General features: G+C 37.1%; 2 protein-coding genes and 4 pseudogenes across 2 annotated transcripts; 4 read left to right on the forward strand and 2 right to left on the reverse strand.

Annotated features, from left to right (window-relative positions):
- The first annotated feature begins 8,426 nt into the window (after positions 1 to 8,426).
- LOC118529368 (tetraspanin-3 pseudogene) lies at positions 8,427 to 9,620 on the forward strand (annotated as a pseudogene).
- Positions 9,621 to 10,572: 952 nt separating this feature from the next.
- On the forward strand, positions 10,573 to 11,514 carry LOC118529398 (olfactory receptor 6C4-like). Its single transcript, XM_036082220.2, has one exon. The coding sequence runs from the start codon at positions 10,573 to 10,575 to the stop codon at positions 11,512 to 11,514; it is 942 nt and encodes a 313-aa protein (XP_035938113.2).
- Positions 11,515 to 18,953: 7,439 nt separating this feature from the next.
- Positions 18,954 to 19,520, reverse strand: LOC118529406 (vacuolar protein-sorting-associated protein 25 pseudogene; annotated as a pseudogene).
- A 4,210-nt stretch (positions 19,521 to 23,730) lies between these two features.
- Positions 23,731 to 24,662, reverse strand: LOC118529391 (olfactory receptor 6C76-like; annotated as a pseudogene).
- Positions 24,663 to 38,687: 14,025 nt separating this feature from the next.
- Positions 38,688 to 41,789, forward strand: LOC118529377 (olfactory receptor 6C6-like). Its single transcript, XM_036082214.2, has 2 exons — positions 38,688 to 39,600; positions 41,749 to 41,789. The coding sequence occupies exons 1-2, from the start codon at positions 38,688 to 38,690 to the stop codon at positions 41,787 to 41,789; spliced, it is 954 nt and encodes a 317-aa protein (XP_035938107.2).
- Positions 41,790 to 62,609: 20,820 nt separating this feature from the next.
- Positions 62,610 to 65,277, forward strand: LOC144382190 (olfactory receptor 6C3-like; annotated as a pseudogene).
- Positions 65,278 to 72,089: the final 6,812 nt, after the last annotated feature.

The following is a 72,089-nucleotide window of genomic DNA, read 5'->3' on the forward strand; positions in this document are numbered from 1 at the left end:
TCAATATCTCCTGTGTAAATCATCAAAAGTCAGTTTCAGGTTTTTTGGTTTTCTTTGTTGTGTTTTAATGAAGAAGTCTAATGGATAAAAAACAAATCAGGAACGTCATTTGACTGAATTAATTAGTAAGTTCCATCAAAATGGCTTGCACAGAAGCATTATGAAATGAACATTCTAAATCTAGAAGAAAAAATTACATATGTGAATGTATATATGGAATATACTGATATGTAGAGAGAGAAATCCCTTTTCATCATAAATTAGATGGTAATAACCTTCTGTGTGTGTTTTAAGGCCATCTGAAGATGGTGCAGAAATAATTTTAAAGATTTATTTATTTATTTATTTGAGAGAGAGAGAATGAGAGAGCAAGCACATGAGAGGGGGGAGGGTCAGAGGGAGAAGCAGACTCCCTGCCGAGCAGGGAGCCCGATGCGGGACTCGATCCAGGGACTCCAGGATCATGACCTGAGCCGAAGGCAGTCGCTTAACCAACTGAGCCACCCAGGCGCCCCAGAAATAATTTTAAAACAGGGCCTTTGGATGTGGCCTTAAAAACTATGATGATGGGCGCCTGGGTGGCTCAGTCAGTTAAGCATCTGCCTTCAGCTCAGATCGGCTCAGGTCATGATCCCAGGGTCCTGGGATCGAGGCCCGCATCGGGCTCCCTGCTCAGTGGGGAGTCTGCTGCTCCCTCTGCCCCTCCCCCCACTCCTGCTTGTGCTCTCTCTCTCCCCCTCTTGCAAAAATAAATAAAATAAAAAACCTATAATGATATTACTAATTTTCAGATTAGTTGGATATATTTTCTCTATCTACAACCATTGACAAATTTGTAGAGAAATGCTTGATAGAAAAAAATTGATAATTTGTTTAATCAATTTTTAAAATTTTAATGTGAAAAAAACCCATATATGAATAAAGCAAATGCAAACATGTGGTAGAAAAAAGTAATCTTACTTTTTAAAACCTAGATGCATATACATCAAGTAATATTTGATGCGGGAGCCAAAAATACTCAATGGAGAAAAGACAGTCATTTCAATAAATTGTGGTAGGACAATTGGATAGTCACACGTAAAAGAATGAAACTAGACCCATATCTTACACCACTCACAACATTTAATCAAATTAAAGACTTAACTGTAAGACCTGAAACCATAAAACTCCTAGAACAAAACAGGGGAAATGCTTCTTGACATAGGTCTTAGCAATGATTTTTTGATATAATACCTTAAGCAAAAGCAACAAAATAAAAAAATAAACAGGTGGGAGGGACTACATCAAGCTGAAAAGCTTCTGCACAGCAAAAGAAACAATCAGCAAAATGCAAAAACAACCTATGGAATGGGAGAATGTATTTGCAAATTATAAACTTGATACAGGATTAATAGCCAAAATACATAAAGAACTCATACAACTCAATAGCTTAAATCCCCAAATAATCCAGTTAAAAATGGGCAGATGACCTGAATAGATATTTTTCCTAAGAATATGTTCAAATGCCCAAGAAATGCATGAAAAGGTGGTCAAAGCCACTAATCATTAGGGAAATGCAAATTAAAACCACCGTGGAAGGGCGCCTGGGTGGCTCAGTTGGTTAAGCGACTGCCTTCGGCTCAGGTCATGAACCTGGAGTCCCTGGATCGAGTCCCGCATCGGGCTCCCTACTCGGCAGGGAGTCTGCTTCTCCCTCTGACCCTCCCCCCTCTCATGTGCTCTCTCTCGTTCTCTCTCTCTCAAATAAATAAATAAAATCTTTAAAAAAAAAAAAAAAAAACCACCGTGGAAGATCACCTTGGACTTGTTGGAGTGGCTGTCATCAAAAAGACAAGCGATAACAAATAGTGGGGAAGATGTGGAAAAAAAGGAATCCTCGTACACTGTTGATGGGAATGTAAATTGGAACAGCCACTATGGAACATAGTATGAAGTTTCCTCAAAAAAATTAAAGGGAGAACTACCGTATGACTTAGCAATTCCACTTCTGGGTATATATATCCAAAGGAAATGAAATTACTATGTAAAAGAGATATATGCACACCCATATTCATTGCAGTATTATTTACAGTGTAAAATATATTTACAATACATATATGCAATGGAATACTATTCAGCCATCAAAAAGAAGAAAATCCTACCATTTATGACAACATGGATGGACCCTGAGGGCATTAGGCTAAGTAAAATAAGTCAGGCAGATAAAGACAAGTAATGTATGATCTCACTTATATGTGGAATCTAAAAAACACTCATAGAAAAAAAGATCAGATTTGTGGTTACCAGTGGCAAAGTGTACAGGTAGGGAATACATGAAGTTGGTCAAAAGGTGCAAACTTCCAGTTATAAGATAAATATGTACTGGGGATGAAGTGTACAACAACATGACTACAGTTAATGCCACTGCATGGTAAATTTGAGAGTTGCTAAGAGAGTAGATCCTAAAAGTTCTTATCACAGGGGAAAAAAATTTGTAACTATATGAGGTTATGGATGTTAACTAAACTTATGTGGTAATAATATTGTAATATACATATGTCAAGACATTATATTGTACACCTTAAGCTTATATGGTTCTATATGTCAATTTCATCTCAATAAAGTGGGAAAAAATAAAATTAGTGAAATCTGAAAATAAAAATAAAACCTAGGTGCTATTTCTGGCTCTTTCATTAACTATCTTGTTGACCTTGGTCAAGATAGAAACTCCTTGAGACTCACTTTGATCATCTATAAAGGAGCAAGTTCTAAAATTATATGAAACAAAAATTTGACAGCAATAAATATCAATGTATGGATTATAAATGGCAAAGTGGTTTGGAGATGGGGTAGGAATTTTCATGAAATTTGCAAAAGGAGCTTAACTTTAAGTTGAAAAAGAAGCATGCCTTGTGTTTGGCAAGGGAACACAGACAGCGAAGGGCAAAAAGAAAGGGAAGGAAGCTGTTTGCATGTTAATTGGCATTTTCTCTTTTTTTTATACACTTGTTTATAGATTGGGCTTTTTTTTTTTTTTTTAATTTACAGGCTTATGTTTTTAATAATTATCAGGGTATTTGATTTCTCTTCAGCATATTCCATACAATATATATGATCACTGTTGTGAATTGAACTGTGTCCTCCCAGAGATAAGTCAAACTCTTAATAGCGGATATGTGTGAATGTGACTTTATTTGGAAATAGGGCATTTACACATGTAATCAGTGTAAGATAAGGTTATGCTAGATTGGGGTGCGCCGTAAATCCAACGACTAGGGTCATTATTTAAGGAGAGATTCAGAGACACAAAGATACACAGATCCACAGGACCGACAGCCATGTCAAGATGGAGGCAGAAGCTGGAGAGACGCAGCTGCAAGCCAGGAGTACCAAGGATTGTTGGTCAGCACCAAAAACAAGACGAAAAGCATGCGGCAGACTTTTCCTCAGAGCTACCAGACTTCTGGCCTCCTGAACTGTGAAAGAATAAATTCCTGTTGTTTTAAGCCACCGGTTTGGGGTAATTTTTTATGGCAGCCCTAGGACACCAATACGGTCACCACAGCTTTTATAGCGATTAGGTGATTCTTCATGAGCTGTGTGGTGGATGGATAGGAAAATGGCCATGTCCTTTGCAATGTTACTCTGCAGCTCCACTCAGCAGGAAAATGTCTGTTTCTCATCCTTTGAATTTAGCCTAGTCCTGTGACTTGCTTTTGCAAAGAGATGCGACAGAGGAATGTTGTGACAGTTCAGAGTGTAACAATCAAGAAGCCAGGCACGCATCCTCTCTCTCTCTGTCGCACCCACACAATTCACATGAGAACAAGCCAAGGCTAGTCTGCTGGAAGAGACACCTATTGAAGCTGAGCTGATTCATCCCTACTGAAGCCATTCTAGATGAGAGCACAGCCAGTTGATTCCCCAGGATGTGGGAGAACCCAGTCCATATCAACAGAACTGCCTAGCTGAACCACAGACTTATGAACAATAATACCTGCTTGTTGTTTTAAGACCCTAAATTTTGGGGAGTTTTGTTATGTAGAAATGGCAAAGTGATAAAAGATGCATGACTAATTCATAATTCCTGGTTAAGGATCACATTTGTCAGATCTATCTTGACTCTAACTAAATTGTTCCCACAGTAAAGCATGGTGCAGAGAAGCTGTAAATGTTAACCATGTATGGTAACAGAGCCTACTTGACTTTCTTGTAACCCACTTGATTTATTGAAATCTCCCTGTTTTCATCTGTCTGTCTCTCTGAATATTAACTTCATCCCCAAGCTTCCAGTATTGTTTTCCATCTTTTCTTGGACTCTTTGCATGGATTTCCACTTACCTTCTGGATCATATCACTACTTTGATCTCAGCAGGAACTCTAGCTGCAGTTAGAAAATATTCCTAACCACCCCATTAGCCCCCAGATACCACTATTCTCAGTATAGTCCCAATAAATTACCTTTTAGAAAATAAAACATGCATTTACTCACTGGGATTTATGACAAAAAAGTGATTAAGAACAGCTATTAAAAAAAGAATAGCTGTAAATAGCATTTGTTATATGCCATATTTTAAAACTACAGAAAAAATGGTAATGCCATGATGTTGAGTATTTGTGGAAAATATGCAAAGGAAACAAAATATCTGAATATCTTTATGCTTATAATGTTTAATTGGATAAATTAGAGTGGCAGTTGGTAAAAATAGGCCCTTCATTCCTTCGTCTTTTGAATAGCACCCACGCAGTTGCAAAGCTAATAAATCGTTTCCCAGTAAACTTATCTACTATGTGAGAGCATAAGGTGGGTTGCAAGGCAAGGATTAAAAGGGGTATGAGAAAATTTTAGGGTTGGATGGGTCTATTTATTTTCTTAATTGTGGTGAAGTTTTCATAGTTTCATGACATACCTCAAAACAATCAAACTATATATTTTAAACATGTAAAATTCATTATAAATCAATTATACATCAGGAAAACAGAATATCTAATTTAGACATCTAATTTGGCTTAAATAAATCCTCAACAAATATTTACTCAGCAAAGGTATCATGCTGTGGGTCCCTCTTGTAGGGAACACATTTATATATATATATAAACACCCTGAGGTATCATAAAGAAACTGGTAGTTGCCAGAAACTTCCACAGGCATACAGAGAAGCTAGTACATAAAGTCCTTCACTTAGTGGAGCTTACAGTTTAGTGAGGATGCTAGACAATAAACACATAGCAAATAAGGAAATAACAAAATTTAAGAGTGGTGTGAACAACAAAAAAAATCTACTATGTATAAAATATCAAGCCAGTTAAGGTGTTAGACAGTGATTGAGTAGTGGCTATCTTGGATAGTATGATCAGGGAAGCTTCCCCTGAGGCATGCCCAATTCTGAGATCTCAGTGATATGAGGGAGCTAGTCATGTGATGTTTGGAGAAAGAACATCACAGAAAGATGGAACAGCCATTGCAAGGGCTTTGAGTTGACCATGGGTGTGGGTGACAAAAGAATAGCAAGATATCCATTCACATAAACCAAAATGAGTAAGAAAAAATAGTGATAGATAAATTCTAAGAGCAATGGAACGGCAAGGAAGGCTTGGCAGGGGATTTTAATCTGTTTATATGCTCTTTGTTTCTTCTTTTTACCTGCTGATTGGACCAATCTTTGTTGAAACAGAAAGTCAGGCATTCCTGAGTATTTTGAAGCAGACAAATTCTGATGACTCAGGGACCATTTCCCAATGGGTCCTAAACCTTTATATGCTCTGATTTAGCCACAGAAGGAGCTCATTTGAAACTAAGGCAGAACTGATTCACCTGTTTGAGGTAGGGGAGGGTTGGTGATGGCTGCACTGAACTAGAGATGTATAGTCTCTTTATTGATTTGTCTGTTACCTTTCATATTTGCTTGTTGACACAACTGTGTACATATTCTTTTTAAATAAGATTTTGACTGTTCTAAGTAAATATAGGTAAAAATTCAAAATATGATAGTTTAGCATATATACATATTTTCAGGCAGAAAATGTTACACCATATTCACAGAATAGAGCTTAAAGAAAATCAAATCACACTTTCTTCTATTTTTCCATGATGCCCATTCCTACTTGTCATGGATTCAATGTTCTTAACTTTCCTCTTAAATGCTTCTTTTTTATTTTTTTTTAAAGATTTTTACTTATTCATTTGAGACACAGAGATACAGAGAGAGAGGGAGAGAGCATAAGCAGGGAGAGAGGCAGAGGGAGAAGCAGGCTCCTCGCTGAGCCAGGAGCCCGATGCTGGGCTTGATCCCAGGACCCCGGGATCATGACCTGAGCCGAAGGCAGACGCTTAACCATCTGAGCCACCCAGGTGCCCCTCCTCTTAAATGCTTCTTAAACTAGCAAAGAGGTCCACCACAGAAGGAGGCAGAAGCTATATATGAAAGTTATATACAATTCACTGTAGAGATGATTTTACTTTAGGAGAAGGTATTCATAACTGAAGTTACCCAGAGAAGGTTGGGAAAATTCTTCCACATCCTTTTAACTACAAATAAACCTTTTTCTTTTTTTAAGAAAAAAAAGCAGTGTCTTAGCAGTAAATCTTTTGAGTAAATATATTTTTGCCAAATAAACCTTTTCTGGGTCAAGTAGTTATTATTTGATCATATATACATATGATTATGTATATATCTCATATGGTATATATATTATTTTTCTGGAAATAGCACTAATCTTTATTATAAAGAGATTTTTTATTATATATATTTATTATATATATATATAAAGGATAGTATCCTTTATTATAAAGGGTTATCATATTTTGCTGAAAGAAATTTGGTTGATATAAATTTTTCTTATATAAAAATTCTCATTTTGTTCATCTTTAATTTAGTAGGTGATGATGTCACTTACTAATATATAAATGTTGTTTATGTTCTTATTTTTGGACACTTGTTTATTTATTCAGTAAAGTGTTTCTATTATGTGAGAATCAATTACGAAGTCTTCATTTTATCAAAAAAATGATTGTTTAAACAATGGAAATTTCAGGATATTAATGTTCTTTAGTGAATGCAATAGCCCGAGTACTTTCTAAGTTACAATTTTCAGTCTTAGTTAATAGCTAGGATCTCAAACTGGAAGATTAACATCAATATCTCCAAATTATCTGACACTAGCTATTTTCATGTAGAAACAGAATATCATTACCAATTGTCCAATCCCCAAGATTTATTTCAACTAATTGTGGCAATATTACAATTTAATGAGCTATTTTGTCATAGTGGAAGAGGTGTGCCCTAATATTTTCCTGCATATAAAATGTTGTAAAGCTCATTATTTGTGCATAATTTTTGATTTCCTACATTTCTTTATCTGTACTCATTATAAAGTAGCCAAGATAATACATTCAGACATATATAGCCATTATTTCAACTAATACTTCAATTTACATTCTTGATACATTAATCTAATTATCATTAACAAAACAGAATTTTTAATAACACTGATAAGTGCCTAGCATATTATGCTTTTTATGTATGTTAATATAAAGGTATTTAACAAAAGAGACAATTATCTACAAAAGCACAAATTGATTGAAGTTATGTTAGGAACCCTGAAATTTTCCAGATATAATTCTAGACAATCAGCCTTCCTAAGCTGGCAAAACTGCTCTTTTGTTGTATTAAATACTTCTGGAGTTTTCACCTTGATAAAAATATATAATGTGTGACTATTATTAATTTATTACTTCTGGAGTTTTCACCTTGATAAGAATATATGATGTGTGACTATTACTAACTTATTACATAGTGTAATATGAAAATATGTCAACGTATGTAGTAAAACAGTTGTTGAAATGAAACGAATTTATAATTTTTTGAGTAGAGAAAGGCATTCTTAGTAATATTTCTTTGAGTCTGATGATGAAAAATATTAAAAGAAAATTCTGAAGAGCTGTATGCATAAGCTTAGTTGGAACTTTTATTTGCATAAAAACCATAGCATTTAATAAAATAGGGCTATGAATCTAAAAAAGTCAAAAAATATTTTACATTAAAATTTTTACCAAATCTGTACAATTTTCTGGTCTCTGTATAAAAGATATAGAGAAATAAGACCTTATTTTTGTGGGTAATTTATTTATGTTAATGTTGGACAGATAAAGTGTACATACTTGATGTAACTGGAAAAAAATTTGACCTTATGACCAAGTGTTATGTTGTGATAAATTTTAATAAAGAAGAGGAAAAACAATTATGGTTGATTGCGATTATCAGATACAATTGTATGAAGATCTGACCTTGAGCTGACATTTAAGGAACTGTAATTTGCTGGTGGACAGTTCCTGCATACAGCAAGAAAGCACAATCAGTGAGATTATTTTGATTTAACGTTTCACCAAGTACTGACTAATCCATATATCTGTATTAAATAGTGATAGCATTTATTGAGCCCTTGCCATGACCAAAGAACTGTAAGTAATATGAATTCCTAAGACTTTATTAAGAATTAAGGGAAAGGGGCTCCTGGGTGGTTGAGGTGGTTAAGTGTTTCCCTTCGGCTCTGGTGGTGATCCCAGGGTCCTGGGATAGAGCCCTGCCTGGGGCTCCCTGCTCAGCGGAGAGTCTGCTTCTCCCTCTCCCCCTGCTTGTGCTCTCTTTCTCTCACTTGCTCACTCTCTCTGTCTCTCAAATAAATAAATAAAATCTTCAAAAAAAGAAAAAAAAGAATTAAGGGGAAAATCATCAGGCTTGGGGCCAGGGCTGTGCTACTGCAAGGAGGGAGCTGGTTGTGGGGAGGCGCCGGGGCCAGCCATTGCCACCTCACTATGTGAGTGCATCCCTCTCACAGAGCAGGGCACCAGCGGGCTGCCCGCACAAGGGGCCGGTGCGGCATCACCCCGTCCAAGACCCTGCTGGTGTTTCCCAGCCTTATCTTCCAGGGGGCAGCTGGTATTTTATGCTGTGTGGGAGCCTGTGTCTTTATCACTTATGATGACTATGGCCACTTCTTTGAAGATGAGTATACTCTCATCCCTGCTGTAGTGATCATAGCTGTAGGAGCCCTGCTTTTCATTGTTGGCCTAATTGGCTGCTGTGCCACAATCCGAGAAAGCCGCCGTGGACTTGCCACGAATGTCATCATCCTACTCTTGGTTTTTGTCACAGAAGCTGTTGCAGTGGTTTTGGGATACGTTTACAGAGCAAAGGTGGAGAGTGAGGTGGCAGCATGCAGAAAGTGTATAAGGCCGACCATGGAACCAACCCTGATGCTGCAAGCCAGGCTATGATTACGTGCAGAGTCAGCTGCACTATTGTGGAATTCACAACTAGTCAGACTGGGAAAATACAGACTGGTTCAAAGAGACCAAAAACCAGAGTGTCCCTCTTAGCTGCTGCAGAGAGACCACCAGCAGCTGTAATGGCAGTCCGGCCCACCCCTCTGACCTCTATGCTGAGGGATATGAGGCTCTAGTTGTGAAGAAGCTACAAGAAGTCAGGATACATATTATCTGGGCAGCACTGCATTTGCAGCTACTCAGCTGCTGGGCATGTTGTGTGCATGCATCATGTTGTGCAGAAGGAGTAGAGAACCTGCTTATGAGCTCCTCATCACCGGCAGAACCTATGCATAGTAGAAAACACAAGCCTGAGCTTTTTAGTCTTGTTCGGATGTGGAAGGTGAATTGAGCAGGTCTACTGTGTTGGCGGCCTGAGTTCATTTAGTTAAAGCACACAGGTGTTGGACAAAGCAACTTGGCTCTTCAGTGTGCCCACCTACTTCCCTACACACCTAGGACTTTCTTTTCCTCTATTCTAGCTGACTCTCCGTGTCCCTAAGTTTTTAAGTATAGCAGTATATGTTCTAATTTCAGAACCATTTGCAGGTCCCATAGTGTGGGAGAGTCAAAGGGAGCCTAAGCTGCTTCTGCTACCGTCATGGAGTAATGGGGCTGCTGCCAGAGTATCACTGGGCCCTTTCAGTCTTCATGACGGAGAACTCTGGGCCAAATGTTTTTGGGGGGAGGTGGGGGAAGCTGTGGTTAAAGTTAACACCAAATGGTGCCCTTTTAAAAAACATATACTGTAGTCTAATAAGATAGCAACAGCATAAAATTGTTAAGAAAGATTTTAGAATAAAAAAAGAATTAAGGGAAATAGCAATCTAAGCTTAGAGCTCAGTAGATGCACAGAATTATTATTCAAAATGAGAAAATTGAAATAAGAAAAAATATAAAACAGCCAAAAGAAGAAAACAACCAAGTTCAATTTTATTCCTATAGTTCATACCTTGATTTATATTTACTTTGTTGGCTAATAAACTGAGAGTTAAAAGGCTGATTTAAGAAATCTGTTTAATCAAATAAAATCTACTCTCTAAATTTGTTTTAGATTTGTCTATATACACATGACAGCATCTAATAACTTAGAGGAAAATCCAAATAGAAAGATTAAGAAGGAAAACATAAATGAATGAAAAAAATGGTGAGAGTAATTGAAAATGTTCCTGAGAAGCAAAACCTTTGTTAATTATAAAGTAAAAATCAGAAAATGTGTTAATCACGCCATGTGATTATTATCTTCTATCTGAAGTTGTCTGAAGTTAATGATGGGAAACCAGACATCAGTGATAGAATTCATTCTTCTTGGACTGACAAATGATGCTGAACTTCAAGCTGTGCTTTTCCTTTTTCTGCTGCTAACTTATGTCTTAAGCATCATGGGAAACTTGACCATCATCACTCTGACCCTGCTGGATTATCGCCTCCAGACTCCTATGTATTTCTTCCTTCGGAATTTTTCTGTTTTGGAAATATCTTTTACCTCTGTCTTTGTTCCCAAAATGCTAGTCAATATTGGAACTGGAGATAAGACTATCTCCTTTGCTGGTTGTTTCACTCAGTACTTTTTTGCCATCCTTCTGGGAGCAACTGAATTTTATCTTTTAGCTGCCATGTCCTATGATCGCTACGTTGCCATTTGTAAACCCCTGCATTATACAACCTTAATGAGCAGAAGACTCTGCATTCAACTTGTTCTGTGTTCCTGGTTCTCTGGTTTCTTGGTTGTCATTGTGCCACATATAATGACTCTCCAGCTGCCTTTCTGCGCGTCCAACGTCATCAATCATTATTGCTGTGACTATACTGTACTCTTGCATCTGTCCTGTTCAGACACACATTTCATAGAAATGATGGAGTTTATCTCTGTTGGAATTACCCTCATCTTCACCTTGCTGTTAGTGATTCTTTCCTACATGTACATTATCAGGACAATTCTGAGAATCCCCTCTGTTCAACAAAGAAAAAAAGCTTTTTCTACATGTTTCTCTCACATGATTGTGGTCTCACTTTCTTATGGAAGTTGTATCTTTATGTACATAAATCCTTCTGTTAAGGATGCAGAAACTTTTAATAAGGGAGTGGCTGTCTTAAATACCTCAGTTGCCCCTCTGTTGAACCCTTTCATCTATACCCTAAGGAACAAGCAAGTGAAAATAGCCTTCAAAGATATGGTTAGCAAGATAACAATGTTTTCAAGAAGGTGAAACTAACTGAGGTTCATAATAATAATAAATAATAAATAAATGTTTGGAAGACTGTAGATGTACATGGTTATAACATTAAAGTGTTTGTTATTATATATCATCAATATTCCTAACTAAACACCAAAGCAGTAAAACTACTTATTTAATGAAGCCTATTTTGCAATCACTTTATTTCTTAAAATTTTACAGGCCTGTGAGTGTGTATATATGTGTGTTCTGTCCTCTGACACTTTTGTGCTACTTTTCCTTATTTGTACCTCACTTTTAAGGAAAAGATTTGGGGAAAGGCAGAATTGAGAATATGACTTCTAATAGTTTGTTTTTTACAACAGAGCTTTTCTTATCCACTGCCGTATGGTGTTCAATCTCTGTATTTGGTAACTGAATAATCAAATATACACCCAGAGGAAATCTACTTTATTTTGTTAATAATAGCTAAATAATATATTAGTGAATAATATAAAGTTGGTTATTTTCACACTATATTATTCAGATTTAAATTTCATGTTTCCACAGTAATCACTTACTGAGAACTTAGGCTACTCAATGTTTGAGATAAAGAAAGTTCTGAAGAAGGGAAAATCAATATATGTTTGTTTTCAAACTGACAGGAAAATGATTAATAATGATTAAACTCTGAGTGAATCCAGGGAAGAGGTAAAGGGATAATTCTAATTTAAGGTAATTAGCAATATATCATTATAGCAAATCCATACAATTTAGTGTTGTGCCTAGTCATTGTTCTGGTTTTCTTTTACAAGCATATGAAATAAAACTATATTGACAGTACCTATGGTGTTAATAGTTTTGTAAGCTTAAATCATATTCTTTCTAAATTTCATACTAAACTTTAAATTTTTATAATCTGATATCCTCAGGCAGGATGTCCATCACAAGCTGATATTTTCTGAACATTTCTTGTACATATTAATTTTTCAGAAAGCATGGGCCAGACTCATAGTATGGGTAATTTTAAAATTTTAAAAAGCCAAAAAAAATTTAAAGAAGCTATAGATGTTTCTACTTTAATCTCTTCAATGTACAGATGAGGAAAACTGAGTCCTAGAGATATTAACAAACTTTTATTGAAGCATATAGTTAAGTTTGTACTCTTGAATTCTTTTCTCATCCATCTAATAATGCAGAATCCACTAAGTAGCAGAAATACTAAAAGAGTGCCCTGGGAAACGATGGAGGACAAAGATGATTGAAAATGTAGAACTTGTTAGTTCTATACGCCTTGCCATAATTTCATCAGAAAAAACACCTAAATACCTGACACATAGCTGATGTTAACAAGTGAGTAAGTTTGATACTTTGTTAGTTATTTAGATTGACAGGTAACTGACTCATTAGTTCCCTAGATTATTTGTTTTCTACATCATCAGTAGTACATCAATATAGTCATCCAAAACATTATGTCACATTATGGTGGTTGCTCAATTTTAAAAGGCAGATCAAAGAATGATATGTTTGATAGCTGAACACTTATTTGACAGAGGTAATTACTTTTAAAACAGATAAAATTCCGTTAATCCTTGATTTAATTAAAATACAAAAGTAAATCAACCAACCAACCAAAAATCTAGGAACATTATGCTTAAGTAGTTGAAAATCAGCAAAAGATAGAAAAAAAAAAAAAGTTAGGGTAGAGGAATCCTAGGACAAACAGAGGAATAAGAGAGAATAATAATTGACTCTCTTAAATCAATTAGAATCTGAGTTGAGTTCAGACTGGGTTGCAGGTTTTGTTGCTGTTTTGTTTTCCTTTGTTTTGTTTCTTTATTTATTTTTACAATTTTATGGAGTTACAGTTTATGCAAAATAAAGTGCATCCAACAAAGTTTATAACTTGAGATTTGATACACCTGCGAAACCATTACCAAAATCAAGATAATGAACTTCAAAAGTTTCTTTAGGCATTCTGACAATTTATCTCTGGAGGCTTTTAATGTTTCAACTTGGCTAAGCTGAACTATTTTTCTAGGATTTCCCTTCCCTGTTTGTTTCCTGTTACAGTGGACCACCAGAGAGATTATTTGGGGTATTTGGAGAATGGACTAAAGCAGAAGCCATTTTGAAGCTCAAGGTTGTTGTTTATCTGCTGGTTTATTTTGTTGGTAGGAGACAGTTGGGTTTATTTTGTTGGTAATTGTTCCATTTTCACCTTGATCTTTCTTCATTTTCTCCACCTCCAGATCTGGTTATCTATGTTTAGCTCCATGGCAAAGTGCCCAAGCTTTTATAGGATACCAGTAAACCTGAGCTCAGAGGCAACAAGAACTAACACAGGTTTCAGTTCTTCTTCATGTGAATCTGCCCATGTTAGACACAGACTTTACATTAATCACAAAAATGAACTCATAATGGAGGGTGGACCTATATGTACAAGGCAAAACTCTAAAACTCCTAAAGATAGCATAGAGAAAATCTAGATGACTTTGGGTTTAGCAATGATCTTTTAGATACAACACCAAAAGCAGGATCCATGAAAGAAATAATGGATAAGCTGGACTTCATTAAAATTAAAAACTTCTGCTCTGCAAAAGAAAATGTCAAGAAAATGAGAGGACAAGCCACACTGGGAGACAATATTTGAGAAAACACATTTAAAAAGGTTGTCAAGTCAAATACACAACTCTTAGAATTCAACAATGTGAAAATGAACAAGATTTAAAAAATGGGCCAAAGATCTTTTTTTTTTTAATTTTTTTATTGTTATGTTAATCCCCATACATTACATCATTAGTTTTAGATATAGTGTTCCATGATTCATTGTTTGTGCATAACACCCAGTGCTCCATGCAGAACGTGCCCTCCTCAATACCCATCACCAGGCTAACCCATCCTCCCAACCCCCTCCCCTCTAGAACCCTCAGTTTGTTATGGGCCAAAGATCTTGACAGACATCTCACCCATGATGATATACAGATGGCAAATAAGCATTTGAAAAGATGATCCACATCATGTATAATCAGGGAAATGTAAATTAAAACAATAAGGAGAAATCCCTGCATACATATTAAAATGGCCGATTCTGGAACATGACAACACCCAATGCTGATGAGGATGTGGAACAACAGGAATTCTCATTTGTTGCTGGTAGAATGCAAAACGGTACTGCAACTTTGGAAGACAGTTTGGTGGTTTCTTACAAAATTAAACACACTCTTACCATACGATCCAGCAATCACCCATCTTGGTATTTACCCAAAGGAAATGGAAACATGTCTACACAGAACCTGCACACACATCTTTATAGCAGCTTTATTCATAATTGCCCAAACTTAGAAACCACTAAGATACCCTTAGTACATCAATGGATAAACTATGATACCTCTAAAAATAGAGTATTATTCAGTGCTAAAAAGAAAAGACCTATGAAGCCATGAAAAGACATAGAGGAAACTTATGTGCATGTCACTAAGTGAAAAAGCCAATCTGAAAAAGCTACATATTTTATGATTCCAACTATATGGCATTCTGGAAAAGGAAAAACTATGAAGACAGTAAAATCAGTGGTTCTCAGGGGTTGCGGGGTGAGGAGTGATGAGTAGGCAGGGCACAGAAGATTTATATCTATAAATTTATATATCTATATATATAATCAATATCTATATCTACATATCATTCATCTATATCATCTATCTACCTATGTATTTATATGTCTATCAATCATTATACATTTGTCCAAATCTATAGAATGCACATTCATCAAGAGTGAACCATAACGCAAATTATGGACTTTGGGTAATTATGATGTGTCAATGCAGGTTCATCAATTGTAACAAACGTACCACTCTGCTGGGGGAGGTTGCAAATGGAGAAGGTTGTGCACGTATGAGGTCCACAGGTATATGGGAAATCTCTGTGCCTTCCTCTCAATTTTGTTGTAAACCTAAAACTGCTCTAAAATTAATGCCTTAAAAAATTATCCCTTTCTGGAACAAATTTTGAGAAACATCTTGCCTGATGGCATTTGCATAAACATTAAGTAAAAACTTAATAGACAAAAAAAATAGGGAGTAAAATTTTCTTAGTTTTTATTTTCTCTTGCTGTCTACCTGAGGACAAAGCCTCCAAGGGCTGAGGGGTACACAGTGGGGTGGACAGAACATTTAGTAGATAGGACAATTACATAGACTCATCTTGGTTATGAGTATAGAAAATCCAACCTGAAATTCCAAGGGATGTTAGCTTTTGTTATTACTGGTTACAGAAAATCAAATTAAGTTATTGGTATTCATATTCTCTGTTTATTTCTTGGCTCTGCTTTTCTTTACCCTGGCTTCATAATGAGGTAAATATGCTCTATTTAATGGATCCCTGAAAGTTCTGGGTTCATTTTTTATAGCTATAATTATACAGAAAAGAATATTCTCTCTAACATTTACAAAAATTTATTGAATTGAGTTTTACTGAACTGACTTTGGTCTCATGCCCAACACTAACTGAGTTCTTGCTTGTAGAGAGAATATGATCATTTGTAAAGTCTGGGATAGAAGTGTAATCTTGAACTAATCAGGAAGTCCAAAGCCTTGATTGGCTAACTGTTGTTTATGGGCTCACATACAACTTATGGAAATTATTTTACCAAAAGAAAAAAAAAATAAAGGAAAAGAAAAGAAAAGGAAATTATTGAAACATAGAGAGAAAGATGTGGATGTGTGTGTGAGAGAGAGAAAGAGAGAGAGAGAAAGCCGGAAGAGACAGCAAGAGAGAAGGGGAGATTATTTTGGGCATACAAAAGCAATTACCTATTTTAAGACAATTTGATTCTATACCAGGCCATATGGTAAAACTATAAGAAGCTTCCTCTAAGTACATAATTTCTATATTACAGAGCTTTCCAGATTTTTAAGTGGCATGTCACATATATAAAATGATAAGACTCTACAATAAACTACAATACCAGGCAATGGAACCAGCTTGAGAGTCTCTAATTTATTGCATCTCTACACTCAACCCCAAAACTGAAGCCATCACCATTTTGGTATACATGTAAACCACTCTTTGCTACAAATTGATTGGGGAGTGCTGGTAGTGGATAGACATAGCCTCTGGAATCAAGCAGAAATGAATTTGAATTCTGATTCTCTTACTAGCCATGTGGCGGGTGTAACTTACTATACCTCTTTGAAGTGCATTTTTTACAAGATAAAATCAGAATAATTTATTCTACAGGGTTTCATGTTATTTTGTTTTTTAATCTGGAGTATACTTATACCTTTTTCAAATTAGCCTAAAAATATCTCAAAATAAAAAACCTGGTTATTATTATATTATACACGTAGAATTTAAGGAAGACAGTTAGCTCCAAGATGAATAAGGAATAGCTTGTTTAAGCATCAGATGGGATCTCTCCAGGCTGCATTTTCTTCTTCTTCTTTTTTTTTTTTTTTTGACCATATCTCTATTATTTATTTAAAGAGTAAATAATAATAATAATACATAAATTTCTCTACCCATTTGTGCATGCTTAGCTCTGGCAATAGCTTTATTTTCTTATTAGTATTATGTTCAGTTAGCCAACATATAGTATATCATTAGTTTTTGATGTAGGGTTCAACAATTTATTAGTTGCATGTAACACCCAGTGCTCATCACAACATGTGCCCTCCTTAATATCCATCACCTGGTTACCCCATCCTCCCACGCCCCTCCCTTTGTAACCCTCAGTTTGTTTCCCAGAGTCCAGAGTCTCTCATGGTTTGTCTCCCTCTCTGCTTTCTTCCCATTCAGTTTTCCCTCCCTTCCCCCATGGTCTTCCGCACTATTCCTTATGTTCCTCATATGAGTGAAACCATATGATAATTGTCTTTCTCTGCTTGACTTATTTCACTTAGCATAATCCCCTCCAGTTCCATCCATGTCAATGCAAAAGGTAGGTGTTCATCTTTTCTGATGGCTGAGTAATATTCCATTGTATATATGAACCACATCTTCTTCATCCATTCGTCTGTTGAAGGACATCTCAGTTCTTTCCATAGTTTGGCTATTATGGACATTGCTGCTATGAATACTGGGGTGCATGTGCCCTTTCTTTTCACTACATCTGTATCTTTGGGATAAATACCTAATAGTGCAATTGTTGGGTCTTAGGGTAGCTCTATTTTTAACATCTTGAGGAACCTCCATACTGTTCTCCAGAGTGGCTGTACCAGCTTGCATTCCCTTAGGGGAAAAGTTCTCAGTTTTTCCCCACTGAGAATGATATTTGCTGTGGGCTTTTCATAAATGGCTTTTATGATATTGTATCCCTATATTTTGAAGAGTTTTAATCAGGAAAGAATGCTGTATTTTGTCAAATGCTTTCTCTGCATCAATTGAGAGGATCATATGGTTCTTGTCTCTTCTTTTGTTAATGTGCTTTATCACAATGATTGATTTGCGAATGTTGAACCACCCTTGCATTCCAGGAACAAATCCCACCTGGTCGTGGTGAATAATCCTTTTAATGCACTATTGGATCCTATTGGCTAGGACATTGTTGAGTATTTTGGCATCCATGTTCATCAGGAATATTGGTCTGTAATTCTCCTTTTTGATGGGGTCTTTGGTTTTGGAATCAGGGTAATGCTGGCCTCACAGAACGAGTTTGGAAGTTTTCCTTCCATTTCTATTTTTGGGAACAGATTCAGTAGAAGAGGTATAATTTTTTTTTTCTTTAAATGTTTGGTAGAATTCCCCTGGGAAACCACCTGGTCCTGGACTCTTGTTTTTTGGGAGGTTTTTGATTACTCTTTCAATGTCCTTGCTGGTTATTGGTCTGTTCAGATTATCTATTTCTTCCCGTTTCAGTCTTGGTAGTTTATAAGTTTCTGGGAATGCATCCTTTTCTTCCAGACTGCCTAGTTTGTTGGCATATAGCTGCTGGTAATAAGTTCTAATAATTGTATTTCCTTGGTATTAGTTGTGATTTCTCCCTTTTCATTCATAAAGTTCTTTAATTTCCTAGTTGGCCCATTCACTCTTTCTTTTTTTGGGGGGGGGGAGGTTGAGCTTTTTAATATCATAAATCAGTGACCCGCCTGGCCTCTCACTGCCAGGCCCCTTCCTGGGCCTCCTATCTTCATATTGCCTGGAAGGCTGCCTGTAGCCAGGGCTTCTCCCACCCCCTAGGAAGGATCCAGCACCAGCCTGAGAGGGGAGGCAATAGCAGCTAAGGGGGTGGAAAGGGGGAGAGACAGAAGCTTGTGCAGGTGCATGTATGTATGTACTTACATGTGTGAACACATGTGGAATTAAAGGTTTACAGACCCTGGCTCAGGGACAGTCTAGGATGGGAGAGGAGGTAGGGCAAAGAGAAGCTCATCTTTTCTCCCTGGCGCCTCAGCCTCACCCTTCCCCAGAGACACACACACGGAGTAAGTGGGAAACCCCATTCCTGGGCTGGAGCCCTTTTGAGTCTGGTGGAGTCTCAGATCCAGTCTGTGGGGTCATTGGGTCTGTCTCCTTTTGAAAGCCCTGGGAGGATGGGAGGTAAGAAGTCGGCCATCGCTGACAATGATGATCTCAGCCTTGTGCCCCTGCTGTAGAGCCTGCAGACCCCGAAGTAGGGTTGCTTCCTCCAGCCCATGGAACTCCTCATCCTCTGTGTCGTCCCCATTGGTCAGTTCATATAAGGTGAACACAGAGTTGTTGTGGCCACTCCTGAAAACCCACTGATAGATGAGTTTCCCCCATTCTTCTGGCCTTTGCCACATGATCAGGAAGCTAGACTTGTTCTTATCCAACCACTCCAGGTTCCTTTTCTTCCTTAGTTCCTCTAATACAACCTGGATTGATTCCACAGGGAGCTTCTGCTGTAGCTTCACGTTGTTGAAGAGCGGGTTCTCCTGAGCTTCCATCACCGTCATGCTGGACTATTTGTGCAGGCAGCAGAAGGACAGGACCAGTGAGCACCAGGTGGCCAGCTGCTTCTGCTGAGTGTCCACGTTCGGCTGCAACGTAAAGGAGGGCAGGAAGTGATACTGCCACAGCCACTTGAAACTCATCGCCATTGTAGTAGCTCAGGAAAAACCTGACCCATTCATTCTTTAGCAGGATGCTCTTTAACCTCCAAGTGTTTGAGTTCCTTCCAAATTTTTTCTTGTGGTTGAGTTCCAGTTTCAAAGCATTGTTGTCTGAAAATATGCAGGAAATAATCTCAGTCTTTTGATATCAGTTGAGACCTGATTTGTGACCCAGTATGTGATCTATTCTGGAGAGAGTTCCATGTGCACTTGAGAAGAATGAGTATTCTGTTTTAGGATGGAATGTTCTGTACATATCTACGAAGTACATCTGGTCCAATGTGTCTTTCAAACCTCTTGTTTCTTTGTTGATCTTCTGCTTAGATGATCTGTCCATTTCTGTGAGTGGAGTGTTGGTATCCTACATTAATGTATTATTATTAATGTGTTTCTTTATTTTGGTTAACAGTTGGTTTATGTAATTGTCTGCTCCCATGTTGGAGAGATATGAATTAGTGCCATTGTATTGTTTTTAAAGTCCCTGTTTCTATAGATTGTCTCTGTTAATTTCTGGTCTATATTACTCTTGGGGTCTTTCTTCATTTATAGATTCCCCCTTAACATTTCTTGCAGGGCTGGCTTGGTGGTCACATACTCTTTCAGTTTCTGCCTGTCCTGGAAGCTCTTTTTCTCTCCATCCATTCTGAATGACAGCCTTCCTGGGAAAAAGTGTTCTTGGCTGCATGTTCTTCTCATTTAGTACCCTGAATATGTTTTGCCAGCCCTTGCTGGCTTGCCAGTTCTCTGAGGATAGGTCTGATGCTATTCAGATGTTCCTCCCTCCATACCTAAGAAATCTTTTCCCCCTAGATGCTCTCAGGATAGCTTCCTTGGCTCTAAGATATGCCAAGTTTCACTATTATGTGTCGGGGTGTTGATCTATTTTTATTGACTTTGGGAGGGGTCCTCTCTGCCTCTTGGACATGAATTGCTTGTTTCCTTCCCTACATTAGGGAAGTTCTCAGCTATGATTTGCTCAAATATACCTTCTAGTCCTCTCTCTCTCTCTACCCTCTCAGGGATCCCAATAATTCTGACATTGGAACGTTTCATGGCATCACTGATCTATTTTCATGGGCTACTAGCCGCCTATCCCTATTTTCCTCAGCTTCCTTCCTTTCTACCAGTTTATCTTCTACGTCACTGATTCGATCTTTTGCCTCATTTACCTTGGCTGTTAGAGTATCTAGTTTAGACTGCATCTCATTCATGGCATTTTCAAGTTCAGTCTGATTAGATCCCATTTATGCCTATAGAGATTCTATATTGTCACTAATGCTTTTTTCAAGCCTAGCTATTGACTTCATGTTTGCTATCCTGAATTCTCTCTCTGACATCTTCCTTATATCCATATCCATTAGTTCTGTGGCAGAGGACATTGTCTCTGGCTCTTTTCTTTGTTGAGGGTTCCTCCTCTTAGTCATTCTGGTTGAGTGAATGAACAGAATCCAAAATATCAACCACGACCCAAGCAAAATGCACCCTAGAAAAAATCCAAAGTGGTAGGAACCTACCACAGATATGCAAACAAAGCAAGATGGTCCAAAACAATAAAAAAAAGGGGGAGAGAGAGATTATAATTTCTCAGGGTGGACAAAACAAGGTGATCTGCCTGTTCCTGCTTGATTTTTGTTCTCTGTGTTAGAAGACACAATTGCAAAGAAATCAGAGCTTATATATATATATATATATATCTCAAGATAAAATTGAATAGAGTGATAAATGGACTAGTGATAAATGGACTAGATTTTATAAATCTGTAAAATGTAAATGTGAAAAAATAAAAGTTAAAAAGCGACTTAAAAACATAAGTTGGGAAATGACTCTACTTGAAACAGGAACAGGGTAAAAAAGAAAAGAAAAGAAAGAAACAAAAAAGAAATGTAAAATTTTAGCCTGAAGTATAAACAAATTGTGGGGGAACACCTGGAGCTCCCTGTATTATTTTCCCCTAGCGTTGAAGTTTTACAGTCCTGTGGGAAATAAGCTTATGATTCATCTGTTCTTCCAGTCTGTCTTCTGCAGGAGGGGCCTGCTGCTCAGCTTCCCAGGCCTCTTTGCCTGGGTGTAGTTGCCCCACCCCTTGTTAGGGGGATGGGCTTAATGTGAACTGGTCATCTATCTGTTTGGCTTTTGTTCCCTGGTGGCTTTCCACTTCTCTTTCAAGGGTCAGAGCAAATATGGCTGTGTGGGTATCTCTGGCCCAGAGCTGTGAGGTCACAGTCCCCTTTCTTCAATAAACCTTCCAGGTCAAACCATCTCCACTTCTGTGTGTACCAAACTCCACAGACTCTCACCATTCATGCCCACTGTAACTGTTCTGGGGGAGTTCCGGGGACCCTTGAGCATCTCTGCACTTTGCAATTGCTAGTGGCTGTGGGCTCATGTGTGCACCCTCTTCCTCAGTTCCCAGTTCATGACTGGGTGTGGCCCCAGTGTCCTTTCAGGAGTCACACTGCCCTGAGAGCTATTGCCCTGTCATGGGAGCAAGCCATTTTATATCTCCCGTGGATTGTTAAATGGCCTGCACCTTCTAGTCCTTTTTGTGATGTTCAGGCAGAGAGCGGTCTCCCTATCGGCCTGGCTCGAGTTTTATGATGACTGGAGATGAGAATCTCTTCTGGGCTCGCTGACCATAACCAGTCTGCCTGCTCCACTGCTTGGGCACTTTATCGGTTCAGACTCCCCCCATACTTTCTGAGTTTCTTGGAATCCTGAGACCACAATGATCCACCTAAAATTCTGCCCTATTCATCCCCTGTATCTTTTTCACAGAGGGATGTCTCTTGCAGGAGCAGATTTCTAAGGGTCCCAATTTTGTGCTCCGGTGTTATATCACTTTCTGGTGGCTGGCTTATGGAGGTTCCCTCCCTCCTCTATTTATCTTCCGATATTTTCCCCAAAGATTCAAGGTTCTGCACCTCCAATCTTTCAAAAAGTTGTCATTTTTCTGCTTGTAGAAATCCAGATAAATCTTCTTACATCTCAGGTTGAATTCGTGTGTGTTCAGAATGGTTTGATAGATATCCAGCTAAATTAGAGGGACCAGATGAAACAAGGTCCCCTACTCTGCCACCATCTTCCCTAAACTTTGCTGCATTTTATTCTTAATTAAAGTTACATGATGGGTCACCTGGGAGGCTTAGTTGGTTAAGTCTCTGACTCTTGATTTCGGCTCAGGTCATGATGTCAGGGTTGTGAGATCAAGCCCCACATCAGGCTCCACGCTCAACATGGAGTCTGCTTCTCTCTCTCTCAGCCTCTCCCCTTGCTCATGCTCTCTCTCCCTCTCTCTCTCAAATAAATAAATAAATCTTGGGGCGCCTGGGTGGCTCAGTCATTAAGCATCTGCCTTCGGCTCAGGTCGTGATCCCGGGGTCCTGGGATCGAGCCCTGCATCAGGCTCCCTGCTCCGCGGGAAGCCTGCTTCTCCCTCTCTCACTTCCCCTGCTTGTGTTCCCTCTCTCACTGTGTCTCTCCTGTCAAATAAATAAATAAAATCTTTAAATAAATAAATAAATAAATAAATCTTTTTAAAAAGTTATGTGATTTAGCATACACATATGAGTCAACATTTACTTATTTACTTATATAGCATAAAATGTAAAATAAAAATAATATACCATATGATTTTTTATTACACTAGCATAGTGGGTTTTTTTCAATTCTCAAAACAAAGAATGACATTGATACTTTAATCACAACTTCCCACTTTTAAGTATCTTTATTTAAAAACAATAGAGAATGTGTATCAGGACATAAAAAGCCAAGCAAAGGTAAAATCCCAAAGAAGACATCATATAATATAATTGTTTTGAACTTATCAAGATTTTACAGAAAATCAAATATAAAAACAAAATATACTACACAGATATAGAAATAATTGAGTCTCCATGAACTAATACATAAAGTTGATTAAAATAATCTTTCAAATATTTGCTACATTTAAATGGTAGAAGAGGAGAAAGGGGTCAAATTTGAGAATTCTTACAATGGAACAAAAAAATAAAGTTTTAGTATTTTGAAAGGGAAGGCATTATTGAGAAACAAGAGCTAATGTAAACATCATGACACTTCAGAAAGAAATGAAAGGACAAATATGACTATATATTGGGTGGTGCAATAGTAAAATTAGGACCCAATCTAAGCATTTCCTTTGCAATTTTCCTTATTAAGTTTCTTTATATCTCTCATTATGATTCTATTTGAATAAAGACAGAATCCTTTGTAGCAAGTTCTTAAATGCTTGCTTTACCTGCTGGTTCCTTAGAGTATAAATAAAGGGGTTCAAAAGTGGAACAACAGAAGTATTGAGAATTGCCACTCCCTTCATTAAGGATATCCTGTTTGACTGAGGGTTTAATGTACATGAAGATGCAGCTGCCATATGAGAGGGAGATGATAATCATGTGAGAAGAACACATGGAGAAAGCCTTTTTCTCTGGTTGGCAGAAGGGATTTTTTAAATTGTCAAGGCAATATATGTGTATGATAGAATCACTAATGCCAAAGTGACCAGCAGAATCACCAAAGCTAAGACGAAACTCATCATTTCCAACACATGCATATCAGTGCAGGAGATTTGCAAGAGGGGAGCAGTGTTACAGTAGAAACGATCAATGATATTGGAGTCACAGAAGTCCAGGCTTAAGCCTAAAATGAGTCCTGGAAAGGTGATGAGGAAACCAGTGATCCAAGAGCTAAGGACTAGCTGGATACAGATTTTGCTGCTCATATGGTCATATAATGCAGGGGTTTACAGATGGCAACATAACGATCATAGGACATGACAGCCAGGACATAAAATTCAGATGCACTGAGAAGGATGGCAAAAAATGACTGAGTTGCTCAACAGTTATAGGAAATGGTTTTGTCACTGGTTGCAATGTTTACAAGCAATTTGGGGATGCAGACTGTTGTATAAGAAATTTCTAAGAAAGAAAAATTTTGAAGAAAGAAATACATAGGGGTCTTGAGATGAGAATCCAGCAAAGTGAGGGTAATGATAACTAAGTTGCCTGAGATGCTTAGCAAGTAGGTAAGGAGTGGGAAGATAAATAGCACAATCTTCAATTTGTAGTCCTCTGTCAATCCTGCTAAGATAAATACTGTCACGGTTGTATGGTTTTCCATCTTGACCTCCTGATATGCTTTTGCTCTCGTAAAAATATTGAGGAAAAAATATGTACAGGTACCAGTGGTAAAATATGAAGATAACAACGTCAAAGTATTAGTAATTGCTATTGATTATACATACTAATGGGGCACTTTTTTTGAAATGATTAATGTAGGATAAACTAACAAAAGCTGTTACTTTGCTTTTGAGGAAAGACAAATATTTTCTACAAATTTGATGAAATAAAAAACTATCTTATATATCATCTTTATAGTCTGGCTTAGATTTATGGTAATGAGGTGAAGAAATGAACAGGTATGTGAAAAAAAATTATTTCTTCTTTTCTCAGTATGTAAGTGCTAAAATGTCATAGTACTTATACTCAGCCTGATGACTATACAAATACCATTGCCTCAAGGAACTGACCATGAGTGCAACAGAGAAACAAGATGATATATGAATGTTTAAGATGGTTGAAAATAGAAATCCAGCTTTAGGTTTAAGATTATCCTGGAAGTAATTCAGTATAACAACTGTAGCTCTTCCCTGGTTTGGCCTGTGCCACATCTACTCAGCTAATGAACACTCTTTCTTGGTCCTATCTGATTTTTTATTCCTATAAATCAGTGTAGTGTGTTTTGTCTCTATCCCATCTCTTCATTTCTTCACTTTTATCATGTCCTCTGCCAATATTAAATTTACCTGATTGCATAGTAAAACTGACTTGAAAAGAATTAAATTCAGTGTTTCTTCTGGTCATAGTTCTGAAAACAGAAAAAGAATAACACAGTGATATGCAAAATAAAGTGAATAAGGGTTCAGAGAGAGGGGAATGAAATAAGGAAGAAAGAGAAGGAAGACGAAAGAAGTAGAAAAGAGGTAAGACAGTAGAGGAAGACCATAAAGAGAAAAACTTACCATTAAGATTGGATTTTTCTTCAGATGAGACAGTGACTGGTATTTAGCTCTTGGCTTCTTACCTGATGTGCAGAAATGAGTTACAGCAAAGCTGTAAGGAGAATACAGAGAAGAAGCTCTAGCAAAATTTCACTCTGATGATCAGTCACTTGGCAAGTGTTCAGACACTTGCAGGTAATACTGACTGCCCCCAAATAATATGGGAAGTCAAAAGCCAAGCCAATTCAAATGGAGTTGATTGTGTGGTTGAAAATTATATAAGCTCTCATTAAACTAAATGTCATGAAAACTCCTAGGTATAAACATTTCATCCCTTGAGGGCAAGTTTCTTGTTTGATGACTTCATTATTAGTTATGCTTCTTTAAGGACTTCATTATGAATATGAAACACTTACTAAGCAATTTTTTTAGTTTCAGGGGTAGAAGTTAGTGATTCATCAGTTGCACACAACACCCAGTGCTCATTACATCAAATGCCCTCCTTAATGCCCATCATCTAGTTACCCCATTCCCCTGCCCACCTCCCCTCCAGCAACCCTTAGTTTGCTCCCTACAGTTTAGAGTCTATGGTTTGTCTCCCTCTCTGTTTTGATCTTATTTTATTTTTCCTACCCTTCCCCTATGTTCATCTGTTTTGTTTCCTAAATTCCATGTATGAATGAAATCATATGGTATTTGTCTTTCTCTGACTGACTTATTTTGCTTAGCATCATACCCTGTAGTTCTATCCACATAATTGCAAATGGCAAAATTTCATTCTTTTCAATGGCTGAGTAATATTCATATATATATATTTTTTTTTTCTCACATCTTCTTTATCCATTCATCTGTTGATGGACATCTGGGCTCTTTCCATAGTTTGGCTATTGTGGACATTGCTGCTATAAACATTGGGGTGCATGTGCCCCTTCAAGTCACTATGTTTGTATCCTTTGGATAAATACCAAGTAGCGCAATTGTTGGGTCATAGGGTAGTTTTAGTCTTAACTTTTTGAGGCACCTCCATACAGTTTTCCAGAGTGGCTGCACCAGTTTGCATTCTCCATGGACCTATAAAAATTGTTTACATTCCCACTAACATAAACAATTTTTATAGGTCCATGGAGAATGCATTGTTATAAGGTGAGGAGTCAAAGAAGTATAAGTCAATGTCCCTGCCTATTGTAGTTTACCAATATATTGAGGAGACAGAATTTGTGCATGAATATAGCAATGTACAATGTGCCATAAACTTAATGGTAAATGAGACTCATTCTTACTATAGGGCTTAGGGGTTGAGAGAGATTAATAAGAATGGATATTTAAAAAAAAAAGATGGATCCAAAGCTAAGCATTGGAGATAGATTAGGAAACAGAATAGGCATTTTAGGTAGGATAAACAGTGTGAAGAAGGTACACAAGGATGAAAACTCATGAATTAATAAAAATTTATCAGAAAGAATACAATAACAGTTTTCTCCAGGGAATATTTAAGGTTCTAGAGTTCTGGCTATTACAAAGTATAATAATATCTTCCTAGTACTTACACACATTCTCCCAAACCAAAGGGACAGTTCCTGGAGGCAACTAATTGTATTATAATGGTTACAGTCATTTGGGTAAAAGACAGGTCCATCACCCCCATGAGTAAGAATTTTATGAAATCAGACCCAGTTTTTCTCCTGCTTCCCAACTCCCTAGATATACATTGGAACAGTGTATATTATAGTGTGTTTAGCAAGCCTATTAATTTTATTTATGTTTACATGAAAAACTGCAAGAAAATTTTCCCTACCTTCAAAATCATGAACACATCTTTATTCAAAACTGGTGTCATTTAATATATCAATTTCAGATCCTGTGTAATCAAAATAAAATCAGAATAACTTAAATCTATTAATATAAATAAAGTACTCATAGTTTTAGATATATTTATTTTCAATATGTGGATTATAAATCAGTCTGCAGAACATGAAAACTTACAAACTTTACTTTCTTTAATTTCCTGGTTGACCCATTGATTCTTTAGTAGGATGCTCTTTAGCCTCCACGTATTTGAGTTCTTTCCGACTTTCCTCTTGTGATTGAGTTCTAGTTTCAAAGCATTGTGGTCTGAAAATATGCAGGGAATGATCCCAATCTTTTGGTACTGTTTGAGACCTGATTTGTGACCTAGGATGTGATCTACTCTGGAGAATGTTCCATGGGCACTAGAGAAGAATGTGTTATTCTGTTGCTTTGGGATGGAATGTTCTGAATATATCTGTGAAGTCCATTTGGTGCAGTGTATCATTTAAAGTTTTTATTTCCTTGTTAATCTTTTGCTTAGATGATCTGTCCATTTCAGTGAGGGGGATGTTAAAGTCCCTTACTATTATTATATTGTTGTCAATGTGTTTCTTTGCTTTTGTTGTTAATTGGCTTATATAATTGGCTGCTCCTATGTAAGGGGCATAGATATTTACAATTGTTAGATCTTCTTGGTGGATAGACCCTTTAAGTAGGATATAGTGTCCTTCCTCATCTCTTATTACAGTCTTTGGTTTAAAATCTAATTTGTCTGATAGAAGGATTGCCACCCCAGCTTTCTTTTGGTGTCCATTACCATGGTAAATGGTTTTCCACCCCCTCACTTTCAATCTGGGGGTGTCTTTGGGTCTAAAATGAGTCTCTTGCAGACAGCATATCGATGGGTCTTGTTTTTTATCCAATCTGATAGACTGTGTCTTTTGATTGGGACATTTAGCCCATTTACATTCAGGGTAACTACTGAAAGATACAAATTTAGTGCCACTGTCTTGCCTGTAAGGTGACTGTTACTGTATATTGTTTCTGTTCCTTTCTGGTCTTTGTTACTTTTCGGCTCTCTCTTTGCTTAGAGGACCCCTTTCAATATTTCTTGTAGGGCTAGTTTCGTGTTTGCAAATTCCTTTAGCTTTTGTTTGTCCTGGAAGCTTTTTATCTCTCCTTCTGTTTTCAATGACAGCCTAGCTGGATATAGTATTCTTGGCTGCATATTTTTCTCGTTTAGTGCTCTGAATAGATCATGCCAGTCCTTTCTGGCCTTCCAGGTCTCTGTGGATAGGTCTGTTGCCAGTCTAATGTTTCTACCATTGTAGGTTACAGATCTCTTCTCCCTAGCTGCTTTCAGGATTTTCTCTTTGTCTCTGAGACTCATAAGTTTTACTATTAGATGTCAGGGTGTTGACCTATTTTTATTGATTTTGAGGGGGGTTCTCTGTGCCTCCTGGATTTTGATGCCTGTTTCCTTCCCCAAATTAAGGAAGTTCTCTGCTATAATTTGCTCCAATATACCTTCTGCCCCTCTCTCTCTTTCTTCTTCTTCTGGGATCCCAATTATTCTAATATTGTTTCATCTTATGGTATCACTTATCTCTCGAATTCTGCCCTCATGATCCAGTAGTTGTTTATCTCTCTTTTTCTCAGCTTCTTTATTTTCCATCATTTGGTCTTCTATATCACTCATTCTCTCTTCTGCCTCATTTATCTTAGCAGTTAGAGCCTCCATTTTTGATTGCACCTCATTAATAGCCTTTTTGATTTCGACTTGGTTAGATTTTAGTTCTTTCATTTCTCCAGAAAGGGTTTCTCTAATATATTCCTGGCTTTTCTCAAGCCCAGCTAGTATCTTTAAAATCATCATTCTGAACTCTAGTTCCGACATCTTACTAATGTCTGTATTGATTAAGTCCCTGGCAGTCGTTACTGCCTCTTGTTCTTTTTTTTGAGGTGATTTTTTCCATCTTGTCATTTTGTCCAGAGGAGAATAGATGAATGGGAGAACAAAATGCTAACAGGGTAACAACGACCCCCGAAAAATATACACTAAAGAAATCAGAAGAGACCTAAAACCAGGGGAAAGAAAGGAAAAAGAAAAAAAAAAAAAAAAGAAAAAGATAAAAACAAACAAAAACAAAAAAACATAATATGATCAAATATGATCAGGCTGGTGCATAGATCAGTGCCACACACTAGATTTTGGGCATATTTTGGTCTGTTAGAAGAAAGTGTCTCCCAAAATTTTAAAGAAAGAAAAACTTATATATGTACAAAAATAAGGGTAAATATGATGAAGGGGTGGAATATGACTGTAAAGCTGAAAATTATAAAAGATTTTATAAAAGGAATTGATAAGAAGTTGTTTCAAAAAATAAAGAAGAGGATTAAAAAAAAAGGGAGGGAAAGTGATCAGGCAGGAGATTAGAACAAAGCCATACACTAGAGATTTAAGGTATATTTTGGTCTGTTAGAAGAAACTGTATCCCAAAATTTTAAAGAGAGGACTTATATATATGTACCAAAAATAAGGTTAACTACTATGAAGGGATAGAATATGACTCTAAAAATGAAAAATACAAAATATTTTTTAAAAAGGGGATTGATAAGATGTTGGCTGAAAAAGGGACAAAGAAATATTCAAAAAAGAAAGAAAAAGAAAGTCAAAAAAAAATTAATTTTGAAAGACTAAAGAATCATGGGGGAAAAAGCCATGAATTCTATGTGCTGTATTCCCTTAGCTCTGGAGTTCTGCTGTTCTCATTGATCGGTAAACTTGGTCTTGGCTGGCTGTTCTTGCTGATCTTCTGGGGGAGGGGCCTGTTGCCATGGTTTCCAAATGTCTTTGCCGGAGGCAGAATTGCCCCGCCCTTGCCTGTCCGGGCTAAGCAATCTGCTTGGGTTTGCTCCCTGGAGCTTTTGTTCCCTGCAAGCTTTCCATACAGCTTTGGAGGACAAGAGTGAAAATGGTCGCCTCCCAATCTCCACCCCAGAGGAGCCGAGAACTCGGGGCCCCACTCCTCAGTGAGCCCCCAGAGAAAAGCAGTCAATCACTCCCGTCTCCCCAGTCTCCGGCCACACTCCGTGCTCACCCAGCCTGTGACCAAGCGTTTCTATCTCTGGCACACGACCCCGTGTGGAGTCTCCAAACCCAGCAGATCCCTGTGGTGTGCTCCCGTGCCACTCCTCCTGGGGGAGGAAGGGGAGTCTCCCCGATCTGCCGCTTGTTGGTCCCTGCTGGAAGAGCAGTGGCCAGATTGTGCCACGAGACGCAGTTTATGGCAACCCCGGGCTGAGAGCCCACTCCTCGGCTCTGTCTCTGCAGCTGGCTTCCCCGCTCCAATACCTGGGAGCTCTGCCACACTCAGGCACCCCAGGTCTTTCTGTGACCCCCAAGGGTCCCAAGACCACACTGTCCCAGTAAGGGTTCCACCCCCTGCTTAGCTACTGGAGCGATGTCCCTCAGCAGAGCTGACTTCTAAAAGTTCCGATTTTGTGCTCCACTGCTCTATCACTTGCCAGAAGCGGCTGACGGAGGCCCCCTCCCCCGCCATCTATCCTCCCAAATATCGCCTCGGATTCACTTCTCTGCACGTCCTACCTTCCAGAAAGTGGTCGCTTTTCTGTTCAGAGAGTTGTTGCTATTTTTTTCTTCGATCTCCTGTTGAGTTCGTAGGTGTTCAGAATGGTTTGATCCCTATCCAGCTGAATTCCTGAGACCAGATGAAATCCAGGTCTCCTACTCCTCTGCCATCTTGCTCCCATTAAGCTGTTACTTTTAAAAGCAGGAGAAGTACCTGACTTTCCTAACACAAAGAAACAGACAGAGAGTAAGAAAAAATGATGAGGCAGAGGAATATATCCCAGATGAAAGACCAGAAAAAAACTACAGCAAAAGACCTAAGTGAAAGGAGATAAATAATATGCCTCATAGAGAGGTTAAAGTTATGATCAAAAGATACTCGCTAGACTTGAGAAAAGAGTGGAGAACCTCAGTGAGCCCCTTAACAAAAAGATTAAAAGGAAACAATCAAAGATGAAGAACAAAATAAATGAAATTTCAAAACATTACATGGAATAAGTAGCAGACTAGAGGAAGCTCAACCAAAATTGGTGATCTGAAGGACAGAGTAATGGAAAGTAATCAAGTAATCATGGACAGAGTAGTGGAAAGTAATCAAGATGAGAGGAAAAAATATGCAAAATGAGAATAGACTTAGGGAACTCAGCAACTCTATCAAGTGTGATTACATTCACGTTATAGGGATGTCAGAGGAGAAAAGAGAAAAAGGAGAAGAAAATTCATTTGAAGAAATAATAGTTGAAAACTTCCTGAATCTGGGGCAGGGAACAGAAATCCACATCCAGGAGGCACAGAGATGCCCCAACAAAATCAACCTAAGAAGGTCCACACCAAGATACATACTAATTAAAATTGCAAAAAGTAGTGATAAAGAAAAAATTTAAAAACAACAAAAGAAAAGAAGACAGTAATATACGAAAGAACCCCTATAAGGCTATCAGCTGATGATTCAGCAGAAATTTTGCAGGCCAGAGAAAAGTGGCATGATATAGTCAAAGGCCTAAAACAACAACAAAACACAAACAAAAACCCCTGCAGCCAAAAATATTCTATCCATCAAAGCTAACATTCAGAACAGAAGAAGACATAGTTTCCCAGACAAAAGTTAAGGAAGTCATGACAACTAAACCAGCCCTCCAAGAAATGTTAAAGGGGACTCTTTGAGTGGAAAAGAAAGACTTTAAGTAAGAGGAAAATAGTAGAAAGGACAAAAGCAGTAAAAATAAATGTATCTTTAAAAATCAGTCAAGGGACTCACAAATGAAAGGATGTAAGGTATGATACCACATACCTAAAATATGGGAGGGAGAGGAATTAAGAATGCATTGAAACATAAGTGACCATCACTTAATATAGACTGCTATATGCAGAAGATGTTATATACAAGCCTGATGGTAACCACAAACCAAAAACCAGTAATAGATATGCAAGAAATAATGAGGAAGGAATCTAAGTAGGTAACTAAAGAAAGCCAGCAGAACAAGAGAGAAGAGAGTAAGAGAAGAAAGAAACAGAGAAGAACTACAAAAACAAGCACAAAACAAGAGACAAAATGGCAATAAGTGCACACCTATTGATAATTACTATAAATGTAAATGGATTAAACTCTCCAATCAAAGACATAGGGTGATGGAATGGATAAAAAAGCAAATCCCATTTATATGCTGCCCAAAAAGAGACTCATTTCAGATGGAAAGACACATGCAGATTGAAAGTGAGGGTTTGGAGAAATATTTATCATGCAAGTGGATGTGAAAAGAAATCTGGGGTAACAATGCTTATATCAGACAAAATAGACTTTAAAACAAATACTGTAATAGGAGACAAAGGACTCCATGTAATTCTAAAGGGAAAAATCCAACAAGAAAATATAACAATTGTAAAGATTTATGCACACAAAATGGGAGCACCCAATACATAAAGCAGTTAATAACAAACATAAAGGAACTAATCAATAGTAATACCATAATAGTAGGGGACATTCACACCCTACTTACATCAACAGATAGATCATAGTGACAGAAAATCAACAAGAAATAGTAGCTTTGTTGACACATTGAACCAGATGATTTTAACAGGTATATTCAGAATATTCCATCCTAAAACAGCAGAATACACATTCTTTTCAAGTGCACATTGAAAATTCTCCAAAATAGATCCCATCTTTGGCAAGAAAAATAGTATCAACATATTCAAAAAGATGGAAGTCATACCATGCATCTTTTTTACCATAATGCTATCAAACTAAAAATCAACCACAAAAATTCCTGGAAAGAACATAAATACATGGAGGTTAAATAACATGTTACTAAACAATAAATGGGTCAACCAAGATGGCACACAGGAAATCAAAAAAATGCATGGAGACAGTGAAAATGAAAACACAATGGTCCAAACTTTTGAGATGCAGCAAAAGTGGTTTTAAGAGGGAAGTTTATAGAAACACAGGCCAACCTCAAGAAGCAAGAAAAATCTCAAATAACTTAACGTTACATGTAAAGAAGCCAGAAAAAAAAGAATAAATAAAACACAAAAGCAGTGGTATGAAGGAAATAATAAAGATTAGAGCAAAAATAAACAAAGTAGAAACAAAAAAAAATAGAAACCAGGAGCTGGTTCCTTGAAAACATCAATAAAATTAACAAACCTTTAGCCAGACTTATCAAAAAACAACAACAAAAAAGACTCAAATAAACAAAATCACAAGTGATAGAGGAGAAATAACAACTGACACCCCGGAAATACAAAGAATTATAAAAGAATATTATGAAAAATTATATGCCCCCAAATTGGGCAACCTAAATGAAATGAATAAATTTCTAGAAACATACACACTATGAAAACTGAAACAGGAAGAAATAGAAAATTTTAACAGACCAATTACAAGCAATGAAATTGATTCAATAATTAAAAATATCCCAACAAACAAAAGTCCAGGACCAAATGGCTTCACAGGTGAAGGCTACCAAACATTTAAAGAAGAGTTAAGACCTATTCTTCTCAAACTTTTCCAAGAAATAGAAGAGGAAGGAAATCTTCCAAATTCGGTCTATGAGGCCAGCATTTTGCTGATATAAACACCAGATAAAGACACTACAAAAAAGAAATACACATCTCTGATGACCATAGATGCAAAAATCCTCAACACTATATTACCAAATCAAATCCAAAAATACATTGAAAAAATTATTCACCATGATCAAGTGGGATTTATTCCTGAGATGCAAGCATGATTCAATATTTGCAAAGCAATCAACATCATATCACATCAACAAGGGAAAAGATAAAAATCAAACGGTCATTTCAATAGATGCAGAAAGAGCACTTGACAGAGTACAATACCCTTTCATAATAAAACCCTCAACAAAATAGATGTAGAAGGAACATACCTCAACACAATAAAGGCCCTATACCAAAACCCACAGCTAACATCATACTCAATGGGGCAAAACTGAGAGCTTTTCCCCTAAGGTCAAGAGCAAGACAAGAATGTCCACCCTCACCACATTTATTCTACATAGTACTAAATGTCCTAGGCACAGCAATCAGACAAGAAAAAGGAATAAATGTGATGTAAATTAGTAAAGTAAAACCCACTATTTGCAGATGACAAGATACTATATAGAGAAATCCCAAAAAACTCCACCAAAAAACTACTAGAACTGATAAATGAATTCACTAAGATCACAGGATATAAAATCAATGTACTGAAATCTGTTGTATTTTTATACACCAGCAATGAAGCAACAGAAAGAGAAATTAAGAAAACAATCCTATTTACAACTACACTGAAAAAATAAAATACCTAGGAACAAACCTAACCAAGGAGGTGAAAGACCTGTACTCAAAAAACTGTAAAACACTGATGAAAGAAATTGAAGAGGACAAAAACAAATGGCAAGATATTCCATGCTGACTGGTTGAAAGAACAAATATTGTTAAAGTGTCTATACTACCCAAAGCAATCTACACATTTAAAGCAGTCTCTATCAAAATACTAACAGCATAACATAATAAGAAAAAAATACTAACAGCATGTTTCACAAAACTAGAAAAAAAAAACCTAAAATTTGTATGGAACCACAAAAAACCGAATAGCCAAAGGAATCTTGAAAAAGAACAAAATTGGAATTACCACAATTCCAGACTTCAAGTTATATTACAAAGCTATACTAATCAAAACAATATGGTACTGGCAGGAAAGTAGACACATAGATCAATGGAACAGAATTACAGAAATAAACCCATGATTCAATTACTCTTTGACAAAGGAGGCAAAAATATGCAGTGGGAAGACAATCTTTTCCACCAATAGGTTTGTCAAAACTGGAAAGCTACATGCAAAGGAATGAAAGTGGACCACTTTCTTACACCAAACAAAAAACAATGGATTTTCTTACACCAAACAAAAGAATGGATTAAAGACCTAAATGTGACACCTGAAACCATAAAAATTCTAGAAGAGAGCACAGGCAGTAATTTCTCTGACATTTGCTATGGCAACATTTTTCCTGATATGTTTCCTGAGGCATGGAAACAAAAGCAAAAATAAACTATTGGGACTTCATCAAAATAAAAAGCTTCTGCCCAGAGAAGGAAACAATCAACAAAATTAAAAGACAATCTACCAAAGGAGAGAAGCTATTTGAAAATGACATATCTGATAAAGAGTTAGTATTCAAAGTATACAGAGAACTTTTACAACTCAACACAAAAAAAACGAACAATCCAATTAACAAATGGGCAGAAGTCATGAGCAGAATTTTCTCCAAAGAAGATATTCACATGGCATCAGACACATGAAGAGATGTTCAACATCACTCGTCATTAAGCAAATGCAAATCAAAACTACAATGAGATATCATCTCACACCTGTCAGAATGGCTAAAATCAAGAACTGAAGAATCAATAAGTATTGGCGTGGATGTGGAGAAAAAGGAACCCTCGTGCATTGTTGATGGAAATGCAAACTGGTGCAGCCACTGTTGAAGGCAGTATGGAGGTTTCTTAAAAAATAGAGCTACATATGATCCATTAATTCCACTACTGGGCATTTACCCAAAGAATATGAAAACAGTAATATGAAAAGATATGCACACCCCTATGCTTTTGCAGCACTATTTACAATGGCCAAAATATAGAAGCAGCTCAAGTGTGCATGATTAGATGAATGGATAAAGATGTATATGTATATGTGTGTGTGTATATATATATATAAATATATATATGTATATGTGTATATATGTATATGTATATACATATATATAATGAAATATGATGAAGTATTACTTAGCCATAAAAAAGAATGTAATCTAGCCATTTGAATCAACATGGATGGATCTAGAATGTATATGCTAAGCAAAATAATCAGTCAGAGGAGGACAAATAACATCTGATTTCACTCACATGTGGAATTTAAGCAACAAAACCAGTGAACAAAGGAAAAAAAAAAAAAAAAACCAAAAAAATGACTCTTAACTATCAAGAACAAAGTTAGTGATGGTTACCTGAGGGGATGGGTGAAATAAGTGAAGGAGATTAAGATCGCACTTATCTTGAAGAGCACTGTGTAATGTATAGAATTGATGAATCACTATATTGTACTCCTGAAACTAATATATCACTGTATGTAGACTATATTGGATTTAAAATTTTTTAAAATGTACTTAGTGTCAATTTAAAGAAGAAAAAGAAAAAAAGAATTTTCAACCGGCATCCTTGAAAGTTAAGGGAAGACTAGGAAATTTTCCAAATTAAAGGAGACTAAAACATTATGGTAATTAACATGTAATTCTAAATTGTATTATTTTCTATAAGGAAAATTTTTAGTCACTGGTGAAACTTAAATACAATTAGAGAAGTACATGTTAATAATGTATCATTATTAATGTCCTGATAATAATAGTTATATCATGCTTATCTAGTAGAATATTCTTTTTTGTTATAAACACATACTACTATATTGAGTAGCAGATGGAGCATCAAATGGTGCAGAAATATAAGGTCTTCATGGTGTATTTGTTGTTTTTTTTTTTCTTTATATTGTATATTGTTTCAAAATTTAAAAAGTAGCAAAACATTTAAGTACTGCCCTACACCTCCGATTTGGGGTATAGGTCACAAGTTAATGAAATCCTAACACTGATTGAGGAAGCAAGAGAGGTTTCCTTTTGGGATAAATCATCCTAATGTGTAGAAATGGTCATACTGTCCCAAGGCAATGGAATATCTGAAATTCTTGTTGGCATTAAGTATAGGGTTTAAATTATTTTCTTGGTCTTTTTTGGGAGAATATCTGTTTTGTTTTGTAGTTAAAGAAATTCAGTTTTGTGCTTAAAGCAGTTCACAGTAGTTTTTATTTCCTTCCCTTTTTGTTTGTTTTGGTGGTTGTTGCTTTATTTTATATGTAACTGATATTCCTGACACAAGTCTCCAAGGGGCATTTCTTTTTCTTTTCTTCTTCTTCTTCTTTTTTTTAAATTAATCCCCTGTGTCTCTTATGAGCAAAATGATAAAACTTGCCTTTTGTTAGTACACAATTTGAAGCCAGAATTATTTGTTACAAAATTTGGGTTCCTTTCATATGAGGGCTTTCCGAAATGTCTTTTCATTTAGAATTTTTATGGAGACATTTACCTTCATTTTATATATAAGAAAAGAAGACAGAAAATGAATCTTACCTGGCCTAAAAGAGGATTCTAATTATTTGTAATATCTGGGTCCCATCATTTTAATGAGTGTCAGTGGAAGAGAAAGTTATTAACAGATGCATATAATTTCCAGAATCCATATCTGTTTTTAGAATCCTTCTGCAGAAAAGCTTTGGAATTAACTTCCTCTTAAATTTTTGGAATTTTTTATAATGTTATAAGAGGGAGAATATTCATCATTTATTTTTACCCTTGTTTCTACCATATTCCCATAGGGGGAAAATTATATCAATGTATTCTAGATATGGTAACTCACTTATAATTTGCAATAAATATCTAGATCATAAATGAAAGCATTCCCACAAGTAAAAGTCAAGTAATATCCACTGGTTTTTAACTGCCATATATCTCTCTGTTTTGATGTAGAATGGTCAAAACTTCATGATTAAATGCAACTGATAGGAGAAGACTGATGTATTAGAACCAAAGAAAAATAATAATTAAGTGAAATAAGATAAAGAAATAATGGGAAAGTACTGCATTGGGACAAAATAATGGTATATATTAGAATATTTCAATTGTAGAGAAAATATGTAACTGCCATTATTTTTATATTTCACACATTTGTGTTTTAATGAGCTAAGAATTTTTGAATAAACATTAAAAGTTGACATTGGTATTAATTTTCTAGATGTTACAAGAACTTTTTCAATAATTTTTTAATATAAATATAAAAAAATACATTTAAGTCAAGCTTATGTTCTGCCTATTTAGAACATTGAAACAGAATTCAGCTCATTTGGAAATGATCAGCCAAAATTTAAATTATCTTTCAAGTTCAAATAGGGAAAAAGAAAAAATTTAGTAGTGTTGTTATCATAACTGTTGCTTAAATGGAACCATCAGGTGCAGGCTGCCTATGTTGATCTATGCTGTAATTTTAAGTATCATCTGTCTTGTTAAATTGTTTCAACTTTTAACCTTTTTACATTTCTGACTATGTTGTTTTGGTTTTTTTTTTTTTTTTTTTCTCTCTGTAGCTCTTTAAAAAATTCCTCTTATTTCCACTTCTGGAGTTGTTTTCCTATGTCTACTTAATAGTACTCAAGTCTGAAATGAGGAATCAGTCAAGAGAGATTGAGTTTATTCTCCTAGGACAGACCGATGACCCACAATTGCAAATTGTGATTTTTATATTTCTCTTTCTAAACTATGTGTTGAATGTGATGGGGAACTTAACCATCATCCTTCTTACATTGCTAGATACCAGCCTCAAGACTCCCATGTATTTTTTCCTCCGAAATTTCTCCTTCTTGGAAGCTTCACTGACAACAGTCTGTATTCCCAGATATCTGATAAGCATCGTGACTAAAAACAAAATAATTTCCTACAATGGTTGTGCATCCCAGTTATTCTTTTTCCTCTTATTAGAAATTACAGAATTTTACCTACTGGCCGCCATGTCTTTTGACCGTTACGTAGCAATCTGCAAACCCCTACATTATCCCATCATTATGAACAACAAAGTGTGTTACCAACTTCTATTCGGTTCATGGACAGTTGGCTTTCTGCTTTCGTTTCCACCATTGGCCTCCGGACTGACACTGGATTTCTGTGCTTCCAGAGAAATTGATCATTTCATGTGTGACACTTCCCCTGTGCTGCAGCTTTCCTGCACTGACGCTCATTTACTGGAATTGCTTTCCTTTGTCTTATCTCTTGTAAATCTCATGGTCACGTTGCTGTTACTGATTCTTTCTTACACATGTATTATCAAGACCATTCTAAAACTCCCCTCTGCTCAGAAAAGAACAAAGGCTTTTTCTACTTGTTCTTCTCATATGATCGTAGTCTCCCTTACTTATGGTAGCTGTATCTTCAATTACATAAAGCCAACAGCAAAGGAAAGGGTGACTTTATCCAAAGGTGTAACTGTTATTTATACCTCGGTTGCCCCTTTATTAAATCCTTTCATTTACACTCTCAGAAACCAGCAAGTGAAACAAGCTTTCAAGGACACACTCCAAAATATTTTCTTTTTTTCAAAAAATGAAGAGGAAATTTAATTTTAAAATCTTAGAGAAAAAAGTAATTAAAAAATTTGACTCATTTTATAAGTTTACCTAATCCCTTTCAATTAGGTCACCTCATAATATTTTTTTCACCTCACAACATTTTAATTTTCAGCACAATGCATCTTTTCCTTCCTACTTCTCTTTATGATCATTATTCCTTTCAGCTCTACAGTATGAGTAGTCTCTTAGGTTATCAACACAAATGTGAAATTTCTTTTCCTCTACAAAACATGGTACTGACCTCCTAAAAAAAACGTTTTAAATAGATATTCATCATAAGAATTTTATAGCATTATACAGACATCAACATAACAACATGCACTACTACTGGGACTCTAGAAATTTCTTCAAATGTCACTCAAATGTTTTCAACAAGGCAAGGAAAAAAGACCAGCTTCAATTCATAAAAAGCTCATATGTTCTAAAATGTAGCAGAACTTTACCTACTAGGTCGATAGACCTGAAAATCTGGAGTGAATAAGAATCAGACACCTGGTTAACTTAATTCAAACCAAAACCAATATTCTCATCCCTAAAATGTCTTTTCAGTTTACCTGGAGTACAGTATAGAGACATGGACTATAGGCAATTCTGGGATAGGTGGTTCCTATGAGAGTTTGCTTTTTTAATATAAAACCCTATGTGAGCAGATTTTTACATTATAAAGATTGTTATGTTAAATGTATTGTGGTTGGGTATTTGGGTTTTGGAATCGGGAAGACAAGTTAGATGGCTAATATTTTAAACTAAATGAGTTGTTTGAGAGTTGAAATGCAATAGTGTCAAGGAATCTGAAGCTCCAGGAAATGGTTCCATAGTTATTTAGGAAAACAAAGAGGAATGATTGAACATTTGGTTACATGGGATAAATGAAAAAAGATTCTAAAATTGAGTTCCATCTTCCTTGGACTTCCTTTTGCCCACTCCTGCATATACTCCCTTATATATTTAATGCTTTTAAAGATGTGAGTATTACTGGTATCCTAAAAAAAAGGACCTACAAGGGAATCCCTGAAATATATAGAGTTCGATATTAGGCATAAATTGTCATCAGAGAAATCATTAAAGTATTTAATGTAACTCCTATCCATGTGGCCCTGAGAAGAAAACAATTTAAGTTCAGGTTTGTGTTCTGATTTATTTTACTATTGTAAGCCAGCACTTCTAACCATCTTCTTTTTCTAAGGCAATGACAAGGGAACAAGTCATGTTATTACATTCAAGATCCTCAAAACTTTCCAATAAGCTGTTTAAAAACTACTAACCCCTTATTAGATTTGGTTTGTGAGTTTTTTCTCATTCTTTTGATTGTCTTTTCACTTTCCTGATAGTGCCCTTCGGTCACAGAATTTTTAATTTTGATGAAGTCAATTTTTTTTAAATTTTTTATTTGGCTGCTTGTGGTTTTGGTAGCATATGTTAAAAAAAAAACATTGCTTAATCCAAAGTTGCAAGGATGTATACTTACCATTTATTCTAAGAAATTTATAGTTTTATATCTTACATTTAGGTCTTTGTTTCTACTGAGTTAGTGTGTGTATGGTTTGAAGTAAAGATTAAAATCACCATTTTCATGAAAATAGTCAGTTATCACAACATGATTTGTTGAAAAGGCTATTATTTCCCCATTGAATAACACCCTTGTTAAAAACCAATTGATCATAAATGTACAGGTCTATTATAGACTCTCAGGTCTATTCCTTTGAGGTATTGCTCAGTTGCTATGGCAGTATCACATTGTCCTAATCACTGTTCCTTTATATTAATTTTTGAAATTGGAAAGTATGACTCTTTCTGTTTTGTTCCTCTTTTTCCATGTTGTTTTGGCTATCAGGGTCCCTTGAAATTCCATATGAATTTTAGGATTAGATTGCTCATTGATGCAAAAAGAGCAGTTGAAAATTTAATAAGGATTACATTGAATCTGTGGGTCAGTTTGGAAACTATTAACCATCTTAATTAACAATGTCAAGTCTACCATCCAATAACATGGGATGTCCTTTTATTTATTTAGGACTTCTTTAATTTTTTTTAAGTTGTGTTATTTTCTTGGTACAAGTGTTGCACTTCCATGGTTAAATTTACATAAAACAACTCCTACAACTTAACAATAAAAAAGACCAAACACTCAACAAAATATAGGCAAAGGGCTTGAACAAGATATACAAATAGGCAAAAAGCACTTGAAAAGATGCTCAAGAACAGTAGTATTTAGGAAAATGTAAGTCAAAACCACAATGACATACCACTTTACAACCTCTAGGACAGTTAAGTATGTGTATGTGTATGTGCATGTGTGTGTGCCTGCCTGTGTGAGTACAGTTATATATATATCACAAAAAATAACAAGTGCTATTGTACAGAATAGCAAGTGATGATGTACAGAATTAGGAACCCCCATACAATGCTGATGGGAATGTAAAATGTGTAGTCACTTGGAAAAGTTTGGCAGCTCATCAAGAAGGTAAATATAGAGTTACCATATAACCCAGAAATTGTACTTCTGAGAATTGAAAATATATGTTCACGCAAAAATTTCAACACACATTTTCAGAGAAGTTCAGGCATAAGAGCCAAAAAGCAGAAGCAACCCAAGTAATCCTCAAGTGATGAATGGATAAACAAAATGTGGTACAGGTGTATCATTCTATTGTGCTTTGCTTTGTTGCACTTTGCATATACTACGTATCTCATAAGTTGAAAGTTTGTGAAAATCCTGCATCAATCAAGTCTGTTGGTGCGATTTTTCCAATAGCATTTGCTCATCTCTGTATTGCATTGTAGTAATTCTCACAATATTTCAAGCTTTTTCATCAGTATTATATTTGTTATGATGATCTGTGATCTGTGATCTTTGATGTTACTACTGTAATTGTTTTGGGACACCATAAACACTGCCCATATAAGACAGCAACTATAATCAGCAAATGGTGTGCGTGTTTTGACTGCTCCACTGACCAGCTATTCCCCCTTCCCTCTCCCTCTCTTCTGGCCTCTCTATTCCTTGACACATGCCAATATTTAAATTAAGCTAAGCAATAAGCCTAAAGTCGCCTGTAAGTGTACAAGTGAAAGAAAGAATCACATGTTTCTCACTTTAAGTCAAAAGCTACAAATGATTAAGTTTAATGAGGAAGGAATGTCAAAAGCCAGGATAGGCCAACAGCTATTTCTCTTGCACCAGTTAGCTAAGTTGTGAATACAAAGAAAAAGTTCATGAGGGTACCTAGGCGCTCATTTGGTTAAGCGTCCCACTCTTGGTTTTGACTCAGGTCATGATCTCGCAGTCCTGGCATTGAGGCATGTGTCTGGCTCTCAGCTCAGTGTGGAGCTTGCTTCAGATTCAGTCTCCCTCTCACTCCTGCTCACTCTGTTTATCTCTCGCTCTCTTTCAAATAAATAAATATGTTTAGAAACAGAAAAAAAAAAAAGAAAAGTCTTTTGAAGGAAATTAAAAATGTTATTCCAGTGAACACATGAGTGATAAGAAAGTGAAGCACCCTTATTGCTGATAGGGACAAAGTTTTAATGCTATGGATAGAATATCAAACCAGCCACAATATTCTCTTAAGCCAAAGCCTACCACAGAGGAAGGTCCTAATTTTCTTCAATTCTGTGAAAGCTGAAAGAGGTGAGGAAGCTACAGAAAAAAAGTCTGAAGCAAGCAGAGAATGGTTCAGGAGCCTTAAGGAAAGAAGCCATCTCCATAACATAAAAGTCTAGAGGGGAGGGGCGTGGGGGGATGGGTTAGCCTGCTGATGGGTATTAAAGAGGGCATGTATTGAATGGAGCACTGGGTGTTATACGCAAACAATGAATCATGGAACACTACATCAAAAACTAATGATGTAATGTATGGTGATTAATATAACATAATAAAATAAAATAAAATAAAATAAGCACAAAGCAAGTATTCCTATAATGATAAGACAAAAAGTTCTTATCCCCAATTAAATAATAACTAAACCAATACACCAAGATTCAAAAATACTGTAAATGCTTTTGTCTTAATTAGACATAATTTTTCTTAATTTGGAATATATGTCCATTGAAAGTGTTTATCTTTGCTAATAATTAAATAAGGGCAAATTAAAAAAAAAAAAAAAGTACTAGGTGAAGCATCAAGGACTGATGTAGTACCTGAAGTGAGTTATCCAGAAGATCTCGCTAAGATAATTAATAAAGGTGGCTACACTAAACCACAGATTTTCAATGTAGATGAAAAAGACTTATAGTGGATGAAGATGCCATCTAGGACTTTTATAGCTAGAAAAGAGTAACCAATGCCTGGCTTCAAAGCTTCAAAGCTCTCTTCTTAAGGCTAAGGCAGCTAGTGATTCTAACTTGAAGCCAATGCTCATTGACCATTCTGAAAGTCCTAGGCCTAAGAATTAGGCTAACACTACTCTGCCTGTGCTCTATAAACGGAGTAACAAAGCTTGGATGACAGCACCTCTGTTTACAACATAGTTTACTAAATATTTTAAGCTCACTGTTGAGACCTACTGCTCAGTAAAAGATTCCTTTCAAAATACTGGTGCTCATTAACAATGCACCTGACCAGTCAAGAGTTCTGATGGAGATGTACAACATGATTAATGTTGTTTTCATGACTGCTAACAAAACAACCATTCTGAAGCCCATGGATCAAGGGGTAATTCTGACTTTCAAGTCTTAAAATTTTAGAAATACATTTCATAAGAATGGAGATGTCATGGATACTGAGTCCTCTGATGGATCTGGGCAAAGTAAATAGAAAATTTTCTGGAAAGGATTTACCACTCTAGATGCCATTAAGAACATTAATGATTTGTGGGAAGGAATCAAAAAGTATCAACATGAACAGGAGTTTGGAAGAAGTTGATTGCACCATGTAGTATTTATAAATGTTATCAGTTATTGTTCTGTGTAGAAATAATTGAAACCCAGACTTTGGTCAAAATCATTTATATGATACCAATAATAGTGACCCTTGGAAGAAATTCAAGGTATGATTTATTTATTTCTGTATTTGGGGATCTTTCCACATTTTAAACCAGTTATAAATGAAAAATTCCTGATTCATTCTAGTTGTGTCACTATAATCAAATGTATTAAGTATACCTTACATAAAAGCATATGCAATCATTTTAATCCAATAAATTTGGACAACTATTGACAAAGCATTTATAGAATAGCTGCATCATGCTTAATAATTTCCTTGGCCTCTTCAGAGCCATTCCCTCTACTTTCCATGCCTGCTATTGGATTCAGATATACACAGATGTCTTTTGGACACATCAATTACTTTTAATTTTTCTGGAATTTCTTTTAAAAGAAATCACAAATTGTGAAATTTAAAGTTTGGTTTCTCTTGCTCAGTCATATTTTGGAGGATCACCCATTTTATTGCATACCTCCTTAAATTCTTTCTTTTTTGCTAATGTGATTTGGCCAAATCTAAATTTAGCATATTTGACTTAGAAAAATTTAGAATCTCTGGCATCCTTTTGTTATAGCCAACTTTCCTTTCCCAGTTCCCACACTTTGGTGTTCTTTTTCTCTGAGGAATCTCTCCATAAGACTGAATCATTTGCTTTGATCAGTATAATAATCAAGTACACACCATGTTCTGACATGCCAATCCCTAAAAACATGTATCCTCCCATAATGTCCTTCTGAAATAAGTGCCAAAGGAAAATTAGTTGGGGGCGGGGGGTTATTCCCCTATCCCTTCGTGACTCTACTCCTCAATTCTCATTCTCCGTGGCAGTTGGAATTACAGGAATTGTCTTTAGAGGACAAGATACATGTAAGAAGTAAGAAGGATACATGAAGAGGAACACCATTCACCATTTTGTTGCTTTTTTTGGCATCTCAGCTCAACTTCCTCATTAACATCTTCTACTCTCCTTTTTGATGCCCCATATTGCAAGACTCAACCTATTTTCTCCTTTGTGTTAGTAGCTCACTTGAACTTTTGGCATTTATACCCACAAAGAATTGCTGTAGAATAGTACACGGTCTTACCTCCTGTCTTTGCTAACCTCTCATGAGTCAGCATATTTGGTTTAAGGCTATACTGCCAATTATATATGGAATGACAAAATATTGTAATTATAAGAAATCATAAATTTGCATGGATCCTATATCGGTCAGGGTTCAGGTGAAGGTAGGATTTCTGTAAGCACTCTGGAAAGAGAGGAGATATTGGAGGAATTATAGCTTTTAAAAATAATGAAAGAGATAGCCATGGAAGGAAAAGTTTGAACACCAGATAGAATGTTGAGGAAACTAACACCAAAGATCTCATGTTGAAGCCCTATGAGAATGCTTCCAGAAAGCTTAATGGGAAATCATAGTGACTCTCAGTTATTTCTGAGAAAGCATCTACCAATCTCTTAGCAATAAAGTTGGTAGTTTTCAAACAGTTCTAGCTTGCATGCACCAGCCTGGATCTATGAATCTAGCTTGCATGCACCAGCCTGGCTACAAACTGGAGAACAATAGCCTCTACTTCCCTTCCAACTTCCAAATTTTGCACCAAGTCCTATCACTGACAAATCACAAATTAAGACTAAACAGGGAAGGGAACTCTCAGAAATAGCATCCCAGTTTCTCTACAGCACTGAGAGAACAAGTAAGAATGTATTATGTGATGTTGAGTTGACAACAGACAGCTCAAAGCAGATACTTTGAAAATAACCAAAGACAAGTCTCCTATTGCCAATTATTCCTTTTTTCACCGGCTCTGCCCAAAGTGTGGCAACTTAGTAGAGATGAGATGCATGGTCCCTGGGTGGCTCAGTCAGTTAAGCATCCAATTCTTGGTTTCAGCTCAAGTCATGATCTCATGCATTGTGGAATTGAGCCCAGTGTCAGGATCAACACTCAGTGGGGAGTCTGCTTGAAGATTCTCTCCCTCTGCCCCTCCCCCCACTCTCTGTCTCACTCTCTCTCCCTCTAAAAATAAATAAATAAATATTTAGGGGGAAAAAAAGAGAGAGAGAGAGAGATGAGGTTCACTTTGCATCTTCTTGTTCAATTTACCCCCACTATGTAGGATACTATGTCAAGATCCTAACATTATGAATGCTTAAATGCATGTTATCCACTCATATTATTTCCAATCTTTGGCAATCTGATTGACAATTACATTTCTAAGGGTAGTTTCTGTTAAAGGAAAGAATGAACAGCAAAGTGATAAAAGTAGGGTAATATATTATTACTAAGGTAGTATAATTCCCCATGAGGCTAGCACAGGTCTAAATTTTAAGCTCTAGAATGCCCCAAGGAGAATAAAACCACTGCAAAAAGGTCTTAGAAAATACATTATCTTGGGGCACCTGGGTGGCTCAGTCATTAAGCGTCTGCCTTCGGCTCAGGTCATGATCCCAGGGTCCTGGGATCGAGCCCCACATCAGGTTCCCTGCTCATGGGAAGCCTGCTTCTCCGTCTCCCACTCCCCCTGCTTGTGTTCCCTCTCTCGCTGTCTAATAAATAAATAAAATCTTAAAAAAAAAAATTATCTTTACTCAGTAAATCCCAGATCCTAGAAGGGGAACTGTTGTTCATATATTCATTAATCAATCAATCAATCAATTTTTGTATTTATTTGTTTTTTCCTTTTAAGTCTTTATTTAAATTTCAGTTAGTTAACATATATTGTAATATGAGTTTCAGGTACACAACCCAGTGACTCAACACTTCCATACAGCAACTGGTGTTAATCACAACAAGTGCACTCCTTAATCCCCATCACCTATTTCACCCATTCCCCCCAACCTACGTCCCCTTGGTAACCATGTTTGTTCTCTACAGTTGTATGTATTTCTACAATACATTCCTATTCCAGAGTCTGTTTCTTGGTTTGCCTCCCTCTATCTTTTTTCCCCTTGCTTATTTGTTTTGTTTCTTAAATTTCACATATGACTGAAATCATATGGTATTTGTCTTTCCTTGACTGACCTATGTCACTTAATATTCTCTAGTTCCATCCGTGTCGTTGCAAATGGGAATATTTCATTTTTTATGGCTGAGTAATATTCTATTGTGTATATATATCATTTCTTTATTCATTCATCAGTTTGTGGAAAACTTGGGCTCTTTCCATAATTTGGCTATCATAGCTAATGCTGTTATAAATATTGAGATGCATGTATCCGTTTGAGTTAGTATTTTTGTCTTCTTTGGGTAAATACCTAGTAGTGCAATTGCTAGATCATAGGGTAGTTCTATTTTTAACTTTTTGAGGAACCTCCATACTGTCTTCCAAAGTGGCTGCACTAGTTTACATTCCTCACAAAAGTACAGGAGGTATCCCCTTTCTCCACATCCTCATGAACACCTGTTGTTTCTTGTATTATTGATTGTAACCATTCTGACAGGTGTGAAGTGATATCTCACTGTAGTTTTGATTTGTATTTCCTTAATGATGAGTGATATTGAGCATCTTTTCATGTGTCTGTTAGCCATCTGGATGTCTTCTTTGGAAAAGTGTCTATTCATGTTTTCCACCCATTATTTTATTGGATTATTCTTTTTCTGGGTGTTGAGTTTTATAAGTTCTCTATATATTTTGGATACTAACCCTTTGTTGGATATGGCATTTACAAATATCTTCTCATTCCACAGATTGCCTGATAGTTTTGTTGGTTGTTTCCTTCGCTGTGCAGAAGCTTTTTAATTTGGTGTAGTCCCAATAGTTTATTTTTGCTTTTGTTTCCCTTGCCTCAGGAGATATATCTAGAAAAAAGTTGCATAGCCAATGTCAAAGAGTTTACTGCATATTCTTTCTTCCAGAACTTTTATGGTTTCAGGTCTCACATGTAGGTCTTTAATCCATTTTGAATTTATTTTTGTGTATTGTGTAAGAAAGTGGTCCAGTTTCATTGTTTTACATGTTGCTGTCCAACATCATTTGTTTTGAAGTGAATGTCTTTTTCCCATTGGATATTCTTTCCTGCTTTGTTAAAGATTATTTGACCATATACCTGTGGGTTCATTTCTGGGTTTTCTTATTCTGTTCCAGTGATCTCTGTGTCTATTTTTGTGCCAGTACCATACTGTTTTGATCACTACTGCTTTGTAATGTAACGTGAAGTTGAATTGTCATGTCTCCAGCTTTGCTTTTCTTTTTCAAGGTTGCTTTGGCTGTTGCAGATCTTCTGTTCTTCCACACAAATTTTAGGATTGTTTGTTCGAACTCTGTGAAAAATGCTGTTGGTATTTCATTAGGGATTGCTTTAAATGTGTAGATTGCTTTGGGTAATATAGACATTTTAAAAATATTTGTTCTTCAAATCCATGAGCATGGAATGTTTTTCCATTTGTTTCTTCATTTCTTTTATCAGTGTTTTATAGTTTTCAGAGAATAGTTCTTTCACCTCTTTGGTTAGGTTTATTCCTAGGTATCTTATGTTTTATGGTGCAGTTGTAACTGGAATTGATTCCTTGATTTCTCTTTCTGCTGCTTCATTATTGCTGCATAGAAATGCAACAGATTTCCAGACACTGATTTTATATCCTGCGACTTTACTGAATTTGTATATCAGTTCTAGGAATTTTTTGGTGGAGTCTTTCAGGTTCTCTACATAGAGTATCATGTCATCTGCGAATAGAGAAATTTACTTCTTAATTGCAGATTTCAATGCCTTTTATTTCTCTTTGTTGTCTGATTCCTGTGGATAGGACTTCCAGTACTATGTTAAATAACAGTGATGAGAGTGGACATCCCTTCTTGTTCCTGACTGTAGAGGAAAACCTCTCAGTTTTTCCCCATTTAGGATGATATTAGCTGTAGGTTTTTCATATATAGCCTATATTATGTTGAGTTATGTTCCTTCTAAACCTAATTTGTTGAATTCATACTTAAATAACCACATGTGTAGCATGAAACTCATTCTAGCAAGGATCACACCTCATTAACAATTAAAATACAATTACTACTATGAAGATGTAGAACAGGGAATTACATAAGTTTGAGAAAACCAAAGAATCAAGAAGATGCCATAAAAGGTAAAATTAAACTAGCATTAACAAAAACAAATGAATAAACAAACAGACAAAAAGCAGAAATAGACCAGAAATACAGAGAACAAACATACAGTTGCAAGGGGGGGGGGGGTACAAAATGGTTGAAGAGGAGTGAGAGGTACAGGCTTCCAGTTATGGAATAAATGAGTCACATAAATAAAACATACAGCATAAGGAATATAGTCAATGCTATTGTAATAGCATTCTATGGTAACAGATCATAGCTACACTTGTAGTGAACATAGCATAATGTATAAACTTGTCAATTCGTTACGTTTTCCACCTGATAATAACAATGTAACTAATGTACTAATGTAACTAATAGTTGTGTGTCAGTTTTACTCAATATAAATAAACAAACAAATAAATTAACATTGATGAATGATTAGAAGTGAATTGAGATGCCAAAGAAACCACTTCCAGCAGAGAAAAGAACATATGTGAGAGTGAATGACTTTCATTCATGATTTCACTTAATCTTTACAATATCCTATGAGTTAAGAGTACTAGCCCTCTCATTTTATGAGTAGAGAAATTGATAGAAAGGTTGAATAGAATGTGCAAGTTGAATGAATTTTGTAACTTTACAAAGTTATTGGGTCTCTTTAACCTCAAAAATCTAGAAACTATGATCTGGTCTTTGTGATATTTCATTATGTGAATTGTGGCTTCATTTTTGTCTCTCTTTGTATAAAATATGGAAATGATTTCTAATATCTGTGATGGCTAGGATGCAATGAAAAGGGCTCATTTTTGTTGGTAGGAGGGAAATTTTGAAGTATCTATCAAAATGTGGTACTCATATATATTTTATTCTAGTAGTTGTATATATGCAAATGAATGCATAAAAATGGACTTAACATGTTAGCTAATGATGTGAAATTGGTAGCAAGCTAATTCCATGAATCTTAATAACAAAAGCAAGATTATAATAATCTTAATAGCTAATTCCATGAATCTTAGTCTCTGGTATTCTATGAATTTTTTATAAAAGGATGAGTCCCAGCTGTGTAAGTTGACAAGGAATGATATCCATTACATATAGTTAACTGAAAAAAAAAGAAAAATTGCCAAATATTTTCTGTAGTAAAATTGTATTACTGTATTTAAAAATATGCTCTCTGAGTGTGTGAACATGACTGTGTTTGTGAATGAAATTTCTGATAAAATATTATATAAATATTTAATACTGGTTAATTTGAAGATGTGAGGGCAATTGGAGGATCAGTTAGAAACATAAGGGCCATTCTATCTGTCATTATATACTATTGATTTGATAATTGATTCTCTGACACATACTTCTCATGGCATTAAGTCTATATAACTCTTAACACTAAAAAATTAAAAACGGAGTTTCAAATACCCTTCTGATTTTTAAAAATATTGCAGTTCTTTCTTGATTCATTCATTCTTCTTTGTGCTGATAGGGATGTATAAATGAATAAAACCTGAGTGCTACCCTCAATGAAGTGTTGGAGCTCAGCTCTGTATTTAATGAACCCTAAAGGAATTGAGAATAAATTATCTCCTGAGTGAAGACCGAGTGCCATGGGCATACTAGAAAAATTAAATACAGCCAAGGGGAAACTAGGTTGATTGGTTTTACACTGGTAAGTACACTTTTGCTTTTATCTCACTATATTGCTTAGCTTTCTGGAAATGTGCTTCATGACATCACTATACCTCTTAGGTCCATCTCTCCTGCATCTGGCCTTTCTTTATTCTGGCCTCTCATACATTTATAGAGTGAGTAGAGAAGGTAAATGTGTTTTATCTTTGGATAGTATTCAATCCTCACCTTATCCAGAGAGCTTTGAAATGGTTTACCTTTCATGAAGCAGTATTCCCTAGAAATTTACTTAAAGAACTCTCAGTGTATAGTAGCTTTTTAAAATTTAAGTCAGAACAATGTTTATGTTTATATGGAAAGATAAAAGAGATAAAGAAAAATTCTTTACTTCTAGGAGAGGCTGTAGAAAACTTGAATGCAATCAAGCCTGTATTTTCTCTGTGTGAGAGGGTTTTACATAATAGAGGAAGGGTGAACATCTGACAAAAAGTCTCCAGAAGTAGCTTATGAATGCATGCCTCTCACATTTTAAGTAAATTAAGAAAATCTGGGATTATATTTCTGTCTGGAATCATTAGACATATCAGAAAATATGTTTCGTATTTGTCAATAAATATATTTTTATCTTTCTCCCATTCAAAAGGTTATTTTTTGTTTTTGTTTTATACTTTATTTATTTATTTGTCAAAGAGAGCACAAGCAGGGGGAGTAGCAGGCAGAGGGAGAAGCAGGCTCCCTGCTGAGCAAGGAGCCGATGCAGGACTCGATACCAGGACCCTTGGATCATGACCTGAGCTGAAGGCAGACGCTTAACCGACTGAGCCACCCAGGCATCCCAAAAAGTTATTTTTTGGAATACATTGCAGGGATCCCCAAATTATCACTTTAACATATTTAATGTTTCTAATTTTTTTGTTTGTTTTTCTTATTTTTATTTTTTGTTGTTTTTATTTTTTTAATTTAAATTCATTTAATTAACATATAATGTATTATTTGTTTCAGGGGTACAGCTCTGCGATTCATCAGTCTTGTGTAATACCCAGTGCTCATTACAACACATAACCTCTCCAATGTCCATCACCCAGTTACCCCATCCTCTCAGCTCCTTCCCCTCCAGCAACCCTCAGTTTGTTTCCTAAGATTAAGAGTCCCTTAAGATTTGTCTCCCTCTCTGGGTTCATCGTTTCATTTTTTCCCTCTCTTCCCCTATGATACTCTGTCTTGTTTTTAAAATTCCACATATCAGTGAGATCATATGATAATTGTCTTTCTCTGACTGACTTACTTCACTTAGGTTAATACCCTCTAGTTCCATTCACATTGTTACAAATGGCAAGATTTCATTTGTTTGATGGCTGCATAATATTCCATTGTGTATATATATACCACATCTTCTTTATCCATTCATCTGTCAATGGACATCTGGGCTCTTTCCATAGTTTGGCTATTGTGGACATTGCTGCTATAAACATTGGGGTGCAGGTGCCCCTTTGGATCACTACCTTTGTATCTTTGGAGTAAATACCCAGTAGTGCAATTGTTGGGTCATAGGGTAGCTCTATTTCAACTTTTTGAGGAACCCCCATACTGTTTTCCAGAGTGGCTGCACTGGCTTGCATTCCCACCAACAGTGTAGGAGGGTTCCCCTTTCTGAGAATCCTCACCATTTGTCATTTCCTGACTTGTTAATTTTAGCCATTCTGACTGGTGTGAGGTGGTATCTCATTGGGGTTTTGATTTGTATTTTCCTGATGCCGAGTGATGTTGAGCACTTTTCCATGTGTCTGTTGGCCATTTGGATGTCTTCTTTGCAGAAATGTCTGTTCATGTCTTTGGCCCATTTCTTGACCGGATCATTTGTTCTTTGGGTGTTGAGTTTGATAAGTTCTTTATAGATTTTGAATACTAGCCCTTCATCTGATACGCCATTTGCAAATATCTTCTCCCATTCTGTCGGTTGTCTTTTGATTTTGTTGACTATTTCCTTTGCTCTGCAAAAGCTTCTTATCTTGATGAAGTCCCAATAGTTCATTTTTGCCTTTGTTTCCCTTGCCTTTGGAGATATGTCTAGCAAGAAGTTGTTGCACCCGAGGTCGAAGAGGTTGCTGCCTGTGTTCTCCTCTAGGATTTTGATGGATTCCTGTCTCACATTTAGGTCTTTCATTCATTTTGAGTCTATGTTTGTGTATGGTATAAGGAAATGGTCCAGTTTCATTCTTCTGCATGTGGCTGTCCAATTTTCCCAACACTATTTGTTGAAAAGACTGTCTTGGGGCGCCTGGGTGGCTCAGATGGTTAAGCATCTGCCTTCAGTTCAGGTCATGATCCCAGGGTCTTGGATCGAGCCCCATGTCTGGCTCCTAGCTCAGCGGGGAGCCTGCTTCTCCCTCTGCCTCTCCCCCTGCTCGTGCTCTCTCTCTCTCTCTGTATCTCTGTGTCTCAAATGAATAAATAAAATCTTTAAAAAAAGAAAAGAAAAGAAAAGACTGTCTTTTTTCCATTGGACATTCTTTCCTGCTTTGTCGAAGATTAGTTGACCATAGAGTAGTGGGCCTATTTCTGGGACCTCTATTCTGTTTCTTGATCTATGTGTCTGTTTTTGTGCCAGTACCATACTGTCTTGATGATTACAGATTTGTAATACAGCTTGAAGTCCAGGATTGTGATGCCACCAGCTTTCGTTTTCTTTTAGAACATTCCTTTGAGGAAGGAAAAATGGTGGAGGAGTACGGGACCCTATTTCAACTGGTCCCCAGAATTGAGCTGGATATCTACCAGACCACCCTGAGCACCCACGAAATCAGCCTGAGATGTAAGATCTGGATCTCTACACACAGAATATCGCAGGCTGTTGGTTTCGAGGTATGAAGCGGGGAGCCGTGATTCCGCGGGCAGATATCGGAGGATAAATGGCAGCAGGAGGGAGCCTGGCCATGGGGATCCTACAACACCGGTGAGACAGCCTTGATTGCGGGGGACAGGGCACAGACTCGCAAACTAGTAGTGGCCAGGAAAGGACTTTAGGGCAGCCCCCAGGACGGAAACCCCGAGCGGTGGGGTCTCATGCACGCGAACTGGGAGCGGCTGGCAGTTTTAGAAGCACAAAGGGCAGAGACGTGCCCCGACCTGGAGGCAGGACTGGGAGCGCTGCGGAGGGGCGCATAACCCAGGCCGCTGCAGTTTATAGCAGCACGGACAGAAACGGAGACGGTGTGGCCTGGAGAGCTCACTGAAGAACAGACTGCGGTCTCTCTGCTCTGAGGCAGAGGGTTGGAAACGGTCTCTTCTGCTCTGACTCGCGGAAGAGACGCGGAAAGCCACCAGGGAAAGGCGCCAGAGAACAAAAGCCCCAAAGACTGATTCCCACTGAGCCCATCCCCTGCCACAGGGGTGCAGGGCAACTGCGCCCAAACAGGGTTGCCTGAGTAACAGCGCGGCAGGCCCCTCCCGCAGAAGACAGGCTGGGAAAACAAGAGGCCAGCAACCCTAAGGTCCCAATAAAACAGGTGCATCTTGCTTGGGTTCTGGTCAATAATTTGGACTCTATACATTCCCTCAACCACCCATCAACAGAATGACTAGGAGGAGGAACCCCCAAAAGAGGAAAGACTCAGAGATTATGACTCATGCTGCAGATTTACAAATGGATGCAGATATAACCAAGATGTCAGAGATGGAATTCAGGCTAAATTGTGAAGACAATAGCTAGATGGAGAAATCAATTAAGGGCAACATAGAGTCTCTAAGGGCAGAAATAAAAGCTGAATTGGCAGAACTTAAAAATGCTATCAGTGAGATCCAATCCAATCTAGATAATCTAACAGCTAGGGTAAGTGAGGCAGAAGAATGAATAAGCAACCTGGAAGACAATATAATAGATAAAAAGGGAAAAGAGGAGGCCAGGGAAAAACAACTCAGAATCCATGAAAATAGAATCAGAGAAATAAGTGACACCATGACGCATTCCAATGTCAGAATAACTGGAATCCCAGAGGGAGTGGAGAGAGAGAGGACTAGAAGATGTATTTGAGCAAATCGTAGCTGAGAACTTCCCTAATCTGGGGAATGAAACAAACATTCGAGTCCTAGAGGCAGAGAGGACCCTCCCAAGATCAAGGAAAACAGGCCAACACCCTGGCATGTAATAGTAAAATTCGCAAATCTTAGAACCAAGGAAACCATCTTAAGGGCAGTTAGGGGGAAGAGATTCCTTACGTACAGAGGGAGGAACATCAGAATAATGTCAGACCTATCCACAGAGACCTGGCAAGCCAGAAAGGCCTGGCAAGACATATTCAGGGTACTAAACGAGAAGAACATGCAGCCAAGAATACTTTATCCAGCAAGGCTTTCATTTAGAATGGATGGAGAGATGCAGAGCTTCCACAACTGGCAGAAACTGAAAGAATATGTGACCACTAACCCGGCCCTGCAAGAAATATTAAGGGGGGGTCCTATAAAAGGAGAAAGACCCCAAGAGTGATATACAACAGAAATTTACAGGGACAATCTATAAAAACAATGTTTTCACAGGCAACATGATGACAATTAATTCATATCTTTCAATAATCACTCTCAACGTGAATGGCCTAAATGCTCCCATAAAATGGCACAGGGTTGCAGATTGGATAAAAAGACAGGACCCATCCATATGCTGCCTGCAAGAGACTCATTTTGAACCTAAAGATCCATCCAGACTGAAAGTGAAGGGATGGAGATCCATCCTCCATGCCAGCAGACCTCAAAAGGAAGCTGGGGTAGCAATTCTTTTTTTTTTTTTTTTTTTTTTTAAAGATTTTATTTATTTATTTGAGAGAGAGAGAATGAGAGACAGAGAGCACGAGAGGGAAGAGGGCAGAGGGAGAAGCAGACCCCCTGCTGAGCAGGGAGCCCGATGTGGGACTCGATCCCGGGACTCCAGGATCATGACCTGAGCCGAAGGCAGTCGCTTAACCAACTGAGCCACCCAGGCGCCCTGGGGTAGCAATTCTTATATCAGACAAATTAGATTTTAAACTAAAGTGTGTAGTTAGAGACACAGAAGGACACTATATCATTCTTAAAGGGTCTATCCAACAAGAAGATCTAACAATTGTAAATATCTAATCCCCAACATGGGAGCAGCCATCTACATAAGCCAACTGTTAACCAAAATAAAGAGTCATATTGATAACAATACGTTAATTATAGGAGACCTCAATACTCCACTCTCAGCAATGGACAGATCATCTAAGCAGAAAATCAACAAGGAAACAAGAGCTTTGAATGACACACTGGACCAGATATATCATAGATATATACAGAACATTCCACCCTAAAACAACAGAATACTCATTCTTCTCGAGCACACATGGAACTTTCTCCAGAGTAGACCACATACTGGGTCAAAAATCAGGTCTCAACCGATACCAAAAGATTGAGATTATTTCCTGCATATTCTCAGACCAGAATGCTCTAAAACTGGAACTCAATCACAAGAAAAAATTTGGCAGAAATTCAAACACTTGGAAGCTAAAGACCACTCTGCTCAAGAATGTTTGGGTCAACCAGGAAATCAAAGAAGAACTTAAACAATTCATGGAAATCAAGGAGAATGAAAACGTATCAGTCCAAAACCTATGGGATACTGCAAAGGCGGTCCTAAGGGGGAAATACATAGCCATCCAAGCCTCACTCAAAAAAATAAAAAATCCCGAATTCACCAACTAACTCTACACCTTAAAGAGCTAGAGAAAAAGCAACAAATGATGCCTAAGCCACGCATTAGGAGAGAAATAATTAAAATTACCGAGATCAATGAATTAGAAACCAGAAACACAGTAGATCAGATCAACGAAACTAGAAGTTGGTTCTTTGAAAGAATTAATAAGATCGATAAACCACTGGCCAGACTTATCCAAAAGAAAAGACAAAGGACCCAAATTAGTAAAATTATGAATGAAAGGGGAGAGATCACGACTAACACCAAGGAAATAGAAACAATTATTAGAAATTATTATCAACAACTATATGCCAATAAACAGAGCAATCTGGATGAAATGGATGCTTTCCTGGAAACTATAAGCTGCCAAGACTGAAACAGGAAGAAATTGACAACCTGAATAGGCCAATAACCAGTAACAAGATTGATGCAGTGATCAAAAACTTCCCAAAAAACAAGAGTCCAGGGCCTGATGGATTCCCTGGGGAATTCTACCAAACATTCAAAGAAGAAATAATACCTATCCTCCTGAAGCTGTTTCAAAAAATAGAAACAGAAGGAAAACTTCCAAACTCATTCTATGAGGCCAGCATTACCTTAATCCCCAAACCAGGCAAAGACCCCATCAAAAAGGAGAATTTCAGACCGATATCCCTCATGAATATGGATTCCAAAATCCTCAACAAAATCCTAGCTAATAGGATCCAACAATACATTAAAAGGATCATCCACCACGACCAAGTGGCATTTATCCCTGGGATGCAAGGGTGGTTCAGCATTCGCAAATCAATCAATGTGATAGAACACATTTAATAAGAGGAGGGAGAAGAACCATATGGTCCTCTCATTTGATGCAGAAAAAGCATTTGACAAAATACAACATCCTTTCCTGATTAAAACTCTTCAGAGTATAGGGATAGAGGGAACATTCCTCAAGTTCATAAAATCCATCTATGAAAAACCCACAGTGAATATCATCCTCAATGGGGAAAAGCTGAGAGCCTTTCCATTAAGATCAGGAACACGACAAGGATGCCCACTCTTGCCACTATTGTTCACCATAGTACTAGAAGGCCTAGCAACAGCCATCAGACAACAAAAAGAAATAAAAGGTATTCAAATTGGTAAAGAAGAAGTCAAACTCTCTCTTTTCGCAGATGACATGATACTTTATGTGGAAAACCCAAAAGACTCCACCCCCAAATTACTAGAACTCATACAGCAATTCAGTAATGTGGCAGGATACAAATCAATGCACAGAAATCAGTTGCTTTCTTATACACTAACAATGCAACTGTACAAAGAGAAATTAGAGAAAAATTCCATTTACAATAGCACAAAAAACCATAAGATACCTCAGAATAAACCTACCAAAGAGGTAAGGATCTATACTCTAGGAACTACAGAACACTCATGAATGAAATTGAAGAAGACATAAAAAGATGGAAAAATATTCCATGCTCATGGATCAGAAGAATAAACATGTTAAAACGTCTATGCTACCCAGAGCAATCTATACCTTCAATGCCATCCCGATCAAAATTCCAATGACATTTTTCAAAGTGCTGGAACAAACAATCCTAAAATTTGTATGGAATCAGAAAAGACCCCGAATCGCCAAGGAGATGTTGAAAAAGAAAAACAAAGCTGGGGGCATCACATTGCCTGATTTCAAGCTATATTACAAAGCAGTGATCACCAAGACAGCATGGTACTGGCACAAAAACAGACATATAGACCAATGGAACAGAATAGAGAACGCAGATATGGACCCTCAACTCTATGGTCAAATAATCTTTGACAAAGCAGGAAAAAACATGCAATGGAAAAAAGACAGTCTCTTCAATAAATGGTGCTGGGAAAATTGGACAGCCACATGCAGAAGAATGAAACTTGACCATTCTCTAACACCATACACAAAGATAAACTCAAAGCGGATGAAAGACCTCAATGTGAGACAGGAATCCATCAAAATCCTAGAGGAGAACATAGGCAGTAACCTCTTTGACATCGCCCACAGCAACTTCTTCCAAGATACATCTCCAAAAGCTAGTGAAACAAAAGCAAAAATGAACTTTTGGGACTTCATCAAGATAAAAAGCTTCTGCACAGCAAAGGAAACAGTCAACAAAACAAAGAGGCAACCCACAGAATGGGAGAAGATATTTGCAAATGACACTACAGATAAAGGGCTGGTATCCAAGATCTATAAAGAACTTCTCAAACTCAACACCCAAAGAACAAAGAATCGAATCAAGAAATGGGCAGAAGACATGAACAGACACTTCTCTGAAGAAGACATACAAATGGCTAATAGACATATGAAAAAATGTTCATCATCATTAGCCATCAGGGAAATTCAAATTAAAACCACATTGAGATACCACCTTACACCAGTTAGAATGGCAAAAATGGACAGGGCAAGAAACAACAAATGTTGGAGAGGTTGTGGAGAAAGGGGAACCCTCTTACACTGTTGGTGGGAATGCAAGTTGGTACAGCCACTTTGGAAAACAGTGTGGAGGTTCCTCAAAAAATTAAAAATAGAGCTACCCTATGACCCAGCAATTGCACTCCTGGGTATCTACCCCAAAGACATAGATGTAGTGAAAAGAAGGGCCATATGCACCCCAATGTTCAAAGCAGCAATGTCTGCAATAGCCAAACTGTGGAAAGAGCCGAGATGCCCTTCAACAGATGAATGGATAAAGAAGATGTGGTCCATATATACAATGGAATATTACTCAGCCATCAGAAAGGATGAATACCCAACTTTTACATCAACATGTATGGGACTGGAGGAGATTATGCTAAGTGAAATAAGTCAAGCAGAGAAAGTCAATTATCCTATGGTTTCACTTATTTGTGGAACATAAGGAATAGCATGGAAGACATTAGGAGAAGGAAGGGAAAAATGAAGGGAGGGAAATCGGAGGGGGAGATGAACCATGAGAGACTATGGACTCTGAGAAACAAACAGGGTTTTAGAGGGTAGGGGGGAAGGGGGGATTGGTTAGCCCGGTGATGGGTTTTAAGGAGGGCATGTACTGCATGGAGCACTGGGTGTTATATGAAAACAATGGATCGTGGATCACCACATCAAAAACTAATGATGTAATGTATGGGGATTAACATAACAATAAAAAAATTAATTAAAAAAAACTAATGATGTATTGTATGGTGACTAACATAACATAATAAAATTTAAAAAAAAAAAGAACATTCCTTTGACTATTCAGGGACATTTCTGTTTCCATACAAATTTTAGGATTATTTGTTCCAGCTCTGTGAAAAAAGTTGATGGTATTTTGATAAGGATTGCACTGAATGTGTAGATTGCTCTACGTAGCATAGGCATTTTAACAATATTTGTTATTCCAGTCCATGAGCATAGAATATTTTTCCATTTCTTTGTATCTTCCTCAGTTTCTTTCATGAGTGTTTTATAGTTCTCTGAGTACAGATCCTTTGCCTCTTTGGTTAGATTTATTCCTAGGTATCTTATGGTTTTGGGTGCAATTGTAAATGGGATCAACTCCTTAATTTCTCTTTCTTCTGTCTCATTGTTGGTGTATAGAAATAGAACTGATTTCTGTGCATTGATTTTATATCCTGCCACATTGCTGAATTGCTGTATGAGTTCTAGCAACTTTGGGGTGGAGTCTTTTGGGTTTTCCACATGGAGTATCATGTCATCTGCAAACAGTGAGCATTTTAATATTTCAGTTTGTTCAAAAATATAGTAACAGTCTCTGCCTTTTGATATGTCAATTTTCCTGAAATATGTCACAAAAATGTGTCTATTTCTAAAGAAAGACAATTCTGATCATCAGAAAAAACAATAAAGGAAAATAAGGCACAATACAGCTTTGACACTTATCACCTACTCACTTGTCTGCCGGGAATGGCCAGCAATCCCTATACCGACAGATGAAAGATTACTCCAAACTTTGCTGTGAAAGAGAGGAGAAGGCAAGGGGGTCAACACTCAGAGACGAAGACCATTTGCCTTTCTTTGCTCCTGCCTTTTTTGGTCCTTCAAGATAATCACAAATCTTCATCACTGTTTCTCAAGCCCGTGATGTGTGACAAGGGGTCTTACTGGAACTAGGAGGATCTGTTTACAGGAAAGATATGATATGCTAATCTGCGTGTTTTACTAAACATAGCCTAAGGACAATGCATACATCTCTTAGATCACAGGGCAGCTGTTTGGGCTAAGAAAGCTTCAGGGACGGCAACTCCCCATGGCATTCCTATGGCAGAGTGGTCATGCAGGCCTCGGCATTCCAAAGGCCTATGCCCTTCTCTGAAACTTCCCTCGCCCCCAGCGGCCTCTGTGTTACATTTTAGCAAGCCAGGCATTATGGATGATTTCATGCTCTACATTAATCCCAACACTTTTCCAGTTCATGCTATAAAAAGAACAACAAATATAATTGGGAACCTATAGCATAAATAAAATGCTGGTTGCCAAGATAAAGAGAGAACAAAACAGGCAAAAGCCATGTAGACTACCTTTTTGCAATTTGTGATTTCTATAAAATAAATCTTAGAATTTTCTTTATTTTACCTGCTTTGTCTTCTAGAAAGAAGGCAATGAGATATATTGACATTAAAAAACTCCTTTATGAATTCCTTCTTGTTCTAAAACAAGTTTAAGAGTGAAAAGACCAAGCAAATATAGTTACAAAACAAAGTTGATTGTTAATTTACATTAGGAACATAAAAATTATATAAATGGATCAATATGTAGTAAGAACTATATTACTGATGTAGGTCTATCTATGTGAGTATAAATTAATATCTCTGGCTTCACTTTTGCTTCCCATAAATTAAGACCTTTACTTTTATTTATGACCAAGATAATTCTAGTCCTATATTTCTGTGATTGGAAACACATTTATTTCTACAGAGCATATTTAAAAGAATGCACTTTAAGAATAACATAATTATAGCTATTATTAAGTTCTGGAATTGTGTTGGGTCATCAATTTCCATCAAAGCCTTACAAAACAATAGTTTTTTAATGGCCTCAAAATTAAAACTCAAAATTAGATATTTCACTTCTAAAAAGCACACAATCTTGGGGGCGCCTGGGTGGCTCAGTCGTTGAGCGTCTGCCTTCGGCTCGGGTCATGATCACAGGGTCCTGGGATCGAGCCCCGCATCGGGCTCCCTGCTCCGCGGGAAGCCTGCTTCTCCCTCTCCCACTCCCCCGGCTTGTGTTCCCTCTCTCACTGTGTCTCTCTCTTTCAAATAAATAAATAAAATCTTTGAAAAAAAAAAAAAGCACACAATCTTGGAAACTGGAACATGGTATCTCAACATGTAAATCCAGATATAATTACTAAATGTTGTTGTAGAAACATGATTAAGAGATGTATTGCACATATTGACAACTTGGATACAGGTAATGTAAAGGCACTCATGAAGGGACTTTTAGTAGCCCTGTGAATATAGTTTTCCTTTTCAAGAGAGAATGTATAAAATGTTTCTGCTTTAATGGAATTGAGTGGATATTGCAAAACTGCACAAAGGAAAAAAGGTTCATTGCTTCATTTCATTGGAGCTAATAATAGGAACAGTTAAATTTTCAATTCCTTTACTATTCACATACTCTCTTTTTGCTCTGTTTCTCAACAGTAGATTTTGCTTAAAGAAAATAAAAAGCAGCATGAGAAACCATACAATGATTACAGAGTTTGTTCTCTTAGGCATCTCAGACGACCCACAGCTTCAGGTTGTAATCTTTATCTTTTTATTTATGGCTTATGTATCAAGTGTCACTGGAAACCTAACCATCATCATCCTCATGTTGTTTGTTAGAAGAAACTGCATCCCAAAATTGTAAAAAAGAAACACTTATATATATACAAAAATAAAATTAAATACAATGAAAGGATAGAATGTAAGTGTAAAAATGAAAATTAAAAAGATTTTTAAAAAAGAGTTGATAAAATAAGAAATTGAACAGGGAAGGAGAGAAAAAATATTAAAATTGAAAGACTAGAGAATCTTGGGGAAAAAAAACATGAATTCTATATACCGTTTTCCCCTAGCACAGGAGTTTTGCAGTTCCCTATGATCTGTAAACTTGGTCTTAGCCAGATGTTCTTGCTGATCTTCTGGGGAAAGGGCCTGTTGCACTGACTCTCCAGGGTCTTTGCCCTAGGCAGACCTGCACTGCCGTTGCCAGGGGACCAGGATACGTAATCTGCTCTGATTGCTCCCTGTGGCTTTTGTTCCCTGAAGGCTTTCCCTTCCTCTTTGAAGATGAGAATGAAAATGACAGTCTCCCAGTTTCCAGCCCCAGAGCCAAAAGCAAGGGGCCTCACTCCTCAGTGCACCTTCAGGGAAAAGCAGTCGATCATCCTGTCTCCCTGGTCTCCATCCACACTCCGGGCTCACCCACCCTGTGAGAGTGCGTTTGGATCTCAGGCACACAACCCCATTTGGAGTCTCCAATCCATGCAGACTCCTGTGGTTCGCACCCATGCCACTCCTTCTGGGGAAGGAAGGGGAGTCTCACCACAGTTCTGCCACATCCTGGGTCCCCGCTCAGAGAGCGCTTGCCCAACTGTGCTGCGGTACATGGTATATGGCAACCCCGAGCTGGGAGCCCATTCCTGGGCTCGCTGATTGCAGCCAGCTTCCCTGCTCCAATGCCTGGGAACTCTGCCACACTCAGGCACCCCTGGTCTTCTTGTGACCCTGGGGATCCTGAGACCACACCGTGCCACCTAGGATTCCACCCCGTTTCGCCACCTGAGCACCTTTCAGACACGGATGACCCTCAATGGAGCAGACTTCTAAAAGTTCTGATTTTATGCTCTCTGCTATATCATTTTCCCGTAGCCAGCTGACAAAGACTCCCTCCCCCCGTGGTTTATCTTCCCATAGATTGCCTCAGATTCACCTCTACGCACCTCCTACGTTACAGAAATTGGTCACTTTTCTATTTGTAGGGTTGCAGCTCTTCTTTTCTTAGATCTCCGGTTGAGTTCACAAGTGTTCAGAATGATTTGAAAGCTATCTAGCTGAATTCCTGGGACCACACAAAACTCAAGTCTCTTACTCATCCACCATCTTGGACTATCTACAATACAGTACTGTTAACTTTAGGCAAAATGTGGTACAGAAAACAATGTTCTTCAACAATATTCATCTTCAATCTTCACTATTTATTTATCATATGGAACTGAACTCCTACCAGCTAACAGCAACTCCCCATTGCCCTCCCTGCTCCATCCCAAGGCAGCCACTTTTCTACTCTCCATTTCCATGAGTTAGACTAAGTTTAACACCTCATATAAGTGGAATTATGTAATTTTTGTTCTTCTGTGACTGACTTATTTCACTTACCCTAAAGTCCCCCAGACTCATCAATGCTGTCACATATCTTTAAAAAAAGAAAAAAGAGAGAGAGGGAAATGAAAACCCATGCAATAATCAGAGTTTGTCCTGCTGAGCATTTCTGATGATCCTGATATTCTGGTTGTGATTTTATTCTTTTTATTTATCACATACATATTATGTGTCACTGGCAACCTGGCTATCATTACTCTAACCTTGGTAGACTTCCATCTACAGATGCCTATGTGTTTCTTAGCTGAAACTACTTTATCTTAGAAATCTCATTTACAACTGTATGTACTGGTAGATTTCTGGGTACAATCATCACAAAGGATAAAATGCTTTCTCCTAACAGTGGTATAGTCCAACAATTTTTCTTTATCTTCATGGAGATGAATGAATTTCCCATTCTAATTGCCATGTCCCTTGACCACTCTGTGGCCATTTGTAAACCCCTTCATTACACCACCATCATAAACAGGTAACTATGCATCCTATTTGTGCTCTATGCATGGCTGAGCAGGTTCCCGACCATTTCCCCACACCTTATGCTTCTGCTCCAGCTGGATAATGTCATGGATAACTTTGCCTGTGCCTATCTTTTGCCTGTACAACTATTTTCTCAGATACATGGTTCCTAGAAGTAATTGGTTTTTACTTTGTTCTGGTTACTTTGCTATTTACATTGGCATTTGTGATATTGTCCTAATATACATCACATCTGCCAGTGAGAGAAAAAAAGTTTGACTCCACTTATATTTCTCACATGATTGTCATTTCTATTTCCATATATGATAATTACTCAGCAGGGGAAAAAAAAGTCTTCATTGACCAAAGGAGTAGCTATTCTCAATAACAACTCTGTTGCTCCCATGCTGAACTCCTTCATTTACCCCCTAAGGAACCAGAAAGACACAAACCTTCAAAGGTTTGGTCCTTGCAGTACTGTCTCATACAAAGAAATCAAAGTTCTGATTAGTATGAGCTAACGTTATCATGAAGATTTAACAAGAGAAAAACGAAATTTAAAACTTCTGTTATCTTCCTACATCCATGTCACAGCTACAGGAAATGTTGAGCTCATTTGTTAAACAATCTTTATATCACAAAAGTGGCTGAGTTCTGTCCTCCTTTAAAGTATCTGTAGGTTCCATGTAAGTGATTTATAATTGTGAATACAAAACCAGGGGTTATGGAACATAAATCATTTTCCTTAGTATTATAAATATCAAAAATATTTTATCAAAAACACTAATTCCAAAAGATACATGCAACCCCAACTTTTTTGCAGCATTATTCAAAATAGTCAAGATATGGAAGCAGCCCAAGTGTATGTTGAGAGATTAACAGAGAAAGAAGTGGTGTGTGTGTGTGTGTGTGTGTGTGTGTGTGTGTGTATGTGTGTGTTTGTGTATAATGGAATATTACTCAGCTATAAAGAAAGGATGAGATCTTGCCATTACAACATTGATAGACACAGAGGATACTATGCCAAGTAAAATATGCCAAATACAGAAAGACGAATACCAGACGCTTTCACTTCTATGTAGAATCTAAAAAGCAAAATGAACAAGTAAACCAGGAAACACAGCAGAAACAGACTCATCAATACAGAGAACAATACAGTGAACATATATTAGGACGAAATCACAAATGCCAGATAGAAGGTGTTGCGGTGATGGGCACAATGGGTGAAACAGAGTGGGAGGTACAGGCTTCTACTTATGGAATAAATAAGTCACAGGAATAAAAGGTACAACAGAGGGAATGTAGTCAATGCTATTGTAATCTTGTTGTATGGTGACAGATGGTAGCTACTCTTATGGTGAGCATAGCACAATGTGTAGACTTGCTGAATTGCAATGTTGTACACCTGAAACTAATGTAACATTGTGTGTCAGCAATACACAATAAAAACAAACAAACAAAGTATCATCAATGAATGTGTAGAAATGAATAGAGGGGCCAAAGGGAAAAGACCATATGTGACTCTGCATGCCCTAAAGGAGAAGAAAAAGTAAGATTATTAAAACAAATAAGGAAATAAAACCACAGGTAATTTGGAATGGAAAAAGTGAGGGTGAATGGGGTGAGGTGAGTCTGAAATTGCAGAAAGAGGTTAAATATTACTGTGTCTTGGTCCTGATAAAATTAGACACTTATATTAAGGGTACTGAGAATTCTTTTCCCCCCTTGAAAATGAGAAGTAAGAATTTCTCAGACCCATGTTCTCTGAGCTAGAAACATTACTTATGGGGGATACCATGATATTGGTGCTCTAAATGACTGACTATCCATACTCTCATGTTTTCTCTAGCCTAATGATACTAAAGCAGTTGATCATCTATTTAATAAACAACAAAAACAGATTCTTGTCTTACATAAGAATAAATTCTGCATGGATTAAAGAGGCAAATGGGAAGAGTAAAACCATAGAATTAGTGAGCATAAATGTATACTTACATGATTTTCAAGTATGTGCAGAAAGGTGATCTAAGAAGAATAGGCCACCAAGAATTCACTATACAATTTTTTTCAGTGGAAGCAACTCATAAATAAGTTAAGGAGAGGTTCTGAAAAAATTTGGTGCAACAAAAGAAATTCACCCTGGGTTTATATTCAAATACATAAATATCTCCTACTAGTAAATAAGACATAAAGCCCCAAAAAGTGAACATGAGTTAGGAATAGACAATTCACGGATGAGAAATAGAATTTTTAAAAATGTTCAATCTCTCTAAAGTATTATGCTAACTGAAATAAGGGTGTCAGAGAAAGACAAATACCATATAATTCCAACCCATAAGTGGAATTTAAGAAACAAAACCAATGTGCAAAGGGAAAAAAAAAGAGAGGCAAACCAAGAAAGAGACTCTTAAACTATAGAGAACAAACCAATGGTTACTAAAGGAGAGGTGGGTAGGGGGATGGATGAAATAGGTAAGGCAGATGAAGGAGAACACTCCTTGGATGAGCACTAGGTATTGTAGGGAAGTTTTGAATCACTATAGTGTACACCTGAAACTAACATACACACTGTATGTTAGCTGACTGGAATTTAAATGAAAAGTTAAAAAAAAAGATGTAAGCAATTAAAACTTAAGTATAGAAGCATATGGGGATTTTGCTTTGCTTTAGTCATTGAAACTCCACTGTTTTTAATCTTTCAAGCAACATCTTATTTTATTATGCTATAAGTGTATGTAAACTTAAGTGTAGACACATATGGGAATAGCCCTGTGCTTGAGTCATTGAAACTACACCATGTATAATCATTCTTTCAAGTAACATGTCTTTCATTAGATATAAGTGTCTGTAAACTTAAGTGTAGAAGCATATGGAGATTGCCTTATGCTTAACTCATTGAAATGACACTATGTTCGATCCATCTTTCAAGTAAAATCTTCTTTCATTAAAATATATGTGTTTGTAAACATATGTGTAGAAGCCTGTGGGATAGCCCTGTGCTTAACTCACTAAAACTACATAAGGTACAAAAAAATGTTCAACTTCTCTAATAATTAGAGAATATAAAATTTAAAAGAGTAAACATTTATCTACTAAGAACCCCCTGTATCCTAACTAGTCTGTAAGTGCTTTCATTCATTATCTCCTTTAATCTTTAGGATATCCTAAGAGTTCAGCCTATTAGTCTTCTCATTTTATGAGTAGAGTAATTGATGCTCAGAAAGGTTAAATAAGTTTTGCAAGTTTGCAAAGATATTGGGTCTCTTTGACCTCAACATCTAGGCACTGCGATCTGGTCTTTATGAGACTGTCTTTATTATTAAGTGAATTATGGCTTCATTTTGTCTTTCTGTTTGTAAAATATGTAAGTGATTTCTAATATCTGTGATTGTTAGCATGCAATGGTGTTTATTCTTGTCTGTGGGAGGGAAATTTTGAAATATCTATCAAAATTTAGTACTCATAAATGTTCTACCAGTACTTGTATATATGCAAAGGAATGCATACAAATGGATTTAGCATTGTAGCTAATGATGTGATACAGGTAGCAACCGCATTTCCTAAAACTTAACCAACAAGGAAACTGCTAAATTGTATACAAGTCTCCTCTGTTATTCTACGCAACTTACTCTTAAAATTGAATATGAAAAGCTAAAGTTTCAAATATTCTTCTGAGTTTTCAAGATATTAATATGCATCTTTGATAGGAGAAGATGATGTGGTAGGAAGACCCTGAACACACTTCCTCCACAAAACACACTAAATTATGCCCATTAGAAGTACAATTCCTCCTGAAGAAGAACTAGGGCTGACTTAACAGCTTCTGAATAACCAAAGACGAAGGCAACAGCACAGAATAAACAGGGAGACACAGTACCAAAGAGAGCCCCCACCCCTTTACTGGGAACTTAAGTGGGAGGGATAGTATTGAGGGACTGGGAATAGATTCCTCTGTCCTTGGGCACAGAAGAAAAAGCTGTAGTTCAAAAACACCAAAGAGCTTCAGGGACGCTGTCTCCCACCCATCCTAAAAGTCCAGACTGGACTAGGATCCTGGTCCAGTGGCTTGAGAGCTCACTAAGCAGTCCCTATCAAGATACCAATAGCATTTTTCACAAGAACAAATAATCCTAAAATGTGTATGGAACCACAGAAGACCCCAAATAGCCAAAGCAATCCTGAGAAAGAAGAATAAAGCTCAAGGTATCCCCATCCCAGATTTCAAGTTATGCTACAAGTGTTTAGTAATCAAAACAGTATGGTAATGGCACAAAAATAGACACATAGATCAATAGAACAGACTACAGACCCAAGAAATAAACCTATGATCATCTTGTCACTTAATCTATGAAAAGGAGATAAGAAAATACAATGGGGAAGAACAATATTTTCAATAAACAGTGCGAGTAAAACTGGAGAGTTACATGTAAAAGAATGAAACTTGCCACTTTCTGACACAGTGTACTCAAATAAAAAAAACAAAACTCAGAAAAAAAAATAAACTCAATGAATTAAAAAACTAAATGTGAGATCTGGAACCATAAATAATCCTAGAAGAAAACACAGGAAGTAATTTCTTTGACATCAAACATGAGTCTGCCTGAGGATTCTCTCTCTCTCCCTGTCCCTCTGACCATCACCCCTCTTTCTCTTTTTCTTTCTCAAATAGATTAATAAATTTTAATTGAAAGAACATGAATTATTTTAAATGTATTTTTTCTATCATTTCTATTCTACCTGTGCAAATACACTAAGTTGTTTTGTGTTTTGATGTGTATCAGGGTGATTTTCAAAACTAGGATTTAATGTATTTTAATTAAAAAAGTGTATTTTTTCAATTAACTTTTTGAGGTGTATTCCTACATGTGTCTACATAATTTGAGTCACTACTTTTTTTTTTTTTTTTTACTTTCTCCATATTCTTTGTAAAACTATTGAATACTTATACTATAGAAATTATTGTAGGGAAGTAAATTCTGCCACCCCCAAATTGTGCCTCTTTGGCATGATGATTAATTTAAGCTAATTATTTTAAAGAAATGAAAGACTCAGAATGTTTTCCTTTTTACCTCCTCCTCAAGTGCCTAAAAGAATAGAGGTAGAGGACCTGCTCCAAAAAGGGAGCTACCACCATAGACAACTACAGGGTAATATGAGATGTTCTGACATGTATTTGATTGAATATCCAGAAGGAGAAATTACCTAGAACAGGGAAGAAACTTTATTAGAGGAAGGGGCTCAGGAGCTGGAAATGGCAGAATAGAAGGATTCTAAGATCACCTCATCCCATGAATACAACTAGATAACACTGATGTCATGTAAGTGATTCAGAATGACCCCAAGTCTGGCAGAACAAACTCCACAACTAAAGGTAGAGAAAAGGCCACATGGAAGAGAGTAGGAAGGGCAAAGACAGGTGGGAAGTTAAACAGACCCTGGGACCCATAGGTGGGGAGAAAGGAGAGAGACTATCACATTTGGGAGCCTTAAAGGGAATGAAAAACACCCCATGTGGCTATGAAGACCAGAGGGGCCGAATTATGAGTTCTTACAGCCTGGGGGACTTAAAGCCTGAAATTTTAAAAATCATTGGCTCAGTGGTGGGAGGGCATGGAGGGCAATTGAGCCCAGTCTCTGTCCTTAAAAAGACAGCACAACGGGGGTGCCTGGGTAGTTCAGTGAGTTAAACATCTGCCTTTGGTTCAGGTCATGATCCCAGGGTTCTGGGATCTGGCCCCATGTGAGGCTCTCTGCTCAGTGGGGAGTCAGCTTCTCCCTTTCCCTCTGCCTGCGACTCTGCCTGCTTGTACATGCCCTCTCTCCCTCTCTGTCAAATGAATAAATGACATCTTAAAAAAAAGACAGCACAACAACCAGCCCGGCAGAGAAGTAAGTGTTTGAAAAATGCCTGGGGGGGAGTTAGGATGGTGAAGAAGTAGGGGGATCAGGGCTTTCCTCATCCCTGAACACAACTATATTGAGACCAGATCACTTGGAACACCCAGGAAATCGATCTGAGGATTTGAAGTAGGGTTTCTGTGGCTGGAGGCAGATAGCAGGACAGATGGCAAGTGAAGGAAAGGGAATCGGGGGAGAGAAAAGCTGCCATGCTACAGAGGGGAGGGAACTCTTTCCACGGGGAGAGAAAAGACAGAGAGGGGAGAGGGGTTGAAAGAGTGAGGCATTGGGTTCCCACAAGAAGAAAACCTCTCAGATCACAGAATGGGAAGAAAACCTCTCAAACCACAGAATGGGGAGCCGGGGGAACTGAGTGGCACAGATATTTTGTAAACAGTGAGTATAGCACAAACTCTGAACATTTGGAAGTGCTAGACTTTCCACAGAGCAGAGCTGTAGCTTCCTCTCCTGGTGAGAAGGAAGGCTCTGGCCCGGAAGTGTGCACAAAGTGGGTGTAGGGATCTCAGGGGCCACAATGGAAGAGATAGTTCCTCTTATTGGAATACATAGGGAAGAGGGTATATATCCTCTCCAAGGACAAAATACTCTGAGAGTGTCAGCAAACAGCCTTTCATTGGCAAGAGACTAAGGCCTCTGCCGAGCGGCAGAGGGGGGATAACCTGGTTGCTGCTTTTCAAGGAGCCACAGCATAGAATATGTGCACCTCACAGGCATCAGACTGTTTTTCTGGGAGAAAGAGCACTAATACAAGTACATAACTAAAGAAAGCCAGCAAACCATGAGTGAAGAGAGGAAAAGAAAAAAAGGAACAGAGGAGCACTACAAAAGCAAAAACAAAACAAGTAACAAAATGGTAATAAATGCACACCTATCAATATTTACTTTGATTGCAAATGGATTAACTCTCTAATCAAAACACATAGGGTGACAGAATGGATAAAAAGCAAGTCCCATCTATATGCTGCCCAAAACAGACTCATTTCAGCCCTAAAGACCCTTGCAGATTGAAACTGAGGGGATGGAGAAATATGCATCATGCAAATGGATGTGAAAAGAAAGCTGGGGTAGCAATACTTATATCAGATAAAATAGACTTTAATACCAACACTGTAAAAGGAGGCAAAGGACACTAATTAATTATACAGGGAACAATCCAACAAGAAAATATAACAATTTTAAGTATTTATGCACCCATCATGGGTGCATCCAAATACATAAAGCAGTTAATAACAAACATAAAGGAACTAATCAATAGTAATACAATAATAGTAGGAGACTTTCACACCCTATATACATCGATGGATAGATCATCCAGACAGAAAATCAACAAGAAAACAGTAGCACTGATGACACATTGGACCAGATGAATTTAGCAGGTATATTCAGAATATTCCAACCTAAAACAGCAGAATAC

Source organism: Halichoerus grypus, chromosome 6 (genome assembly GCF_964656455.1).
Source record: "Halichoerus grypus chromosome 6, mHalGry1.hap1.1, whole genome shotgun sequence".
NCBI lineage: Eukaryota > Metazoa > Chordata > Mammalia > Carnivora > Phocidae > Halichoerus > Halichoerus grypus.

Bases quoted from the DNA above. Each gene is read 5' to 3' on its own strand.
- LOC118529377 (XM_036082214.2), top strand. From the start codon at position 38,688: ATGAGGAATCAGTCAAGAGAGATTGAGTTTATTCTCCTAGGACAGACC. The intron at 39,601-41,748 runs ATATTTTCTTTT...AACAACTCCTAC, and splicing joins TTTCAAGGACACACTCCAAA to AACTTAACAATAAAAAAGAC.
- LOC118529398 (XM_036082220.2), top strand. From the start codon at position 10,573: ATGATGGGAAACCAGACATCAGTGATAGAATTCATTCTTCTTGGACTG.